At 39.0% G+C, this 53,820-nt stretch overlaps 1 protein-coding gene across 4 annotated transcripts; it reads right to left on the bottom strand.

The window, feature by feature from the left end:
- Positions 1-4,204: 4,204 nt before the first annotated feature.
- On the bottom strand, positions 4,205-52,733 carry pip5k1bb (phosphatidylinositol-4-phosphate 5-kinase, type I, beta b). 4 transcript variants are annotated; one of them, XM_028457427.1, is made up of 15 exons: positions 52,719-52,733; positions 37,633-37,728; positions 37,460-37,528; positions 36,756-36,886; positions 33,325-33,442; positions 28,722-28,874; positions 25,653-25,952; positions 19,290-19,492; positions 18,840-18,923; positions 17,841-17,889; positions 17,618-17,702; positions 14,135-14,293; positions 10,255-10,381; positions 8,043-8,166; positions 4,205-5,138 (listed from the first exon to the last, which is right to left on the bottom strand). In XM_028457427.1, exons 3-15 carry the CDS (start codon positions 37,526-37,528, stop codon positions 5,136-5,138), a joined length of 1,605 nt encoding a protein of 534 aa, XP_028313228.1. In that variant the 5' UTR covers positions 37,633-37,728; positions 52,719-52,733; the 3' UTR covers positions 4,205-5,135. The 4 variants fall into 4 exon arrangements, with proteins under 4 accessions (XP_028313228.1, XP_028313231.1, XP_028313229.1 ...); XM_028457430.1 differs by lacking the exon at positions 52,719-52,733 and adding an exon at positions 39,425-39,443; XM_028457428.1 differs by lacking the exon at positions 52,719-52,733 and adding an exon at positions 37,988-38,312.
- Positions 52,734-53,820: the final 1,087 nt, after the last annotated feature.

The raw sequence follows: 53,820 nt of genomic DNA, 5'->3' as shown, positions 1-53,820 counted from the left end.
TGCAGCTCACTGACACGCTTCGCAGAGAAAATGGCCAGAAGGAGTGAAGTCTAGGCTAACCCACTTCAGTGCTGCTTGTGCCAAGGGCTGAAATGGGGGTAGACATAGTGCCTCCAGCACCAGGGTAAGATCCCTTTCTGGGGACCTCATGGCTCTCGGAGGATGCAACCTCCAAGCCCCTTTCAAAAATAGGGACACCAGCCTGTGGCTATCAATTGTGCCATTGTCAACCATCATATGTCGACAAGATATTGCTGCAACATAGACTCTTAGCGTTGAATGAGAAAGCCCTACGTCCAGAAGGTACTAGAGGAAATCCAGAATAGTTGGCACAGGGCAGTGCACCGGGTCCTCATCCCGCCTTGTACACCAGTTGCAAAGCAGTTTTCATCTGTTCTCATACTGGAGGTGAGTAGATGGCGCTCTTGCATTCATTTATAGTATGTCTGACAGGGTCTGCACAGATGCTTAGCAGCGTCCCAGTGGCCAAATGCACAGGTGAAGGCATTGCGGATTGGGGTGCCAGATCTGACCTGCCAGCTGGGACAGGAGATCCCTCCTGTCGGAAGGGCGCCACGGTGCGCCTTGACAGAGGCTTTGCAGTTGTAGGAACTTGCTCCTTCCTGGCCAGAAGGCTGTGGCCCTCCTGATGGGCCCTGTGGAGTACTAGCATACAAGAGGCCGTCTGGCCAAGGACGAGCCATTCCATCCTGGCCAAGAGGACTGGTTGTCTCGGTCAAGGAAAACTACAGAGGGCAGTAGGTGGACTGCTCTGAAGCAAAGAGGTCCACCTCTGCTCTGCCAATTATGCTCCAAATAATGTTTGTTACCTCTGGGTTGAGGTGCCACCCCCCTGACGGAGGTTTCTTATGGGAGAGGAAGTCTGCCAGATGGTTTTGCTCTCCCGGTATATGCATTGCTCGTATGCTGATCAAGCGGGGGGCTGCCCATGTGAGGAGCTCCCTTGCCACTTCCAGCAGCCGTGCAGACTTGGTGCCACTCTGATGGTTTGTGTGATAGATCGTTGGCGTGTTGTCTGACCGCACAAGGACATGCTTGACCCTCAGGTGTGGCAAGAAGTTTCTGAGAGCCAGGTGAACTCCACGTAACTCCAACACATTGAGGTGTGCACCACAGTCTTCCACAGGCCACCGCCCATGGGTCGTCCTGTTTTGCCACACTGCGAGCCATCCTAAGGGGCAGGATGGGGTGCTGTATCTCCCTGCGAGATGGAATAGAGCCTATTGGGGATGCCTCTGAGCATGTTGGCCCTGTCCCTCCACGGAGCCACAGAGACACTGCTATGACATCTTGAGGTTCCTGCACCTGTGCCGCTTGGCATCTAAGTGGAAGCTGTTCAGCCACCTCTGCTGTGGGGGCACAGCGACAGCAAGCCTAGAGGGACTACCCCCGAGATGGACGTTAGCTTGCCTAAAAGAAAGATGAAAGAGACATAGGTCAGCCAGTGGCCCTCTCTGAATAGGGCAGGATGGTGAAAAATATTGTCCACATGGTGGGGGGATGGTTTTGCTGTCATTGTTGCACTGTCCAATTAAACTCCAATAAAATTATTTGTGACTTGGGATGGCACCAGGCAACTCTTCTCCACATTTGGTAGCCTGAGTTGAGCGACATGGGACAAGAGACACTGTGTCTTGGGACACCTGGGCCTGGTATGGCGCACAAATCAGCCAGTAGTCCAGGTACAGGAGAACCTTTTAAGCCCTGAAACTGCAAATGACCATCCATTGTAGTTGCACTGAGAAAACAGTACTTATATCAGTTAGCACCACTGTTCTTGCTCAGCAGGTTAACCTCGGAGGAAGGCGGGACCCAGCACTCCTTGGCTTAGCCTGAGCATGGACGCTGTAGATTGGCTGAGTATAGGGACCGTAGACTGGGGAAGGAAGCACGCACGCTGTCTGCACAGCAGAGGCCCAAATATATAACAACCACTGTACTGTGATCCTCACCCAAACTGGGCTTATTAACAGCGGATGATACAAGCTCACAGCCGGTGAGCAGCTCCTGGAGGGTGAATGCTCGCTGCTCTGACCTACCACGGTTACGGAGCTACTAGCAACAGTAGCTGTAGCAGTTACTGTATGCATAATTTTCCAGCAAACTGCGTGTGAGAAGTATAAAAGGAAAGTGCCCTGGAGTGACATCGGAAGATATAAGTTTCCTTCGGGTCATCCAGGGGTCACAGGTGACATTGTTGGTATACATACTCGCACGGCACATGCGCGAAGGGGAATATTCAGAGCTTAAGACGTCGCCTCTGGTGGTCAGCAGAGATGAAATAGAATCTTAACTAGTGTTAAAAGCAGGAAACATCTAGAGCACATCATCAACTTTGTGCCCTAAAAACATACAAAATTAGGGTTTAGAGAAATGTCGTAAAAGTCTGGACCTTTTTTTTTGTACACTTTAAAGATTTTTCAGTTTTATACAAACAAACATATTAAGACTCAGGGCTTGTTCAAACTTATTTTACAGAGATTTCCACCACAATGCCAACCAGCGGCACATGAGCCCCCAACTTCTGAAAAGATATTCATAAAATTAAACACACGTACACACACAATACAATGCAATAGGCTGCACACCCCAACTCCTCAATGATTGAATTATGCATTGTACATCCCACTCAAGTAAAAGGCAAACCAACATATGCAATGAAGGGCAACCATGTCCTATGATATTTATTTATGGACCCACGTAAGCTGTACCTTAGATATTCAACACATCAACTCTCGTACCCACTGAATAAAGAAAGGAGGTTGTGCGTCCTTTCACTTTGTTAAAATGAGTCTGCAGGCCAAAAGCGATGAAAGGGCAATGGCGCTGGCCTGGTACGTGGTCAATCCATGTCCATTTGGGACAACACCGAACACTGCGGTAATCGGGTTGGGATCAATCGTTCTGCCACACACGTGAGAAAGCATCAAATATAGAACCCCAAAACCTACCCAATGCCACACAGGACCATAACATATGTCTCATGGTGGCGGGTGACTCTTTGCATCTTGGACACGCATCATCAGAGGTACCGTATATTCTAGAAAGCTTGGCCTTAGTGAAATAGGAACAGTGAAAAACCTTAAACTGTATCAAACAATGTCGTATGCAGATGGATGTTGAATGTATGAGCCCGATACTTAACTCCCAGGTATCATCAGATATTTTCATGTTTAGGTCTTGTTCCCAAGAAGTCTTCACCTCAGCCAAGGAAGTTGGATCTATGTGATGCAACGCATTATATATTTTGGAAATTTGTCCTCTGGAAATAGATTGTAGCTGCAAACAGTTTTCAAAGAGGCAAGCATGTGGACCTTTGATAGAATATGCTGAACTTTACTATTTAAAATAAAAATTGTTGGCCTTGATCCTTAAAATGTACTGTAAATGTGACACTGCTTTTCCTCTGGCTGGTTTGATGATTGTTCCCCGGCCGAAACGAACAAAACCTAAGCAGATAAAAATGAAGTAAAATTTTAAAAAAAATCCTCTTTATTTACTCAAGTTTGAAACCAAAACGTTTTTTTTTCTATAGCAGTTGTTTTCAAACAATTTGCCTTCAGAACCCTCCATCAGCATCTGACCCAAATTTATTTAGAAAAATATTTCATTTCTAAAAAGTTTTTTTTTTTTTAGGGTTTGAACCTGCAATGAAACATAAATCATGTCATTTCCCTTTTACCTAAAATTTAACATAAAACCTCATGTTTACCAGATGATGTTCTGGAATAAAAATGTCCTTTTTTTCAGTCCTTTATTTAAAAACTAATTGAAATGTGTGCATCTCAAACACATTATACAACATATTGTCCATGTCATTAAGCATTTTTTTAAATTCAGAATAAAAATGACATTTGTTGTGCAAATTGTCATTTTAAGTAATTTTTAATATAAATTGATTTCATATTTACTTTTCTTAAATATGTAATTTATATGTATTATGACTTTCAAATTTAATACAAAATGATGCAGGATGTGAGGAACTGCGTTAGAAAACCAACTGTATTTACAAAGTAAACTAAACGCTGCCCTCTAGTGTTATACGTGTAGAAGAACGGCTTCTTGTTATACAAATGACCAAAATAAAAACACTGTGCATTAATGTGTGATGGAGCTCAACCACTCAAATCAAGAACAATCACCTGAGGTAAAAAAAAAAAAAAAAAAGAAAGGCGATCACAACAGTAGCAGTTTATTTATAGGCGTCTCATATATCTTTATATAAATATGCATTTTCTTTACATTCAGCAAATCAGGAACTTTTCAGCAAATGTTTGAGATTTACAAAATAAATTATTCTCTGTGTGACGATGGAGAACATCCGTGGTTGGAGATGTTCTTGTTGAGGAGATCTCGGACCAGTTTCTCAGTGTATCAACCACGACTCAATGAGGACACGATGCATCATATTAAAAGGAAATCCTCAGGAAAGGCAACTTCAGTGGTGACACAGCGAGTAGTCGCACATCGGGAAAGATTTCCTCACTGTGTGCAGAGGTGGAGCAGTGTGCGGTAAAAAGTGCATATTTCCAAATCTGTGCTTATGTCAGGAGGAGAAGACGACAGTAATCATGACCAAATGTTTAAAAAGTGCCTTTGAATCACGAGCAGCACCGGGCTATGTCCAGTAACGTCTGTATTTGCCTTCCAGCAGCTCTTTTTCTTTTTTCTCTCTCTCTCTTCATGTCAGACCATCCTTGTGTCACTTCAGTCTTTGTATGTGTGTCGTCTGCATGATTTAATATTACCTTGTTGCTCTTCATCATAATTCACTGTAAACATTACTAATCCTATTGGCAACAAATGCAGCAGCAGACTTTTCACACCTTTGGAATTTCCTTCACACCTTTTTTCAAAAATGTACGACATGAACAGACGCACAGTGACAGCTCCCACTGTTGTGTGGACACATAGAAAAACTGGATGGTGCTGTAGTGATGTACAAACCCTCAGTCCAGCCTTATGTTGAAGCACTACAGGGTCTGCTCACTTGGAGATTTCTTTTTTTTTTGTTTTGGCAATAAAATGAGTGGCAACGTGAAGGTAGACAAACATCAAGCCGGTCACTCCAGTGATTGTCTGATGATTGGCAGGAGGACATGAAGCTGCTCTTTTCACTGCAGGGAGGAGAGAAAGGGTCCCAGTTAGAATATACAGTACATGTGGGGGCTTTCTGAATGCAGCATTTAGGCATTGCTAATTAATTTGTATAGCGATGAAAATGTGCAACAGAAAACATTCAACAGCTGAAAAACGAATAAGAACATTGAAATCAGCTGTAAAAACATTACGTCAAAGACAACATGATTAAAATCTCCCTCTCAGTCATATGCGGTAGAGAAAAAGAGTGCAGCGTTCTGAAGCAGCTGTAGCTGTTTGATGCTCTTTTTGGGGATTCCTGTCAGAAGACCATTACAATAGTCCAGTCTGCTGGAGATAAAAGGATGGACCAGTTTCTCCTGATCTTTCTGAGTCATTAAACCTTTCACTCTGGAGATGTTCTATAGGTGGTAGAAGCAGTTTTTGTGATAGATTTGATCTGACTGCTGAATGTAAGATCTGAGTCAATCAGGTTTTTGACTTGGTCTTTAGCTTTTAAAGATCGAGACTCAAGATACTTGCTGACAGCAGTCCTCTTTTCCTTGTTACCAAAGACAATCACTTCCATCTTGTCATGATTTAGTTGAAAGAAGTTTTCACTCATCCAGCAGTTTACTTTTTCTAAGCAGTCACACAACACCTCAATGGGACCATAGTCATCTGGGTTCAGTGATAGATATAGTCGTGTGTCATCTGCGTAGTTCTGATAATCAACCTTTATAGTTCTATAGGATAAACAGAAGGGGTCAAAGAACAGAGCCCTGAGGAACCCCACAGGACATTGGTAATCTGTCACATTCAAAGTTTCCAATGCTTACAAAATAACTTCGCTCCTCCAAGTAGGACTTAATCATTGCATTACTTTTCCATTTAGTCCAACCCACGTTTGCAATGTGTGCAACAAAATTGTATGATACAGTGTCAAATGCAGCACTTAGATTCAATAGAATGAGAACAGATACTTTTCCTGAATCAGTGTTCAACCTTATGTCATTGATCACTTTGGTAAGAACAGTTTCTGTGCTGTGAACAAAATCCTGACTGGAATGTATCAAATATTTTGTTGAAGGTTAAGATTTGACTCAGTTGGTTAAAGACCAGCTTCTCAATGATCTTGGTCATAAAAGGAAGGTTGCTGATTGGTCTATAGTTAGCCAGTATAGATGCATTCAGTGTTCTCTTTTTTAACAGCGATTTCACAGCAGCTACTTTAAGGGATTTTCGTACGGTGCCTCTGAGGCATCAATGCGAAAGCACAGTGAGCGTAGTAATTTTGAGGTTTTTTGTCTTACCATGAATCTGACGATACGATGCGATTCATGATTTGAATGTCACAATACGTTATATCCCAATATCAATAATTCCAAATTTTACCTTTACAAGTACAAAATGGGATGAAATACAATTTATTTAGTTTTGTTTTTTTAAGTTGCCAAAACAAGTAAATAGTAACTAACTGTAATTCAAGTACAAAACATTCAACTGAATGTGCATTACTCCAGCTAATGAATGTAATGTCTACAGCCATGGACCAAAAAAAGTTTTTCTAGCCCTCAGTTAAGCATTTGATATCGTAAATCACAGTATCCTGATTTCAAAATTAAATAGATATGGAGTTGAGAATACTACCCTGAACTGTTTCAAAAATGACTGAATGGAGAACAATCTGTCACTGTTATTCTGAGTGCCTCAGGGATCAAACTTGGGCCCTTTATTATTTCTAATATATATAAATGATCTACCCACATCTTGCAAACATTTTCTTCCTATATTATTTGCTAATGACACTACTCTTATAACTCACAATGACTTTAATCACTTGATAGAATATACAAATGATGAACTATCGTCAATCTCTAAATGGTTTCAGCTCAATAAATAAACACTTAACATAAATAAATGTAACTTCATGATCTTTAGCAATATAAACAAATCTTGTCCTAAACAGCACGCAAAATTAATTAATTAATGGGTCTGAAGTTTGTATTTCTTCTTTGATCTTCAATTAATATATTATGTAATATATGTTTATATATTATTTTTCCTCATAATATCAAAGATGAATTGTTCATTTTGTCTGATGAGCTTAAAAGTGTTTGTTTATTAGCCTTTATTTAAAATTGTTGGGTTTATTGAAAGGGGCGGCGCTCTTGTACGAGCCCTTTGGGCTTCGTTCCCTCCTTGCACCTTTTTGGGGTGCCGATTTTAATAATCGACTCTCCTTCCCAAAAGCTCTGTACAAATGAGTTGTTTTGTACATGTTGTTTACCTCCTTTCTGACTGGAGGTTTTATTTTGTCATTTATTTTAGTCTAAATAATAATAAATCACTGAATAAATAATAAAATAATCACTAAATGACTGAATGTGATGTGCATTGTTTTTTGTAACTGTGACATATTTCTAGACGTTTACAATCAACTTGTGTGTTTGGATGAGGGAAAAATTTGGATAATCGTCACTGAAGAATCGCAATTTCAATTTAATCGACACCCAGGAGTATGGATTAAAATCAAATCGGGACAAAAGGGTATCGTCCCAGCCCTATTTAACAAGGACTGATGTGGTTCACTGACACCTAGTGACCGGGCGTTTACGTGCAATTCATATGTTAGCACAATTAAATAATTTCTTCCATTTAAAAACATAATTAAAGAAATCGATTTGGACATTTTTAGGATCGATATGATAATCGCGCTGTAAAATATCGCTGAATCAATTTTTGTCTTACACCCTTATTTAATACTGATACTATTTTTCACCATTCAGTCTAAATCAGTTTAATATGTGCTGTGGTATCTGGCTCTAAGATGTTCAAGTCAGGTTTAAGAAAAAAAAATATAAATTCTAAAACACCTCACATACAAAAATGTGAGTAACAAATGGTCTCTGGGATGACATGAAAACAAATGAGAAATTCACCAAGTAGACATCGAGAACCGATCCGTCATCGCGATTCAGATCTACGTCCATGGTGCTCTGCTCTGAGGTCAGACAGATGGCGCTGTCCTCCAGAGTGAACGTGGAGCTAGAGGCCACGTCATCTCTGAAAAAGGAAAAATGATATCAGTGTGAGTTGTAGGTTGTGTTTATTTGAGTCAAAGGTTAAGTCATTCGTTCTTTGGTTATTCCATTTTAAAACCAAATCAAAATAACAAATAAACGGTGTGGTTATTTTGTTTTATTGACTTAAAACCTTGACAGAATTATCAAAAAATGTTCAGTTTGTGTGATATTTAGATATTTAAGAGAGAACACAGAGAGAACCCACATTACTGATGAACTGGTGAATTGAAAAGCTATTAATACACACTTGTCACCAGACTGGCTGAACTGATTACGAAACACAATATGCACAACTATAAAAACATCTTTCACTCTCACCTTAAAACAGTCAACTCTTCCCCACCTCTTCCATTTCCTACCCTGACTCCCTCTTCCCTGTTCCCTTCCCCCTCACCTAGGTGTAACACTGCCTTCTCTTTTTATATCCTCCCTTTAATAAAGTGTTTCTTACCATTCCTTAGGGAGGGTTGTTGATGGTCTAATTATGCAATAAAATAAATTCATTTATTTAATTGCAATAACAAAATATGCATTGCTGTCTTAAAATGATTGCACTTCTTGTAGTGTTGACCTTCGACAACATGTGCAGACAAAGTAAATATATATAAAAAAAATAAAATAAAAGTTATTAATACATAAATAAATCAAAACAAAAATGGCCGTTACAAAAAGTACACACATGATATGTGACTAAAAGAACCGGAGGTGGTGTAATGATTAATGAATACTGGTGCTCCTCGTTTCTTGTGATTAACTTCCGTGTGTGTTGACGGCTGCCGTTAGTGTCTAGCGGTATAATACCGTGCAAAATAAATATTTTTACTGCCCTCAAAAAAGCTGTGTAATTGTTTTTGCAAAAGTGTCAAATTGTAGAATATCTAACATCTATTGTTGCTCCCACCAGTCGATCGTCAGTCACCTGTTTATTTATCCAAATATCTCATGAACAGAACAAAATTTAACCATTAATATCTAAATTTTGAAACAGAAAAACACTGCTTTTCAGGTTTTAAGTCAGTAAAACAAAATGTAAGTATAATCTCAGTTTTACTCTTCTGATAAACACTTTGTATTGTTTGTATTTCAAATTAGCTTTAGTTATCAAGTCGGTATTCCTCTCCTTTCAACAGCAGAAATCAGCCATCAGTTTAATCGGTTTAACCTCCCACACAGAGTGGACTTTAGACTGCCCTTTTACATAAACCCACTTTAAAATGTCCAAAAAGGGAAACAAAACATTTTTTTGGCATGAATTTATGTATTTTCATCACGTTTTAATAAGTTGACAAGAATGACAATTCATTTTGTCCTTGTTTAAGTCATCTTTTCTAAGTTTGCAGTCTAGTTTTCATCAGATAATTCTAAGTTTTCATTTTTTGTTAGTTTTCTCTGGAAAAGTTGTCATACAACACTGTTCAGATTTAACTGCTAGAGGGCAGCAAAAGAGCAGAATTCTGTCACTTCCGCAGGGAAAACTGTATTTCTTTTGGACCAATTCCAAAGACATGGAGCATTGTGGCAGAGCTGTAGTAAAGTGAAAGTCAAATGGAGACAAGTGCAGCTCCAGTTATTGATTAAGAAAACATGCAGTGACTCGTCACAACAGACACTGCTGCTGTTTGATCTGTGCTCTCTGTTGCTCTGCTCGCCCTATTCTTTTCTTCTGTCATTGTTCCTGTGCAGCATCACAACACCAACACGGGATGTGTTAAATATTTATGAGAATAGATGACGGAACAATGTCAGGCAGCAGCAGGTGACTAAGGAACGGGGCAAGACTGGACAAGTTGCACAATGGAACGTCAGAAAGGGAACTGAACCTGACACTGAGTGCAGGGCGAGGTGTATGACAGCTAATCAAAGCATGCCTATAAAACCAGGCATTACGTGACCAATAAAGGTCATTAAGTTGGATTCGGGGCAGCTTCTGTAAATCATTGAATAGAAAGCACCACTAAGACTTCCCTGAAACCAAATCTGCTTTTTCAGATCAAACTGCTGTGTTTCATGTGGCGTGTGGGTGATAAAAAAACAAAAAACAATTCTTCTTTTGACTGAGCTCATTCACCTGTCGTCTGTCTGGTTGTCCACGTTGACAAAGATGGAGGAGCTGGAGATGGTTCCCACTGAGGAGCCCTCATAGAAGGACGGGTTTGCAGGAACCAGATCAGGCCGCAGGTACGACCCGAACCCAGCTGAGGAGAGAAGATGACGTGTTTGAATAAGCCTTTTCAAACGCACGGAAATCTCGCTCTTGCACATGAGGTCAAAGGTCAAGAGGGATAAGCTCGCCATGGTTGGCGGTGCAGACAGAGATTGACTGACAGGTTATTATTTTTCCCGTTGGAGTATCAATTGAAAGATTTTTTGCGGAAATGTGGCATTGTTTTCTAAGGCGGAAATGCAGAGTTAGCTGCTAAAGCTAACGCCGCACACGAACTGAATTTTTTTTATATAAAACTATATACTATGACACAAATAATAGTAAACTTCCTGGTTATCACAGATTCATAGAACAATGGACCATATTTTTGCTGTCTTTATGGATGGGCCCCAAAAAGCTCTCCCCTTTATTCCATCTTATAGGTGGCCCTGTCTCCACAGGGTACTGTGGGGTTCCCAGGTCTCTGGAACCTTTATTTTGGGAGGGTTAAAGGTATTGTGGAGGATGTTATTTTGGCTTCCAATTCCAGGTGGATCATCTACTATTGTTCCTCCTAAATGTCAATCATTCTGACGTAAGGCCGTCGTACGTGCTCCTCCCCAGCTAGTTTTTGCTTGCTGTGCATGCGCACTAACGGTGCGTTCACACTGAACTCAACTGGAGTGACTGAAGCAACTAGATTACATTCAAATCAATATAAATGACACAATCCAAGTTATCGCCCCTCAAACGATGTGACTTGCGTGATTTGCGTGACTAGTCAAGCTCAACCTAGTCACTCAAAGTTGAAAAATTTGAAACTTTTTAGGCGACTTCAAGCGACAACTCCCCCGGCCGTCACTGTTTGTAGAGTCGAGGCAGCAGCCCCTCCCACCCGCTACAGTGAGACGGCTGCAGCAGAGGTCTGCAGCCAGGACCTCTTGAATTTATCGGGGCATATATAAAGCAGTTAACTTGAATAAGCCCACATTCTGCGTGATCTCATCCTTTAGTATCCCCGTAAGTTGATCATTTTAACCGTAAAAGCGGCGCTGTCTATAATATGGCCAGAAGAGAAGTGATCAACCCCTGTCAGCGACACACACACACACACACGCACGCACTGTTCTCTGGTCATCACGTCACTGGAGCAATGAAGTGATGAAGTGACCAAAAAGCACCACTATGTTCTAGCGACTTATCGTGGGCAATTGAAGCGACTGCAGTCGCTACAGTCGCGTTTCATGTGAACGCACCTTTGAGAAGTGTTTATGTGTCTCATGAGCGATGGTTTCAGCCATTTATTGAAGCTCGCCGTTCTCACCGGGTAGGTAGGCTTGCATGAGTGATGCCGACACCAACTTGTAAACAGAGCTGTGCACAAGGAAATCTGGGCTCGTGCACGCTCTCTCGCACTCGTTTAATAGGCGTTCCCTCTGGGGAGCAGGTAGAGTGTTGCGCATGTGCATTTATTCAAAAAGTGGAGAGGGCGTTTCTTTTCTAAACTTTGGGAAAATCCTCCTCTATACCTTTAAGAACCACTGGTCTAAGGAATGAACAGGTTTGTTATCTCAGCCATCAGGCAGAAGAACTAAAAACAGCTCAGCATCACAGAAAGAGATGCTTCATATCAAAGTGGCATACAGTACGTGCTCTTGGGTGTTCGAGTGTAGCAGGAAACGCTGCATTAGTGTTTGTTACGTCAGCCCTTGATCTGCGCGCCTGTGTTTCCTGTCCACTCGATTGTCACATCAAAGCTAAAGGTCAGACTCCCCACACATCGTCTCACAGATCATCTCACACAGCTATCGCACTGATTAGAAAAGGGCACAGGGGCTACGAGCATAGATGTGTTTGTATTTACACACTCCTGATGGACGCACACATGCGCTAGTATTGGCTGAAAACAAAGGTAACCTTGTTTTCTTTTCCTTCAAGGCCAAACAGTGAATCAGGCAGTGACAGCTTCCTCCCAAGAGCATTACTGACGAAAACATGTTTATGACTGAACGCACGTGTCTGTTTGGAGGAGCAACAGCTGCAATAAGAAGACAAAAAAACTGGAGGTGTAATTACAGATTAGAACGTAATCCCAAAAGACAGACACTGAATGGGACACATGAAACTAAAACACTTCCTCGGGTGTCAAACTGGACACTCTTTGTATATTTTAGGTATAGTCTCACTTCATCCTGATGTGTACAGGGTCACATTCTGCTGGAACCACAGCTAACATTACACACAAGCTGGGATCTGCAAATCTATCATAGGACTAAAGGCCCAGGGGCCAAATCCGGCCCTTTCAAGCTCCCAATTCAGCCCACAGGAAGAAGGAAAAATGACAGTGAAAACATGAGTGATTGTGTCAGTCACCAACTAATTCAGTTGTAGATATCACAGTAACTCCAAATAAACAAATTGAATGAAACTGTGCTTTTTTTCCCAGGCTCACAGTTTTTACATGCCTGTATCACAGTCATTTTTAACCTCAAATTGTTGTAAATACTCTCAGTTTTTATAAATTCCTTCTATTTTACTCAAATTATTCCTCAAAGATTTTCCCAAACTAAATAAAAAATTGGTCACAAAATCAAGAAATGTACGTGAAGATCCTGCAGGGACTGATATATTTTACTTATTGCTTGGATATTGGAGGTGCCTTACATATTTTAAATACTATTAAATGTGAAAGTGTAAACTAAGGCACATGAATAATGAAATTGCCAGTTTTACTGCCTATAATCTGCAGCCCATTTAGGATTAAACTGGTCTGTATTTGACCCCTGAGCTAGACAATCACAAACATACAGTACATGTCTTCTTGTGTGTGTAAAAACAAATATATAACTGTCTTATTCATAGGACCCTTGTTGCAAAGGCAGCAGCAGCAGCAGCAGCGTGTGAAGGTCAAACCAATGACAGATGACTGGGATAATGGGATCAAGAGTTTGAATTTTCCAAGTCGTATTTCTAAAGTATAATAACTCAGATTAACCATCAATCCCTCAATCAATCAATAGGGTTCTATTCTAACCTAATGTAGGGGTTTAGAGTTATTAGAGCAGGGGTCACCAACCTTTCTAAAACTGTGAGCTACTTCATAGGTACTGTATAGTCCAAAGGGCTACAGTAAGTTATTAATAAATGTTCACGGTTTCACTGTCACTAAGGGTGAGATAATAAGGAAGACTATAGCGGTAACTTCAAAAGGTAGAAAATGTTTATATTTTAACATGCAACACTTTATTTCTCCTAATTTATGTAACTGTTTCATTTTCATTACATTTCATAGAAAATTGTCACCTTCCTATTTTACTAGCAACTTTTAACTGATTGTATAACATGTAACATTTGCAAAATGTACCAATTATGTCAACTTATGAAAATCTACCTTGCATTTAATACATATACACCAAATCTGCAACACTTAAAAACATTTGTCACAATGTTTGAGTAAAAATAAACATTTAAAGAGGGTAATTTAATATTAAACCTTTATCGTGTGCAGCAGTATTTAACTCAACTAAACTAATTACATTTGTCTAATGTATTTATTTTTGTGAGTTTGAATCCTGGAAAGTAAAAGCAGATTTTAGATGGAGTTCATTGGTGACTAGACCTCACATGGTACATCCGGGCTACCTGGTGCCCGTGGCCACCGTGTTGGTGACCCCTGTATTAGAGGAACACAGAAATCAAGTCGATGCCCCTTCAGTCACCTTGGTTTAAACTGATTCACATTTTTATGCAAACAAAAGAACTTATGCGAAAGAAAGAACTTCCTCTGAATAACTGAGTTGCGTACCTTGTACATCCAGGTCGGCCAGGCTGCGAGCTCCTACCAGGCGTCCACTTTTGTCCTCCTCACTTCTCTCATCTACCCGCGATGAAAGGATCTCCTGCGAGGACGACTTCAGAGCAGGAATGGAAGTGCGGGTCCTCTTTGAGGGTGAGAATCGAATGACTGAGGAGTGAAAACAAAGTGCTGTGAGGTGGAATGAGGAGATAAATAACAACGGTCTAAAGAAGCTGAGGACAGAGAGGGATTAGTAATTGTTATTCAGCCTAAATCAAGCCGTTCACATACAATTATAGTTTAATTCACTGCCACTACAATTAGCACTTATGGTATTACCTGATAATTACACGTCCGCTTCCCATTGTTGCTCAGTTCAGCTAATCCTACAAATATTACCTCAGCTGTGCTCATTTCCACAGAGGGTTCAGTCCAATCCAATCCAACTTTATTTGTTAAGCACTTTAAAACAACTACAGCTGACCAAAGTGCTGTACAGATGAAAATAAAATACATCACAGCTCACATGAGATAAAACTATATTTGAAATACAAAATAAAATTAAAAGGCATAAAACGTGAAATACAAAGTAAATTAAGAGGCGTGACACATGAGTCAAGGTTCGCAGTAAAATAAATAAAATCAACATCTTACTAGGTGTCAAAGGCCAAGGAAAAGATATGGGTCTTAAGAAGGGACTTAAAAACAGACAGAGAAGAGGCCTGTTTAAGGTGCTGAGGCAGATCGTTCAACAGTTTTGGAGCCGCAACAGCAAACGCACGGTCCGCTCTGAGCTTCCGTTTGGTTTTTGGCATCATCAGGAGCAGATGATCTGCTAAACTGAGAGAGCAAGTGGGCGTGTAAAGGTGTAGAAGCTCAGAGAGATAGGGTGGGGCAAGACCATTTAAAGATTTAAGCTAAGTCGGCGCTTTTTTCCATTTGTATAGGGGTCTATAGGATAAAGGCGGCACTAATATGCATTAATGTATATGAATGACCACCGGCAGTAGACCATTGTAAAAGACTCGTTAGGTATTTTTTCGCATTTCAAAAGAATCATACATAAACATAGATTTCTCAGAAACTCTGGATATCAGCTTTCAGTTCAGGGTCCACTTTAACCCCTAAGTTTGTGATGGACTGCTTGGTATACTGGGCCAAAGAACCCAGATCTACAGGAGGAGTCCCAGTGGTACCACCAAAAACAATCACTTCCATCTTTTTATCATTAAAATTTAAAAAGATATATCCAGGCTTTTGTGTCCTCAAGGCACTCAAATTTGCTGTTCTTTTTAAGAGGTACGTAAATCTGACCGTCATCTGCATAACAATGGAAAGAAATGCCGTTTCCTAAGTATTGAACCAAGCGGTAGCAAATCGAGAGAGAAAAGCAGAGGGACTAGAACTGAGCCCTGTGGGACACAAATCAGCCAAGTACGACCTGAACCAATCCAGTGCTATGGCCCTGATACCCACCCAACGCTCCAAACAAGAGATCAAAATCTCATGATCCACAGTGTCAGTTAAGTCTAAAAGAACAAGGACAACACAGTCACCAGAGTCTGTAGCAAAAATATAGAATTAAAACCTCTTAAAAGAGCTGAGTCGGTGCTGTGCAGGGTTTTAAAACCGGATTGAAAAACCTCTAAATTATTAAGCTTTTCCAGAAAGGTAATTAATTGACTGTGAACTATATTTTCCAGGGTTTTTGAAAGGAAAGGCAGTTTGGAGATTGGCCTGAAGTTAGCAAAAACTGCAGGTTCCAGACCAGTGTTTTTAATCAGAGGTTGCACCACTGCATGTTTTAACAGTTCAGGGACAACACCTGAGGACAGACTGGTATTCAAGACTGCAATAACAGATGGTCCTACAGTGGGTAAAACCTCTTTAAATAGTTGAGGAGGGACAGCCTCATTTGGAGAACCTGAGGATTTCAACAGTCTAACAACCTCCTGTAACGAAGACAAAGTCACAGGCTCAAACTGGTCAAAGACAGCGGAGTAGGGGAGCTAAGCTCCTCCGTATTACACACAGACTCAGGCGTGACACAGTTCTGATTAAAAGTAGCAGAAAACTGAACAGCAGTGGAAGGGTTAATAATACGACAGCACCGAGGAGCAGCAGGAGTTTTAACTGTATTGCAGGCAAGAGCAGCCTCAAATAATACAGGCCTATGATCAGAAAACTCTGCATCACAAATCTCAAGGTTAAAATCGGGCAAACCATAAGATAAGACAAGGTCGTGTGTGTGTCCTTGTTCTTGTGTGGGGCCAGACACAGACTGCACAAGATTAAAAGAATCAATGAGGTTCAAGACATCCTTCACAATTGGCTTATCAGGACAACACACATGCACATTAAAGTCTCCAACAATAAGAACACGGTCATATTTAGGCATGATTTCAGCCAAGAAGTCAGAAAAGTCATTCAAAAAATCCTTATTGTACGTGGGAGGTCGATAGACCACAGCATACAGCACTGTATGAGAGCGACCCGGCACAAAAAAGCTCAATTCTAAGCTGAAGAAAGGGGATGTCAGTAATAGCTGCTTAAATTTATAATCACTTTTACAGATAGTTGCTATTCCTCCTCCATGATCCGACGTCCGCGGCGAGTTGAAAGCAGCAATCATGGGGTACAAGTTCAGTGAACGAGCTGGACTCACCAACACTCAGCCACGTCTCAGTCACACAGAGAAAATCCAATTCTTTAAGATAAAAGTCTAAGCAATCTAACATTCACCAGTCCAAGCCTGGCAGGAACCAGAAGGGCCGATACATCAGTTGTCCAGGGAGCCAGATAGAGAGGACACAAGTTACGGTGATTCACCTCGCGCCAGCAAGGATGAGGAGAGCAGGGGCAGCAAGGCTGAAAGACATCTTCCGGGCCGACAACAGGTATCTGCCAGGAGTCGACAGGGTCTGGTGCGCACCGGGAAATAGGGAAACTTGGAACGGCTCCAAATTCAGTCCAAGAAGGCGTAGGAAAGAGCGACAGGAGGGTTCAGCCTCACCAGCCGACCACTGCGTTTTCCTTGGCGACGGAAGCGGTTTCGCCACGGAGGAGGAACCGGGTGAGCCCGGAGCCTCGCCAGGAACGGGGGTAGGGTCCACGTCCACCGTGATCAAATTTTACTAGATCTTCGGCAGATGGCGTCATCTTGGATTCAGTTACTAGTCAGGGTTGCACAACATAACTTTGTAGTTCCTGGCTTTACCTACAGCCACACCCACAACAGTGGGGGGCACACTGTACACAAGGACACAAGAGGTTCAGTCCCTCAGTCTAGGATTAAAATATGCACATACTTCCAGTTTGCACAGATAACTTTTCAGTTCTCTGTTTTTGATTCGAGTGCATTTGTTTGTGGCGCTAACTTTCTACAGGTCCCGTGAGCATTTTAACATAAATCCAAAACAAACAAGAACCTGCCCACTGAATAGGTTCTGAACCCAGACCAGAATTTCCTTCCCTCCCCATCATGTGACTTACGGTGAGTCTTCCTGAAGACCTGTGTGCTCATGAACTTGAGGAAGCGGCTTGCGTAAAATCCAGGCCGGTGGACTGAGACAGAGTCCTGAAAACAGACAAGGGAAAAAAAAAAAACAGAAAAAAAGGACCTTTTATCAGCCGGACATTGGCAGACTTGAGAGGATGTAAGAAACAAAAGGACTCATTCATAAAAGCAGCAGGTTTGAGCAGGCGGTCGACTTACACCATCGTACACCAGGGCTTTCCAAGAGTGCTCCAGCTTTTTAATGAACCTGCAGGAAACACAACAAGAAAAGGCCTTGTCACATGTCACTTCTCTTTCATGCATGATTTACCCAGAGATGCTTTCTAATCTCCTTACTGTAGCAAAATGAAGTTTAGTCTCAATAGAATGTTTCACTTTAGGTGGCGTAACAATTGGAGGGATCTGCAGTTTTTCCGTCTGGGTTGGACTGTTATATGATCAGTGTCTATTATCCCAATTCTATTAAGTGTATTTTCAAAGCCACAGATTCTCCCATTTGTTTATTCATTTGTTCTTAAAGCTGCTGGACCCATTTTTTTTTAATTAATTATCAGATAAAGACATGTAGTGTACGGCTCATAGATCAAAGAATAAATGAAAAGATGTCAAAGTTTGAAATTGCCGCTCTAAAGTTTACTCGAAACACGCACTTATTGACATTGTTGGAAAAGTTTTGCGGATTGCATTGTGGGATGTGGAGTCCCAGAGACAGTTCATTCTTACTGTGATTTCTTATGTTTTCCTCGCAAAAAAACTCTCTTTTTACAGTAAATCCTCCCTTTAATAAAGTGTTTCTTACCCTTCCTTAGGGAGGGCTGGTGACGGTCACAATTATGCAATAAAAAAACATGCGTTGCTGTCGTAAAAAGATTGCACAGGTAGTGTTGAACTTCGACAGCCTTTTACAACTTTTTTCCAGCACATGATCTCAGATGTATTGATCTATGAGGGCAACACTATGTCTTTATGTTATTAAAAAAAAAATACCCAGCAGCTTTAAATATTACCTTTTGTGATCATTACTGAGACTTACTGATGAGGAGCAGTTTACAAACTACTGACAGTCACTTTATACACTAAGGCCTTGACATTCCACTATGGCAATGTGATAGTGCTATTCAGAGCCTCTAAATATCTGCTTTGAAATAAACTAAAGCTTCATTCCTGATGATGAATTTCAAAAATGAACTCTGGCACCTGTATGACTGCAGAATGTCTATGATGCCCAGGAAGATGAGCAGCTTTTCTTCTTTATGTGTTTTGGCAGGAATGCCACCCATCCTAAAACAAAATTAAAACTTGTCAGCAGTCAGACAACAGCTACTGTTCCTCCCAAACACAGTTCACGGGGGGGGAAAGCCTCTGCACATTTAAAAGTGTTTGCACAAGAGGCACTTACAGTATTTACATTAAAGTGTAAAGAGAAAGAACATGTCTGTGTTTGTGTAGCTATGGTAATGCAGGAGCCTTGCGGTGTGTACACGGAGGTATGAGTCTGCTTGTATAACAGTGTGTACGTCTCATTAATCCACACTTTTTTTTTCTCATAAAGGCAAAATGTATTTGGCCAAATGTGTGTGCATAATTAGTGTGCATGTGTCAAGATTGTGCGTTTGTGCCTTTTCCCCTCCAGCCGAGCCAACTCACGTGTCGTCCGTGCTGAGGGTTTCTGCAGCCTTGCCGTCTCCTTGGATGGACTCCATGGCGGTGGAGTAAAGCACCCTTTGACCCGCGGGTCTCCTCCCGTCCCCCCCGGCTAGGCCCTGCTCTCCCCCTTCCCTCTGGCTCTGGTCCAGGACGTGAACTCCCAGAAGGAGACTGTAGTCCATGATCTTAAAGCTCTCCAACACCTAGAGGAGACATGTATGTTGAGATTTTTCCCATTTGAAGTGTAAAACATCTACCTCAACAAAAACCACAAGGAAAACCTCATCCCAGAGCAACTTTATTTTTATAATATTTTTAAGAATATCAAAATGCTGATTTCTTTGTGGAAATCATATTTTTTAAGTAAATGTCATGTTTGTTTTGATGACTGGAGCTGCCTTCAGTTCTCAAGACTCAAGGTTATATGATGAACAAACACAGTTAGCCAAGTATTGTTACACATTGACTCTACTGAGGAAACAGTTTCCCAGAAACTCATATATTCATGTTGCTGAGAAAAGCTTTCTAAAGCAGAATGACAGAAAGGACGCAGATACAAGGTCACCAGACTCGTCTTTACTGACGTAATGTGAAAGTCCTATGACTTACTTTTGAACAGGAAATAATCTTCCAGTTTTGAACTTTTACTCGACACTCAATGAATTCTCTACCAATGGGATGTCACTGAGGAAAATATAACTGAAATGATAAATATCAACAATGCATTTAATAATGAATTGAAATCGTTTATTTCTAAACATTCAGCGTGTCTTTAATATAAGTAACAGCAGCTGTTCAGCACAGTACCTCTTGCCAACGAGTCGGAGGCAGGAAAGTTGCAAGTTTTCTGGCCAGAGACAGCAGGGGGGGATGAAAGACCCCCCAATCACCCCATAAACACTTGTGTTACCCTCACAGGGACTACGACAAGGATGTATTTGGGGGAAAAAGTTACTAAGTTCTGCTTTAAACTAGCACTGCACCAACATGCTGAGCCAGAGTGCAGTTCTACATCATCAGTATCCACAGATGCATTTATAAATAACCTCATTCACACACACACACACACACACACGCACACATGCAAATACACGAGCAGACTGAACCACTGACCCAAACAAAACACTGGATCTTTTGTCCGCGCTTTGCCTTTTCCATATCAACTATTTGCATCCCCTCACTCCCTCCCCCAGTCTATTGAAACGACAGGCGATTTGAATGGAGCCCTGCAAACCACGCTGCCTGCAGAAAACCATGACTAAGCGTGCTGGCCTCAGCTTTCCCTGCAAACAATCAAACAGTCACAACAAGAAGGAAACGCCAACATTTTCACATGTTTTCTGCAAAAGTTTTCTCCGAAGCCGTAAAATCAAAATGTCTTGTCCACAATAACAGGAACACAGTGTTCATCCTTCAAAAGCCTGATCTCTGCTTTTCTAACACAGGGTTTCCAGCAGTGAAAAGGAAAGACTAACCCTGGACTAACACTCCTGGAGGTACAGATCTTTGTCACAACATTCATTGATCCTACATAAACCTCTAAGGTTTCTCAGAATTCTACCTTAAAGTGCTTCTCCATCCACCCAACCCACAATCCCACAGTGCTCCACACGGGGGGCTCACAAGCCCCAATATACAGCGACACCAATTCAAACGTCTGCTTTCTTGTCTGATCGACACAAAAACTGACTGCACACATATTCCATCTCCAGTACAAAGTAAACGAAAATATGTTTGTGTGATGAACAAAGGTTTTTTGAGAACAAGCTGCTCCAACTAGAAGGCCTATAATCCTGTCACGTGGAGGCTTATTAAGACGCTGTTTTTGCTGACACGTGGTTACAACAATGGGGAAAGAATTAGCTGTCGATCCACCAATAAGCCATAAGATTACCTGAGAGGAAAAGTGAAAACCAAGGATGATCTCTATTTATTCGGGAGGAGATGGTGAAACAACACTAATCAAGTGTGAGGAATTGGATGATGGGTATTGAGAATCCACAATGGTCAGTGATGAAGTATTAAAACTGAACTTGGTAGTAATAAAAGAGGAAGGTTTGGTATTATTAGTGGAATTTTCTTGCAATGAAAGGCATCGTTGTGCGCGAGCAACATTGCGTCCATATTGAGATAAACTGTGGGAAGAAAAACAATCAAAGCTTTTGGGTATGTTCTGTTCAGAAATCCTGGGATCTCCATGGAGATGACCTTTGATGACAGTGCAAAGACTAAAACTCTCAGTAAGTGACTATGACTCTGATAAGGAACACATAGTATGTGTTTGGTAAATCTTTACTTGGAGTTTTTTTTTACATAAGGCTGTCATTATTATGACATGAAACCTGTCATTAGCATGAATAGGGTGTCCTAAAGGCTGTCATTAAGTGTTGTTCGTTACCGTAACCCCTAGTCAGTTATAATTGTAATTGCGTAATTGATCATTAATTACAATTATGGCGTAATTATAATTGTAATTTAAAAAATCTGTTGCTGTCGTACTTGTAATTAAATTGTAATTGAGTTCAGATAATTGACTATAATTGTAATTGCCATAAAAATCTATTGAAAAAAATGCCAATTATAATTTAAAGCAAAACTGGGAAACAAAGTTACAGTTCTATGTACAGTTCTACACATACGTAGTTAACAATTATGAAAATATGATTCACATCAAAGCTTTCCCACATTTTACCATATAAAAAATATTAATACATGTATTTTCATTGATTAAGAAGCCTAACAAGGCAACCAATAGATAGGACAGAAATGAGATGATAGATTTTACAGCTGATTTAGCACCCATTATCATAAGAGATGCTAACATAAAGCTAACTCAAGAGGACAGTTAACTTTTATTAGGTTATTTATTTCAGGCTCAGTAATTGTGTTTAATTGTAATTGAACTTTAATAATTGAGAACATAATTATAATTGACTTTGAGGATAAAAATTTTTTTATTCTCGTTTAATTGTAATTTAAAAACAAAATGTTGGTCACTGTCATCATAATTTAATTGTAACCCTAACTAACCCACTAGATCCCTAACCTAAAAATGCCAACATAGCTCCAAAGGTGTCATTATTTAGTAAAAGGTTTATGATGCACTACATAGTACTGCTACCATTCACAACTTTCCATTTTTTATTCACTATTTTCACTGAATCCAACTTGTTTTTCCACGGTAATAAACCAACACAAGGCCACCGTCATCCTCTCAAACGTCTCCACAGTCAAACTGAAGGTGCCAACAAAGGATTAGTGACATCAGGGACAGAATCACTGTCGTCATCGTCATGTTTGTGTCACTGACGCACAGTCGCTGTCACAAAGGAGAAGTCCCTCACACACAGACAGCATCACACTGGTACGGACTCTCTGTGCACCTCTGTCTCTTTCTGTGTGTGTGTGTGTGTGTGTGTGTGTGTGTGTGTGTGTGTGTGTGTGTGTGTGTGTGTGTACAGTGAACCTTAACATGAAATATTGATGGCACATGTTTTGGCATTTAAGGAAAGCGAAAGGAGCTGGAGACCCCGTGCATCAGAAGTATCTCACACACATCAGTTCAACTCATCACCCTGACAGACATCCTCCACATTCCGCACATGAACATAATCCCAGCATCTGTGGACAACAATCCCCACTATTTCCTCCATCGCCCCCCGCTGCTCGGCTGCAGCCGGCCGTTCTTCTGTGTTTTTGCTCTGCAGCCTCTCTCTCGTGTGGGGTGACGGGGTTAGCTGCTTAATCATGGAAACGGAGAGACATTCTGCTTAGAGGGCATTTTGCTTCCCGCTTAGGAGGTGAGCGCAGGAAGCTGTGACAATAACAAACGACACAGAGCAGAGTCTCACGGAGCTGCTGCAAGATAGTCTCACTAACACACTATTCAACGCACATAAGGACCGCACATGAATAGAAATCAATTACCGTGTACTCATTACTTTTGTTAGAAATAGATTAAAAAATATCTCATCACAGCTAAAATAAGACATAACAGTCAACAGTGTTACTGTGGTAGCAATAAGGCTAGGAACATCTCTGTATGGCTCTTTGCTTTTTTGTTTTTGGTTTTTATTTACATTACTCTCTGCATTTATTTATCTATGCGTATGGCGCTGTGATCATGGATAGATTGTTGTAAACCTATGTAACAACAGTTGATTTCAACATACTCCGAAGTTTATTTGGACTACAACCTCAGAAAAATACAAAAATACACAACATTTTGAGTTGTGTGCGACTATGCATGTGTGTTTGTGGCAAGGTTAAACATTAAGAACGCACAAAGTCACCTCGGGGTTGGGTTGGGGGGCGGTGTGGGTCATTCGGGCTGCAGTTTGCTTATGAAAACACGAAAAGAAAAAGAAAAAAAAACCACTGGTGATGTCAGCATGACTGTTAATGATGATGAGAGAGGCCAGAGCCACAGCACGTTTCTTCAGATTTATGACCAAATCTAACATCATATGACTCAGGTTTGTTGAAGAGTTGTAATTTAGACTGGTGCTTCTAAAGTGGGAAAGTTCTTGTTGTTCCCACCTGTTCTTCCTGGAAGAGTGCTTTCCGTTCTTGGAATTTATCAACATTCTAGTAACACAGGATTGACCACAAAAGCAAAATGTGCCATGGCAGTTTAGTGTTTGTGTCGGGTTAAAATGATGTCTTTCAGAGAGGACAGTTGGCAAAAGACTTGACTAATATGCCATAAATTATGGCCCATAATAGTCCAAACCCAAAAAAAAAAACTACAGCAACACACTCTTCATTTCCCTCAACTCTCTCTCATGTGACAATAATCACTATGAAGTGAGTGTAAATATAAATGTTTCAGCTTAAACTGTTATTAACCGGGGTTAAGGTTTTAGCTGAATTGTCATTTTAGCATTCTAGACAGTCACTTTGCTCAAACTTGCCGAATGCACCGATAAAAAAATGAAACATACGTGATTGACTTCCAGTAACTATTACTGGGTCAAAGGTGGAGTAAATTTCACAAATAGGGTGTAAACAAAGCAGCAAACATGCGTGAAGAGCATCTCAAAGCTAAGTTAAGATTCCGCCTTTTATTTTACCCTAGATTCACCAATCTCTGAGGCTTACAGTATAAATTAAAAAAATGACCATCTATTCATACCTAAATGATTTCACCACATTAAAATATTATTTGGGTGTATGTTATTGAATGCTTCAAAAGCTGAAACACACCTAAAACCGTCCTCTAGCAGACAATTCACCATCCTCGACACTGAATTAGACAGGAATGCAAGCCTCTGGTTAGAAGGTCTATCTTTGGACCGATCTCTGCGTCGCTCACGCTACCAGGACCGCGTTGTAATCACATTCAGTGTTTGGAGAGCTGTCATGTCCTGAAATGTAGGCGTAAAGTAAAGAGCAGCGAACGCAGTGGATACACTTCTCAAAAACATGCAATAAGTCTTTTTACAAGACATGTTGTTCCATCACTGCTCCACACACGCGATCCTCAGCTGGTACAAGATGTATCCACCACACAGGAGGAAATGTGTAGGCATTTCCATATTTGGCTACAAGCATGCAAGGTCAATGACATCATTTCATTTTGTGCTTTTACTTTAATGGGTATATCTAATAACAAGGGATCTAATTTGGCAATAGAATTAATAAACAGAGGTGTAAAGAGTACTGATATTTCCTACTCAAGTAGAAGTACTGTTACTTGATTGAAATTGTACTCAAGTACAAGTAAGTCATACATAAAATATTCAAGTGCAAGTGAAAAGTAGCTCAATTCAATAGCACTCAAAGTAAAAGTTAGTAGTTATTTTCACCCCCCGCGTTTATTGTTGGTAATAAATCTTGCCACGGTTCCCTTACATACAGTAAACATCTCAGGTATAAACTTAAAAAAGGAACAGACCAAATTAATGCATGTTCCACAAAGGCATCTGTATAAAATAAAAGCTTTGTCAAAATATTTGTCTAAATAAAATAACACAGATAATTCAATAAAAAAAACTATATATTTTTTTTTTTAATTTTCCAGGCTCTAAATCCAGTTAAATTTATGAATTCTGAAACAGAGAAAATACGTTACGTTAAATGTGTTTGGTCGGCTATGATGTGATGCAGTTGACTGCCGTCTCTGGTCTTTTCATTTTTTGTAGTTTTGCAACGTCCGTTGATCATTTTAAAACAAAAAAATTATAATTTACTCACTAGCGGTTGGGTGTAGGAATGTAACAACCTCTTAAGTGTACTACTCAAGTACAAGTAAAATCACTGATTTAGAAACATACTCCAAAAAGTACAAGTACCCATAAAAGAAACTCAATTACAATAACGTGTAATCTGTTACTTTCACCTCTGTTAATATATAACACCTACCCGACAGTCTCTCTGCAGCGTCTTCATCAGGTTATTGTACGTCTCTGTGTCAAAGTAAAAGCCCTCCTCATGCATGTCCTGGAAGTCCAGATCTTTGTACGTGGGAGACGCCTTTTCTCTCTCCTTCCTGGATGCTCGTCTCTTGTAGGTGGATCCCTTCAGATCGTACTTGTAGTGCATTTTGACTGAGCGAGGCAGCACATTGTTCATCACCACCAGTCGTATGTTGATGCCTCCAGACTGAATGCAGTACAGGCCGTAAAACTTGGGCAGCAACGTGCGAGGATTCTGGTTTAGGTTCTGTAAAGGAAATAGGTAGAAAAACATGCGTAAAGAGTGTAATACACCTGCTAAAGTAGTAAATCACTCCTATTAGAAAGAGCTTACACGCAGACAATTACAGATACACAGATGCTAAAGCCTGATATAGGGTTCTGCGTAAAATCAATGCTTTAGACGTACGTAGCGTTTCTACGTAGACGTAGAATGTGTGATGTGCTCCTCCCAAAAAATCCTGACTAGAACATAAGCGCTGTGATTGGCCCGCTCCAAACCTCAGCCCCGGTCACCGCCTTTTCCAGTCAACACCGCCATGTTTCAACTTTTTGCGAAGCGATGCGAGAGTTGTTTTTACAGTGGATTGAGTCAAAAAGAGAACAGAGACGGACAGAAAGTGTCAGAGTTTTATTTTTCCTTTCATGGCTGCAGCACGTGAAGCACCGCCAAACGCGGTCAATCAAAGGTGTGTGTTTACTGTTGTCATCACTACTACTGCCTGTGTTTGTGTGTGTTTAATTAACAGTAAACAATGACCAACATGCTGTGGAGGCTGCCAGAGGAGCAGACATGACGTTATGTGTAAAGCGAGTTTTACAGCGCTGTCCCGCTCCCACTCCTCGATTCCTGGGGCCGTGAACCAGGTTACCTCGCTGCTATCTCTCCACTCCACGGCGGGGTCGGGGGCCCCTCGGCCCCGCCGTGACTGTTGACCGGGTCGGTCGATACACTTTTATACTTTGTTTATATGTTGCATATGTTTATATTGAATGTTTTGATACCGTTGTTTTAATGTTTGTGTCCAACAAAACACACATGGTTTGGTACAGTAGGTCAGTAATAATCCAGAAATAAATGAGAGTTTGTGATGCTTAAAACATTGTTTTCTGTGAAACATTGTTTTACTGCTCCTCTGAAACCACACGCAGCCACAACCCCCCAGCGGCATGGCAACCAATAGCATAGCGATGCGTTCCCTCAACACAGAACTACAGAGGGCCAACCTGTGCGTCACGTTGACTACCAGGCTTTAGGACGCTAAATTAACTTCCAAAGGTCACTTATCACGTAGAGCAGGGCTGTCAAATTCATTTTGGTTCAAGGGCCAAATACAAAGTAGTTTGACCTTAAGTGGGCTGCAGATTTTAGGCGAGAAAACAAGCAATTTCATCATTAATGTCCCCAAGTTTGTACTTTACATGATGTATAAATTATGTAAGGCGCCAACAATAGGCAATAAGTGACAGATATCAGTCCCTGCAGGATTTTCTCTGTTAAATTTAATTGATTTTGTGGAAAATTTTAGTTTAGTTTGTGATACAATTTTCAGGCGTTCTTTGAACAACTTAAGATTTAAAATGACTGCAGCCATGGTGAGAAAAACATGGGAAAATTGCGATTGTCGAAATATTGTGGAGTTTCATTGAATTTGTGTATTCAGATATCTGAGATATCTGATCTGATTTATCTACAGCTGAATTATTTGGTAATTTTGACAACAATTACTGTTTTTTCTGTCTTTTTAACTTTCTCTTGCAGGCTGAATTTGAAGGTCTAAAGTAGTAGTTCCCAAACTTTTTTTCTGGAGACCCGTTTTTTAAAAATGACAAACCATTGCAATCCAATTCACAATCGGCCTCGTATATAAACTGTGAGAGAAGCGATTCTGTGCATAAATGAACATTTCCTGACTATTATCATCACCATTTCTGCATCACCTTATCTTATCTTGAATAGGTAAACCAGCAATTTTATTTCACGGATGTGTTATTGAAAACATATACACATGTTAGATACTTTACAAATAATAAATACACACCAAATAAAAGCTTTTAAGCAGAGTTAACAGGCTATATCATTGTTTTATTTTCTGTCATCAGTAAAACATAGCCTACTTTTAAATCAGGCAAAATTAAGTGCATTTTAGGCAGTTATATTAGCCAGAAACACATTTTTAAGGAACTGGTTATAAGATTATGCTATGGATAGTAACAAGAGAAATGAATCAATGACCTAAGCATATTAGTCTTCAAGTTTTAACTTATTATTCAAAGTATAATCTACCAAACTATATCAATTTAGGTGTCCACGTGGACCTTTCCTTGAAAAAAGATTTCAAAAATAATAACTAAAAAAGATATATTGATCATTAGAAATCAAATTAACTAAAAATTATCCATTTAAAATGCCCTGATATTTTAGTTTATGATGTAAAGAAAATGTATTATTTACTGGTGAATAGAGGGTAACCTAGAACTGACAACTTTTTTTTATTTCTCCAACTGATACATAAACAAATTTCCACTTGCAAAAGTAAAAGAAAAACAAAAAACAACGGATGTAATTTTCCTCCAATTTCAAAAGTAAAAACATGTATTTTAAAAATGTTCTTTATAATAAATGATAGCGGTTATGTTACTTTTTCCCCTTCTGTTATATTGGTGTCCTATTTTATTCATACTATGATTTAGCAGACAAAATATTACTGAATGTATTCATCATGGAAAAAGAAGAAGCTCTTGAACTTTTCCTTTTGAAAGGACTTATTTACACAACAGAGGGTTGTATATTCACTAGTGATAAAAGAAGCAAGAATTTGGTGCTTAGTTTTTTTAAAGCTCAATGTTTTTTGTTAAAAAGTGGCTGTTTGGGTGTAAAAAAAAAAATGAATATTTATTATCAGGATGTAGACAATCTCCATCATTTAGGTTGCATGCAGGTTATTAGTTTTGCTTTTAAGCCTGTTCTCACACATTTCTTTGTTGGCATTGGAAGACATTATGTTGTGCATACCATGTAGTATCCTGGCAACAGTCTCTGGAGAAACTTGGCCTCTTTGTGCTGCACAGTTTTAATGATGAACTCGTCGTCACTGGTCAGGTAGAAGAGCGAGCCACTGGCTCCCGGGTTGGTCAGCTCGATCAGCGGCTCATTCACCAGGGAGTACTGGACAGGAAGCACACATGCATGGACAACAGTATGAGAACATGTTGTGTGAATGTGAAAACGCAAAAACTGAGAAACAACCTCTACCCAGGAAACATGGCTTATAAGAGTTCGATTCATTCAAGATTTCCATCCCAAAACCATGTAACCAGAGGTGGTAAAAGTACTAGTCTTCAGTACTCAAGTAAAAGTATAGATACTTGAATAAAAAATGACTTTGGTAAAAGTAAAAGTATTGAAGTTGCTCCCTTACTTGAGTAAAAGTTTAAAAGTACATGCTACGAAATGTACTTAAGTAAAAAAAAAAAAAGTATAAAGTAAAACAAATTTCCCTTCAATAATAAGACAGGGTTGTTATAAATTACTTTTATTTTTTAAGAACTTGTAGAAAACTGGTACATGGAAATAAGTTAAATCTGTTACCTTTGAACATCTGGAGAATTTAGCACTCATAATAAATACAATTTGTAACGAAAATGCGTCAAAGGAAAAAATACAAATACTCAATAAAGCGCAGAGCAGCTTTGAGTTTAACATTTTTAAAAACTTAAAAATGTTAACCATAAAACTAAGTGACCTGCCAAACCGAAAAAAAGCTCAAACTACCAAAGTGTCGCATCATCTTTGAAGGTCTTAAAAGTAACTAGCTCATTTTTAAAATGTAAGGAATAGGAAGTATAGATATTTGTTTAAAAAAGTAAGAAGTAAAAGTAAGAAGTCGCCAAAAAAATAAACACTCAAGTAAAGTACAGATACCAGAAAAATGACTTAAAGAGTAACTAAACCCCAAACCCACTTTTTTCTGCTGAAAACATGTGTATTTGGGTATTAAGTAGTGCTGTTGATTGATCCTAGTCCCACTCTTCACATTTTAGTAAAAGTATTTTAATTTTGCATATTTAACTGTAAAACGTCCGTCATACTGGCCACTAAGGGTTGAACGCTGGCTATTACAACTGAATTTTGCTATTGGCTGAAAGGGATTATTTCGGATTCCACTTTTATTGATGGCTCCGCCTCTTCTACAAAACCTGAGAGGAGGGAGAGGGTTTCCTCCAATCATAGCCCTCAGTGAGCATTGATTGACAGGAAATGAGGAAGTCCACTGTGTAATTCTGCACCAATCAGAGGGTTCTTCAAGCTACGTGTGTATTTACAGACACATCATGCAACGAGTGTATTCCCGTCTGTCTTGCGTGTGCGCGGACATGTGTCCGTCTAATCGCTATGTGCGCGAGAGCAGGGTTGGTTGCCCCTGAGTGGTGTCTGTAAGGCTGTGTGTGAGGTTCACGTTGTGATTGTGTGTGCCTGTGGTAGTAGTGACATATTTCAGCTTATGAACTCGCTGTGTGTGTGTGTACAGACACGTCATTGTGTGTATTACCGTCTGTCTCTGCCAACAGCAATATGGGCTGACAGAGTGGGCGTGTCTTATTGCTCGAGCAGTAACGCCCATAATCAAGGCATTTTTTTGAATTTCCCTCCTAGTGGCAGGTCAGCAGAAAGCAGGGGTTTAGTTACTCTTTAAGTACAGTAACAAAGTATTGGTACTTTGTTACTCATCACCTCTGACATTAACACATCAACTTAGTCAGACCTCAGTTTTAGTTTGTCCATCACTGCTCATGTTTCTCTCCCCAAAAAAAAAGAGGAAACAAATTGAGAGTGTTCGTCCCAAAGTGCTCTTCAACGTGTCAGAGAAGCAGCAGAGTGATATTAATCAGATTTTTTATGAGAGCAACACGTTCAGAGGAGAAATACTGGAGGCGTCTGCTATCCCTCTCTCTGCTTAATGACCTTCTGCAGTCACGTTGAGTTGCCAGCACAAGCATCTGCTGCTCATCCCATTTGCATTCGCAACAGTGCAGAGTAAATGTTTCTGTTATTTTAACCCACGCTCTGAAACTGTGCGACTCCTTTTCAAAGGAATTCAGTCGCCACCAATCACCTAAGCTGCTTCGGTACCACGCGTCCTGACGACTTTGTCTTTTTACTCGGGCAGAAACAATTTTTGTCCTTTGCACACAAAACTGCAGCGGGCAGGCAAACGCACATGAAATAGAAAATCGGAGCCAGAATAGGATGAAGCAAAACAAGACCGACCACAATTTCACAAACCAGTTGATGAACAATGACATGAGTGTTTCTGAACGTGCCTTCAAAGTAATATATAACAATAAAACAAAGCTACGACAAACAGAAAAAAACAACAGCCAACACACGCACAAAGGAACAAACACACACAGTTGACACACTAACTGTATATGATATAGAAATAATAACAGTACTTGTGTTGTCTTTATTATCATGAAACTTCAGATGTGGAGAGAAGCCATGAACCACAGTCACAACAGTGTAATCGCAGTGGGTTGGGGTCAATTCACTTTGTCAGTTACAATTACATTTTCAATTAACTATGTTCAATTACAATTTGATCATGATTACAGTTGCCAACATTTTTTCCAATTACAATTATTTTTTATCCTCGCGAGTCAATTACAATTACGTTCTCAATTACTAAAGTTCAATTACAAATAATCACAATTACTAAGCGTGAAATAAATAGCCTAATAGAGTTACAGTTAAAGTTACAATCTCATATGATAACGGGTCCTAAATCAGCTGTAAAATATGCTAAAAACGGAAATCTATCATCTAATTTCTTTCCTATCAATTAGTTACCTTCTTATGCTTCCTAATCAATGAAAATATAGGTTTTAATATTTTGGTGTGGGCGTCTGAGCCTTTTTGTGTCAGTGTACCCCTCGATTTAAACATTTTTTAAATTTTGAAATGTGTGAAAGCTTGATATGAAACATATAATAATTGTTAACTAAATATGCATAGAACTGTCCACAGGGCTGTATCTTGGTTCCCCAGTTTTGTGTTAAATTATAATTGACCCTTTTTAAAAGAATTGTCATGGCAATTACAATTACAAGGTCAATTATCACGAGCTCTGGCTGCATTAGGACTCAAGCTCATTTATTATTGAAGACTTTGTTCATCTATTTTCTTTTTTATTTCTTATTACTTCTGGTATAAGGTCATAATGACAAATCAGTTTTCAGGCTACAGCTGTTACATGTGTGCACGTATGAATAAATGCTGAAGGAGGAGCCACAGGTTGTGCATTTTGCCTTTTAAAGATTTTAAAACCAGTGCTTGTTGTGCCAAAGAACGATCAAAGAGAGTTCGATGACTATGTCGAATTTTAACCAAATTCTGTCCAGGATGTTTTTAACTTAGAATCCTTAAACTGAAAATGTATGCAATATTCTGTGAATACATTCTGACTGCAGGTGTGTTCTACATGTAAATAATATTCTCCTAAGTTGGATAAAGTGTGATGTAATTCCAGGTGAAAAGGATTTGATTCGGATTCAAAAACTGAGAACTCAAGGCTCGACTCAGACTCGAGCTACGGTGACTCTACTGCAACACTGGCGTGAGCAGCAATTTGTTAGCAGCATTTTTAATATGAAATTAGTAATTCTGCAACATGAACAGAAGAAACCAGTGAGAACCAAAGGCTTTAACGCTTTCAGAGTGGAAAGACAGACACAACCCAGGGTCATTTTGAGAACATACTTTGGTACAGAAGGAAATGAAACATTCCAAATGAAGACTGACCTAAACAGGAACTTTAAAGCTGGGGTAGGCGATTTTCTCCAGATACACTTTTTAAGTTTTTGGTTGAAATTGTCTTTATGTCCTGACAGAAAAGAAGATCTTATGTGCGCTGAAATGTGGAACGAAGAAAATCCATCAGCTGTAGCAGCTGTACACCTGTAATAACTTCGAACAATGGAAAAAAAAAACGAACGTTTTTTTTTTTTTAACCAATCACGACTCCCTGTCTCCTGTTCTCGACCCCTTGCATGCATGAGCTCACACTGAAAGCGTGTCACCACTGACAGAGTTAAAACAGAGTTTTTGGTCCCGTTTTTTAACATATATAATGGTAAAGTTTAATGTTTACTTACTGCTGAATGAGACATGAGACAATGACGTTTCTACACAATACAAGCGATGAGCTGAGCTCCTCTTCTGCAGCAGCGGTGCGCATGCATGTGAGTGAGACGGAGCACAGAGGGGAGGGGCGAGGGGGGTTAAGGCAACAAGCTGTCCTCTAATCTAAAGGTTGATATTTAGTTTTTTAACTCACCCTGTTCAGCCTGACAAAGTGTTCTTGGACTACGCCAAACTATACAAAAAGTCCTTTCATCTTATCAAACTGCTTATAAACACTGATGTACTTTGTCTGGCTATTTGTATCAGTTCCCGTAGTGTGGTGGCGATATTACTGCATAAGCATGGATTGAACTGAAGAAACAATTATTTGTATACATAAGCTTAAAAAAAAAATAACTTGATGAGATTCAGAAATTAACACGATGACAAGATGAAGAAAACAAAGATAAACTAGGGTGTGGAGTTTTGCTCTTACCAGGTAATCGTCTGGTTTGATGCCAAACAGATCTCGGAAGTAGCGGAAGGCCAGTGGGGCGTACGTCTTGAAGCGGAAGTCTGGATAGTGATGTGCCGGAGTTAAGTTGCTCCCCTCACTGGTGTGCGTCAAAACAATCAGAGAGGAAAGAAAAATGACAATCAATTAGACAACTTTTAAAACCTCAAACTTAAAATTTAAAAAAAAAAATGACAAGAGTCTAACAATAAAATGTAGCAAATACCTTCTGAACGATACATTTGAGAACTCAGAACTGTTAATTTTATTCTATATAGGTACGACCAGGCTCTAGTGAAGTCAGAGTTGGGAACTCAACTTTACTGCTACTATAGTACTTAAAAGGACCCTGCCCTGGAAACTGGAAATGTATTTAATAACAATAAAAATCAATCTTTTAGGGGGCCAAAACACCAAGCAAAAGGCAGAGCAAAAAAAGGACAAACCAACAACAATATTGTAGACAATTAGCCATTGTTCATGCAATGCACTACATCTTTAAGAACACGCATTTCCTCTAAGACCATTGTGAGTCTTAGGTAACTCAATTGTTTACTTTTCACTAGGATCAGATTTTCTTTTTTCTTTCAAAGGTTACCACGGTGAGAAATGGGATCAAATTTTCAGACCACAAGTAGGGTAGGTTGGTTTTTCCTCTATAATTGTGGTTACTTTGATGTGATGATATTGGGTGTAATGTACATCATTGTACAGCAGATTCAGTCTAAATAAGAGCCACATTTTATGCCCAAGGTTGGTGGTGATAACTACCAGGGTTGCTACAGCTTCAGTCAAATTAAATTCAAGACTTTCTATTGCCATTTGGAATTCAATTCAAACCAACTTCACAGTAAACACAATTGGTGGTGGGGGGGGACGCCACATTAATTACATAGAGTTAGGGTCAATTTTTTCCAGTGTCTAGTGCAGATGTGCAACTGGCGGCCCCCAAGGTAAACACAGAAATACACAAATCGACAGTAAAATACACGAAAAAAAAAGACTAAAGTCATTAAAATCACTCTAAAAACACACAAAATGACTACAAAAATATATAAAACAACAACAAAAATACAAAAAAGAAAAAACATTTAAGAAAAATCTTCTATGGGCAGACAATTTTTGTTAAATTTACATTTCCCTTTTGTTGTTGAAAGTCGCGCTGCAACCACATCACTGTTTTGTAGTTGGTTCTGCTGTCGTGATGGCGCAATGTCACGGTAAATTATACATTTAAAAAATAATAATAATAATAAAAAATAAAAAAACGTTACCCATTTATTTTGAAATACGAGACTAATTACTTATTTTTAAATTCATGAATTTAATGCCTTTTAAGACTTTTTAAAAATCTGCGGGAAGCCTGACTACATAATAACTCCTTTGTTTAGCATCTGTGGTCACAGTATTAACCTGCCATTAATGACATGCCTCCCACAGTTGAAGGGTTAGACATTCAGCACCACACAGCGCCTGGAGGGGTTTCCATTGAATAAATACTGCAGTAAATGATACATCGTAAAAAAAAGAAGAAAAAAAACTGTGGGAGTGTGTGTTTGAGAATAGTGAGAGGAGTGAAAGTAATCTGCAACATCTCCAGCCATTTAAAACTAGAGTTACAGGGAGACAATCAGCGTAGGAGAAAGCCAGAACAGACTTAGCCACAGAGGAAGAGGAGTAATAAGAGGAAATGGGACTGAGAAAGCCTCAATGGGAACCCCCCACCCCCCAGTGTTCTTGTGTCTTAGAAGATGAAATATTAGTTAGAGTGCTATAGGCGAACATAAGAACTCAGTTAAGATGAATATTGTAGTTGAGATGGATGGTTATGTTATACAATACATTAACGTCCCTGTTTGTTTTGTCTTGTGTAAATGTCCCTTAGCCTCCCTACACAACCTTGAGCCTTTTTTATTCTAGTAGGTTCTTTCTTTGACAAGTTGAACCTGGAGATGACGAAAGCCTTCCATTGACGTCTATTTGAATTGAAATGATGTTGAATGACACTGAGGGAGACGCTTTGTACTTCAGTATCTGCAGCTTTTTTTAGACGCTCGCCATCACGAGGCCGTGACCAAATCAACACTGGTGTTTGGCTGCTGCTGCTGAGAGGCAGGACAGAAACAGGACAGAGGACGAGCAAAAAAACAGGTTCGAGTCAATCAAGCAGAGTTTGCATATCCTGGTTCAGCCTTACAAAGGTAAACTGAAATATACCTCCTGGACGCCATGACTCTTTAGTCTACTTTTAAAAAATCATAGGCAAAGAACTACAGAATTATTATACCTATTTACTGTATCTCTAGAACTAAAGACAAAATCTTTTTTTTTAAATTAATTATTTTTTGAGGAAGCGGATCCATTGATTCTTCAGAACGTTTTCTATTTATTGGTATTAAAAGTGAAAAGGATTGATCTGTTTGGAGCTCTGGTGAAGCAAACATGATCAACACTCCCCAACAACAAAATTGTTTTAGACTTGATTCCAAGTACTCTTTTAAATTATGCAATGTTTCCTTCATTTAAAGAGTTACTGCTTTCTCCTGACCTGCCACTAGGAGGGAAATTTAAAAAAAGTGCCTTGATTATGGGCGGGGCTTCTGGAGCAGTTAAGACACGCCCAGTCTATACTATAAAATCTCCAATGAACAATCTATGCTGTTAACTAGCTACTCATTACTCATTAAACCCCTCTCTTCAATCTTCTCTCGATCCAATCTACTCACCACAGTTTGTACACCAAATTTAAATACTTTGACTAAAATGTTGAGGGCTGGACCAGGATCAATCAACAACACTACTTCATACCCAAATACATTTGTATTCATCAGCATTGGGGTTTAGTTACTCTTGAATAAATGCTAAACAGTCTCCCAAAGACTGTGTAAAGTTAAGCATAGCTCATGTAATTGTGAAGACAAGCCTGAGATGAAAGAGCAGCCACACTGATGTCTAAGCTGCTCTGTGGCAGTGAGAGGTATAATAACATCATTTATCAGCCCTCAACAGCACAATCCACTAAAATGTGTCTAGCCTTGCGGTATGGCTAACAAGCAAAATACATTTGAGATTAATGGATGATGGTGGTCAATTAATTGCTGAGGCATCGTTCTAAAAATTATTCAACAGGGTGCCACCCAGTGAGGAGGCAGATAGACAAACCTCTTTGTCACCGTCAACACCTCCACAAGATCTGTTCAGAAGTTGACCATCTTGTACATACTGTACATGAATGACTAACCTTGTGCATATGCAGGCCTTTTGAGTATTTGGAAGTTATGATAACACAAATGACTCATATACTGACAATGATGTTAGGTACTGTATCATTATCACCTCCTACATGGTGGTCAACTCATTGACAAAGGATAGAATGAGGCCTCACAAAGCACCTGATCCAGCACGGCACTGACCTGGGCAGAAAGACACTCTCCACCACATAGAAGTCCTGCATAAGCACATCTCTGTCTGGCTTCGAGGTGAGGTTTCCAACTGTGTAGCCAATGCCAAGCTGAATGGCTCCTTTCAAGGCCGAAGACGTAGTCTTTAAAGGAAAACCAAGAGAAAAAACATTGCCATTAACATGGTTGCTCTAAACCGTGCCCCAGTTACGTCAATGCTTGCATGATGTAAATATGAAAAGTAAGGTACGGTATGATGTACAGTATGGTACTGTATTAAGTAAAGGACAGAATAATATGACAGCATGATACGATACAGTACTGTATGGATTATGGTGGGGTGGGGAATCAAAGTGTACAAATTGCCTTTAAAGCTTAGACGCAAACATACACAGTGAATCTGCAGCCATCACAAAGAGACCTTTGACTTTTCCAGCCTGAACAGTACAAGCCTCTGTTTAGATTCATAGATGGGTCCCTCTTAAACATGTGGCAATAGCAGTGACGTCTAAATTTTTTTTTTTTTTATGTAAAGAAAACAAGTGTGACGGACCTTTGACTGATGTCTGGCAGCAGAGACTGACCCAGGCCAAGACATTGTGTGCTTTTTTAAACCATTTCAGACTCCAAACAGCAAAATTCCAAAACACATGTCATGGGAAAAGGTTTCTTTTCACCAAAAGAGGAAAATGAAAGGCTCTTGTTGGAATAGTTACCCTCTTGTATGTTTTCTCTCTACTTCTGGTCCGAGACCCCCCCATTGCATTTTCTGTTGTCGTAGACATCTGAATGACACAAAATAAAAACAAAAAATTCATTAACATATAAGCAAGCTAAGTATTTTCCATCCTTTAAAATTAAGACTGATTTGACTTGAATATTCATTTACCTTGCTTCTTAAAAAGCTGATTTGCACAAACGGCAATCAGGACAACATCTCTTCAGTGTCAGGCTGAGCGATCATCGGGAGCTGTCAGAGGAGCTTCTGCAAGAAGACAAACACAGAAGGAGTCACTAACACTCAGTAGTGCAAAGTAATACTCACACAATGCTCTCCAGTAAGAAGTGCCTCAAAAGCAAGACGCAATGTAGCAAGACAAACGGCTATCCACCACCTGTTCTGACTCTTTAATTTATTACAATCCTGTTGTGAGGCCATTTTAAAGCCATCACACTTTATCTTCAGGCAGATAAAAGAGGCAATGTTACTTCCATGCCCTCTAAGGAAGTTGATCAGTGCGTACAAAAACAATTTGGACCTCTTCTGTCATGTGTTGTTTTCTTTTCTTGTCAGGAACTAAAACAACTCTGTAAGCACACTACGCTGTGCATATCCATAAATTCTCGTCGTGTCTTTGGCTGCACCACTCCCTGTGCTTCTTCCTAATGTGTCTGCTTTGCCTCCCTCACTCAAAAGAAAACAAGGTGGCATGACAGAAGTCATTGAGACTGCGCCTCAGGGCCATCTCATTTCAAAAACACGGCAATGACAGTTAGGGTAGGATTCAAGACTTGGTTTTAAGAAGGGAAGAAATTTGACTTTGACGTGCCCAGGCAAGCCTGCAGTTACTACACCACCTGCATATGGATGCACCAGCAGGTCCCAAAACCCCACAAAGACATTCTGCCTTGTTAGCTTTTGCAGTGGCGTGTGCTCCACTCACCAGGATGGGGTGGTGGCAGGAAATATGAGTGTTTTGCATGACAAATGTACGGCTCCCAGATCAAATATAAATACAGCGGTGAATAAATAAAAGCGTGTATTTATGAAATAGTATGAACACTGCATGATCAGAATTAATACTTTGCACCGGCAACTTGGATGCCACTGAGCTGACAGCATCAATGGAGTGTACTTTATGTGTATAGTAAATGATTGGTCATGTAAAAGTGTAGAAAAGATGGTAAACATGTGCTTTATAAGTAACTGCCATTTGTTTACAGCGCCATTAACTCATTTAGCTTTGGCCTGAGATCTCAAGACCAGCAAAAATAAGCAAAGTCTGGTAATAAAAATCTTGTGTGTCGGATAGATCATCGAACCCTTTTGGTAAATATACCACATAGATGCTCACTATGAGTCCTAATCTGGTATGTCTAGCATCTTTGTTAAAAATAGACTTTGATGAATCCTTGTCCACATGCACTCGTTCAGTCATTATAAGAATGTAGCAGACACTGCCCTCTTATCTCCAGACTTGGTCCTTATCTCTTTACCAGCTTCTCTGTTGCCATTAACAACAAGACAACAACAGATACATTCACTGCACTTCACCATGCCGTTTGTACTTGTTTTTGTTTGGATCTGTGTGACATCTATATCATTTTACCATCTTTAAAAGTGTTTGTCCTGTTTCTCTGTCATGGAACACCAGCGTACATCGTACACTGAGAGAAAACACATGATTAACTCATCCCAAAGGGCCACAAATAGGGCCACAAATAGCCAAAAACTAAGGCAGCAAAGTAAAACCCTGCCGCAAATCATGAGTTCTGTAGATTGCAGAAAGTCTATAATGAAAAGTTAACTTGCTTAATCCATTACACTGTATGACGGGCTCTGTGCTCCAAATCTGGGGAATGTTAATAAGCCTGTCAACAGGCCAGTCTGGCTCCCAACTCTGGCCAGGAAACAGTGTCTCAATCTTAACAAATGGAGTCCACCCTCTCCTTTTTCTCACCTGACCCAACAGCACTGCCTGTGCTCAGAAAGCCTGTTTCTAGAACAATCCACGAGAGGCCTGCAGCTGCAGCGGACAACAGCAGGTCTCTTGTTCGGCCCTCAACAAAAGAGAGACAGACAAACAGATGAATATGAGCAGATGAGTGACTCTAATCAACTCAGACTCATAGACTCGCAGGCAGCACATGTCAAACTGGCTTTTCCCCCCTTAAGTAAACGGCACATCATCAGTATATGGTACACATTATATGAAACAATAGATTGTGGCTTACAGAAAAAGTCGTATTTATCTAATCAATGCCTCCAGCAGACAATGGCTGTTTTGTTGTTTGGATTAAAGCCAAATAGGTAAAGGGATCCAACCAATCAATACATAGAAAACAAAATATTAAAACAGGAATGAAAACCACTTTCAATTGGCTTGTGTGATGATGAAATCTGCACCATCTGTGCCCTTTAAAAAGCCAAGGTCAAAGACTCCATACTATTGAGTAAGAAAGTCAAGAAAGTCACACTTGAACTCCAAACAAACACTTAAACTACATTGAGACAAAGCTAAAGAAAATTTAACTCCACAAAGCTTCCTGGCAAACATACTTGGTCAACAAGGAGCTTTTTTCCACCTAATCTTTTCTACTTGTGAAGCATTCTTCTCTCAAAAGGTGCCGCATTAATAGACTCTGCATACCTCTTCTCCTCTCTGGTGCCTTTTTTTTTAACTAAACAGATGAATTCCCTTTCGTCAACACGCCCTTGTCAGAATCTCTACCGCGCTTCAAGCAAACACTGCTGAGTGCAGATCAAACACAGCCTCTCATGCCATATCTCCTCCATGGTTTCAGGGTTATTGCCAAAGGTGCCAGCAGCCAGTCCCCTTAGAAGACAGATAATAGGGCTATAACCTGGATGGAAAATGTGTCGCTGACAGCAGGCGCCGTTTCACCTGCTATGAAATTATGCAGATCCAGTAAATCTAAACAGTCAGAAAGTCTTTTTGTATTATTCCCCTGAGCAGCGGTGAAAACAATTCATAAGGCCCACTTCAAACTGATCTACAGCCATTTTATGAAGAAATATGTCACTTAAAACTCATATAATTCTACCAAAATGAAGATTATGTGACACAACTGAAGAATGACTATTATGTAACAAAAAATACAGACATGAGAAACAAGGTGTTTGACTAGGACACAGATAGCATAGATAGGTTACTCTGCTCTGCTTCAGATGCTGATCGATTAGACATAATGGAGAATCAATAGAAAAGAAGCAATGCAGAGCAGTGAGGACTGGAAACCCAGGCTTTTCCAAGCTACACAACACAAGAATAACACGGTCGATAAGCAATGAGATCAATGTTTGGATTGTTTTATTGTTACCAAGTCTTTTTTTCAGGAGAGACATTCTGTTTTTTAAAACACACTTATTCTTCAAAACCAATCACAGTTTCCATTCCAACACTGATCTTGTTCCATTTTTGGTGTTTGAAGGAGGAAAGAAAATAGACAGAGGTCTCCATTTTTTTGTGATTACGAAAACTGGACAGAAATCGTAGATTTTGTGTTCTGAAACGGAAAAAGCAATCTCAAACTTTTTTCAATGAATTAATTTAAAATCAGGCCACAACATGAAACATAAATGCCTTACTTTTGGGACAATGTCAAATATTTTCACAGTATCTTTCTCCGAAAAACGAGTAACTAAATGTCTAGCAAGTGAAGCAAATGGTTGATTATGTCAAATTTTGCTCATAATCTCGCACTATGTTATCACGGGTTTTCATGCAAAACTTGAGGGTGATTTGCCAGATAGTGGTATTTTGAAAAAAAAAAAATGTAAATAGCTACACTACCTTGACTAAACCTTGCATGTTTTGGCACCATATATGCGTTTCCTTCATATCTGTCTTGTAAAACAAGTGGCTGAGTGTAGACCCAAGTGTAGCAAATGGACACGTCAAATTTTTTGCAATGTAATATTGCATAATTGCTTAAAAAGGAATATGAGTGAAGACTCAATTAATAGAAAGCATAGAGCATTATAAAAGAGGATATGTAAAGTCCAAAAATGTTTAAGAGATTTTTATCTACATATTTTTGTGATTTGAATGACGTGAAAACGAGGATTTAGATGAGTTTTGGTCTGTATTTGTTATTTGTAAAGTATCTCACTTTAGTGCAACTCTGCATAGGAAGCAGTGAAGATGAGGTGACCCTCTGTGCCAACAGAGTTTCATGAGAAGGAGAGGGAGGGAGAGAGAGTTGGGGACTTTAAAATGACCAAATGGATGAACAGAGCTGATGTTCTCTAACGCTAGATAAGATAGCCAACGCTGCACAGATGGAGCACACGGCACAGAGCAGCACACTGAAGGACAAAGACTGATGACAGCAGCCTTACTATGTTCTTCCCGCGCTGATATCTACAGTCCATGAGGCTGCCTCCGCTCCTGACGTCATGGTCGCATGACACCACGACAATGGAAGCCTAATATACACAACTTGACACTTGTCAAACGTTCTTCCAACAGGAGACCGATGGGTGTGATATGAGTACATATCAAATTACTGTCCAAGTGTTGTATGCACGACAAAACGTGAACATGCACAGCTGTTATAATGAAGGCAAGTGTAAGGCATATTCCCCCAAATTTTAAAAATCTAGCCCCCAGACTGCGTCAGGAAATGGGCAGTGATTTTGTTCATCAACCCACTCCCCCCTCTCTGTTTCTACCTCTAATTCACAGTATTTCACTTTGGCAACTGAGGGTCCCCTAAACGGGCCTCTGCAAATCTCCTCATTAGTAGAAGAGGGGGAACACTGCAGACTATGCAGAGCCAAAACAACAACAACAAACAAACTCAAAAGATAAAGAATTCCTGCGAGGCTGCCCATCAATCCCTCTGCAGGCATCCTTTAATGAGACAATCACTTTTTAGTGAGAAAAACTAGTCAATGCTCTCTGCAGGTCGTCCTTTAAGGAGGCCTTTTTTGAACCACTGCAATAGTGGGAGTCCATGTTCTGCCAAGAGCGAGAAACACCACTTAGGAGTTCACTAAGACCCAAATGATAACACATGGCTGTTCTTCTGTTGTTTACTTTGAACAGACATGAATCATTGTGTTTGCTAACAGATTGCGAGGCTTTGTGTAAGAACAGATAGATCAGTGAGGAAGAAAAACAAACTTGAGAGCTCAACTAACAAGCCACAATATCACGCTTACCAAAGGTGAAGTGGTGGTTTATTTAATCACACTTAAAGGGCCCTTAAGATGTGTTACATGGTTTTGACTTTTCATGATTCCAGGATTCTTGTTTAACGAAGTCCTTCACAGTAGATGTGAAATCAAATAATACCTGATGTTGATGTAAAATTTCAAGTTAAAAGCAACTCCACAAATAGCAGGTGAATCTCTAAATAGATGGTAAAAGTTGAAAGATTGACCATTAAAACAGTCAATCAACAATAAATCCTTTTGAAATACAACACCATTAACAGTCTTCAGTCAACACTCTCCCTGTGCTTTAAATGAGAAGACGTCCCTTTTTTTACATTAACTTTACATGCTTCACTGTCTGTAAGAGCAAAACAACAAAGTTGATTATTACCAAAGAAAACATTTTTCTTTTTTTAATGGACTAGTGCCATGTCTGTATGAAGTATGTCTTGCTATAGAAAAGTGGGAGGTTAAGTAACTTTTTCATGAATGGTTTACATGGGGGCTTTAATTCCTCTTTAATTCAGAATAAAAGTTAAATCATCTTTAAACTGACCTTGTAAACACTCAATTCCTAATGCAAATTCAATTCTGAATTACACACACACACACACACACACACACACACGCTCAAACGCTGCTCACTAAGGACACCTGCTGGTCAATCTTTACGGGGAGTTTTTTTTAGGATACCTGTCAACATTGAGCTATTCTAACTTATCCTGAGTTACCATGACTACCTTTCAACATTGAGCTGTTCTGGAAAGCTGCAGTCCAAACAAATCCGACATTGCACACCCTTGAATCAAGCAGCGGCCATGTTGAAAGTCTCAGGCCAATCTGAGCCTGATTCGCAGACATTTGAGGAACAGACACACACACACAGATAGAGGTTCCTTGATTTATAGATAGATAGATAGATAGATAGATAGATAGATAGATAGATAGATAGATAGATAGATAGATAGATAGATAGATAGATAGATAAAACCTCAACTTAAAATAAACCACCATGTTCAAAAATTGATCTCAATCTGTGGATGACGTAGAAATCCAAATTGGACGTTCCAGCTTTCAGCCTCTAAATGTTTCTACATAGGCCAGGCTAAACGTTTCTCACAGATTGTTAAAGGTTAGCCCATTATTAAGTCTGGACTGAGAGCTGGTGGCAATCAGTACTATGTGGTATGTGCTGACTCAATGGCAGGTTGGCCAATGAATGTGGACAATAAAACAGATAACAGAGCACAAGCAGCCCAAACTGCACTGAAACTGAAACTGAGAGAGAGAGAGATTTGATTTTTTTCAAAACAATTGATTGCCACAGATTTAGATTTTACTATTCAATAAAGTGCTAATGCACTTAAAACCCAGTATGTTTTAATAGGGAGTTTAACTCAGAAATACTTGTGCAAAAACCAACTCTTCATCCACAAATGAACAATATTATTAAAACACCAGCGCTGTTTGAAAGCGTCCAAGTCTCCAATGTGTGTCTCCAGAGTCTTGCCCTTATGTTGACCAACTCAACTCATCTCAACTTTATTTATATAGCGCAAATTACAACAAAGTCATCTCAGTGCGCTTAACAAAATATCAAGTCCATAGTAAGAAAGAAAGAACCCAACAAGATCCACATGAACAAGCATTTAGCAACAGCGGGAAGAAAAAACCTCCAGCGGAACCAGGTTCAGAAGTGGCAGGATCTGCTTCGACTGGTTGGGTTAGTGAACAGAAGGGCAAACAGAATAGGATAGAAGGATAGTCCATCCAAGTGTCCCAGACTAGTTGAGCCACACTGCCTCGGCCTCTTGCCCTTCTCTGTTCTCTACGCGTTTTTTTCCTGCTTATATAATTTGCCATTTTTGCTTCACATGAAAGGTAGTTGAGGAGCTGCCAGTTTTCTTTTTTGTAGGCAGCTGCCATGTCCATGTCCTTAGAGATGTAAAGCCAAATATCAACAGATCAATAGATATATGGACCAACCACTAGATTAAAAAGTTCCTTTTCTTCAGCAGTCTTTTGAGGAAATACAGCCTGCTGTTTTGTTCAGAATCAGAATCAGAATTCCTTTATTAATCCCATGGGGAAATTGTTTATGTTACAGCCACTTAAGAAATATCACAAATAAAAGAATAAAACGTTTAATAAAGACGAAAGAAAGAATAACCATCAAATAAGTGTATAAATTATAATTAAGTAAAAGACGATTAAAAATAAGGATGAGATACACACACATTACAGTAGTAAAAAATAAAGTAAGATTATTAATAATAATAATAATAATAATTAAAAAAACTAATTTACAAATTGTATACAAGTATGATAGATATTGATATGATAGATACTGTATATATGATACTGATATTTCAGTGAGGTTACCAGACATGAATCAATACTGCTTCATTTGTCTCACGAAAAAACTCCAAACTGGGAGATGACTTGACATTATATTACATTGATATGTATTGAAATATTTATTAGATTGATTTTGCATACATAGATACAGTATATGCATATATTATAATACTCCCAGCAGGTGTAATACTAAACTATGTAAAAGTGCAATTGTGAATTTTGCACAATACTGTTCAAAATGTGCATCTTCTCCTCTTAGTGTCTTTTTCCTCTCTGTGCTTTTGCTGTGGTTCATCCTTATGCTGTACATGTATCATTGGAAACACATCATACATTTGTGATTGACTGCTTTAGAGTGCATTAAGAGAGCCCCAATACGCATTTCTTTCATTTGCTACAGTCACACCGAATTAAACTTATAAAAAAAAAATGAATGAAAAGACTTTGAAATTTGTAAATGGTAAATTTTAGAAGAATGCCAAACATAAGACATTTCAATATTACTTTTTAGTTTACTGTCGATTCACCCATTCTTTCTACTTTCAGTTCAGTTCAAAACTCTGCCCTAAAATTATTCATTACAATCTATCATCGTTCAATTCCACTATCAGACGTGGCAGAACAATAAAACAATAACATGCAAACATCATTTGCTATTCTCATGTCATTATCACATTTTGTTTACAACAAAATACAATAAAAACTCTCTTTTTTTCTGCCAAGAAAAATGACAGCGACACAATAAAAACAAATCCACAACAACCCACTTTTAGGTGCTGACCTCAGAGTTGGGAATATCTTAAATATAGCCCAACATGGAGCAACACCCGGGGGTGGACTCATCACTCAGTCCAGCCATTATCAGGAAAGTGAGTGAGAAGGAAACTGAGCCAAGAGCTACTGTTCAGGGCAAAGACTTATGTAACTGTCTTAATGAGGCACATATGCCTGTTATTTTAGTCCTATCCCTGCAAAGATCCCATGTACAGTCTTAGCTTATAGTACACAGAGTGCTCTTTGACCCCAAATCACATGACCACAATAAATAACCCTCCAGTTGCAATTGTTGTGATATGACCTCACAAGAAGCTCATAAAGCATGGAAGGAAAAAAAACTAGTGTGAAAAGTGTCTATTACTGATTTTTAAAAAAAACCTGCTCATCAAAGATGAAAAAAAAACACACAACATGATTGTAGTTTTATCACAAAAGAGAGATCCACCAGTAAAAAAGAGCGATAAAACAGGCCCAGTTAGAAAAGAATTAGGATTTAGTTGAAAAAGTTCAGGGTCGACAGTGCTGCAGACATTCAAAAGATATTAGGGCTGGGCGATTTATTGAGATTATAGATATATCGAATTTTCTATTTTGGCAATATAGAAAATTGAAATATGGCGTATATTGATATACATATTTTTCAAAAGCTTATTTTGTTTCATAATACTTGTTTGAGGAGTAGCTGCATTCATTACTTCTCAGAACAGCCTAAAAAAGCACAATTAGATTCATTTCTGAGTGCGTCCTAACCAAGACTTTCCCCTAAACAAGCTACACTAAAGAACTCACTCACACGTGCTGTCCCTTAAAGGAAAAAAAGACCAAAGTGGCACATTTTATACAACCGTTTGTTAATAAATGAGATTGTTTGGCATTTTGCGTCAACCAATTTACAGTAGAATTGTCTTTCTGGTCAGACAGAGAAGTATACTAAATGACACTAGCTGCATTTTCATTACCCTTGGAGAAGCACAAAATCTAAATAGCGCAATAAAAACTGGAATTAGAAACACTTGAATTTCAAAAAAACGCTAAAAAGTTCTTACGCTTACATGAGGAGGAATTTCAGACATTTCAATATTGAAACGTGTCGCAAAAGTGCAATGGACATACTTTTTCCGCAAATAAATGTGACGTACCTGGTCACATGACCACTTCTCTCCGAGAAAACATGGTACGGTATGTGTAAACAGAAGAGGAGACCGAGACATTTCTAGGCATTACAGTATACTTAAAAATCGTTACTGCCACATTAGACGTGAAACAACAAAGGAATACCAAGTTTTATAAAAGGGTTTGGAGCGTCCGTCTTCCTGCAGCGAAGTCTCGCAGGATGAGATTTCACGGGAGTTACGAGCCCAGAACAACATTCAATGGAAACACGTTCAAAGCACAATTACACTTTGTCGACATTCACAAACATTGCTTTTATTTTGTGAAAATCTGTCACGGAAACCCAGTGAAAACACACAAACAACAGCAAAAACAAAACAAAATGAGAGAAAAGTATACCAAATGACACCAAATACAAACAAACGACAAAGAAAAATACACAAAATGAGAGTAAAATAAACTAAATGACACCGAAAACACACAAACAGTAACAAAATGAACACAAGAACACACAAGTGACAGAAAGATAATACAAAAGAAGAACATAAACACCCAAATGATACTAAAAATACACAAAATGACAGCGAAGTATACAAAATGACAATGAAAACACACAGAATTGTATTTCTGGTCAGACTTAATTTGAATTCAAATTATTGAGATTTATATCATATATCGCCAGTTTGAGAAAAAGAATTGAGATATAGGCACTATTTTTCTCTACTGCGTATGATTGAGAGGGAGATTTTTGGTCATGTTGATGCAATGTGTTTATTGATGATTTTAAATTATTTTACTGATGATTTTAATTTTATTTATTCATTTATTGATTTTGCCGACTTTAATGTTCTTATAGATTTTAAGCTGTTGAATTTTTTCTTTTGCACTTTTTGATCATGTAAAGCACATTGAGTTGCCTTGTGTATGTGTGGCGGGGTTCGATTTTCGTTCAAAAAGAAGAACCACGACCATCCATATGGCAAGTCGACTTTCATTTATTTTTCCAAAAATGGTGCCGGTGCTCAATATTTACAGTGGAACACAAATATTTACATCAAGAGAAAAAAAAAAAACACAACCTGGTCCCAGCTCTACTTCCAGCTGAGAGGCTTTCAGAAATGTTCAGGTACATTGCTCCCACATGCACCTCCAGAGAAAGACTGCCCTCTATGCAGCTTCCTACACTGCTTTTAACAGCTTAGCCCCTCCCATGGGTGTGGTTTAAATTAAACCAAAAACAATTATTAAGGAATACAAACAAAAACAATATTCACATCCTTTTCAAATGATAACTGATTTTCTAATAAACAAATGCATTTTTCAAATCACATCCTAAATTAATCCCCATATAAATGCAAAAACAATTAAGACAAAATAACCCCTGATCACATGATCTCCCACCCTGCGCTACTGCCTTACATAATCCCTTAGTTAACTCCGCCCCGTTTTGTCCGTCAGCTGCTCAGAGACGCCATGTCACCGGTAAGAGTTTCCGTGTGTGTGTGTGTGTGTGTGAGAATGTGTGAATGTTTGTGCAGCAGGTGAAGCCTAGAACAGTCAAGTGTGCACCCCTGGCTGACTCTAGCAACAGTTGGGGAAGAAGGAGATTAGTTAAATGCATGATGTGAGGAGAAATACGGAGGGGAGAAAGAGAATGTGTGTGACGTGTTTGTGTGTGTGTGTGTGCGTGCGCTGCTGCTCGGTTAGTGACGGCGCTGCTCCGTCACAGTATGAAATGCGCTATACAAATAAATTTGCCTTGCCATATCGCCCAGCCCTAGGAGATATTACATAATAGATCATATGCAGATGCTTCTTGCAACATCCACTTATCAGAACAAGGGAAGGAGGGCAGGAAAGAAGCTCAGGAGTTTCACCCAAGGATTTGCATGAGTCGTTTTCCCTTTCAAACATCCGACACCACAAGCTGACCAATGAGGAGAGAGCATTCGGCCTTGCAGTCAAATAAGAGAGAAATAAGCAGCAAGGTCACAAAGTAATTACACTTAATTACACTGATACTTCAGATTTCTGACCTGAAATAGACCAGGTTTGCATGATGACTCACGTGGACCTTGATTAAATAATTACCCACTTAAACAATTAGAACAAGCCACGCCTCCACAAATGACAGGCTCTGATAATGACAGAGGTGAAAACTAGCATTACAAACAAAACGTTTTCATATTTAAAACAATACCTAACAGAAGATGGGAAAGTTTTCTAAAGCAAACTAAAAAAAAACCTAAGGAAATGTAAATATTGTTGTATTCAAAACTATCGCTATCAAAAGACAATGTCCCTGTGCATTACATGCATTTAAAGTTTTAAAGTCCACTGACAAAAAAACAGAAAGACATTTTTGATTTCGCTCTAATTTTGAATGAGCTGAACTCCAAAATATAAAACTTTTTCCATGTGCACGAGAGGCCCATTCCTCGTAAATATTAAAAATGTGTCTGAATCAGAGCACTTTTTTTTCCCAAGAAAATGAATCCACCTCACAAGTGTAGCATATCATCAAGATGGTGATTATACAGCATGATCATTACACAGGTGTGTCTTTTGACCACAATAAGAGGCCACTTTTACTGTATACAGTTTGATCACACAGCGCAATGTCACAGAAGTCACACGTTTTGAGGAGTGTGCAGATGGCATGCTGACCATTTTACTCATCTGACGAAAGTCCGATTTATTTTAGATACTTAAAATGATACAAACTAAATTCTGATTAGCTCATTTAACATGTGCCACCTTCCTACTAACTTCACCCTACTCGACAAGAATAAGTCTTTTTAAATTTAGCCCTTGAAAAGAATTTATCATGTTATTTGTTGATGAAAGTTAATTGTTTTCAACGTTATACTGCATTTTGTTGAATTTAGTTAGTCCAATTTCCCTGTGGTTAAAAAAAAAAGGCATTTCTATTGCAGAAAAATTCTCAGGAGAGTTACAATACATCTTACTGCTTCAGTCAAATTAAATTCAAGACTTTTTAATCCCATTTGTAATTAAATTTAAGACCAACTTCACAGTAAACACAATTGGGGGGGGGGGACAGTGAGGGTGAGGGTTCATTTTTTTACAGGGTCTAGTGCAGATGTGCAACTGGTGGCCTCCAAAGTAAACACACAAACAAAATATCAGTAAAATACACAAAATACCAGACTAAAAATAAAACAAGATCACTCCAAAAACACACAAGATGACTACAAAAATAGCCAGAAATCTATAAAACAACATCTAAAATACAAAAAATAAAAAGCACATGAAGAAAAATCTTTGTTTACACTTCCCAATGTTGTTGAAAGTTGCTACAAGCATGACGCGTATATGCATAGAGTCCCGCAGCAACCACGTCACTGTTTTGTAGTTGGTTCCGCTGTCGTGACAGCACAATGTTATGGTAAATTATATATTTCTAAAAAAAATTAACCATTTATTTTGAAATGTGAGATCATACTTATTATGTGTTCAAATGTAAGACTTTTGAAAAATTGATTTAAGACATTTTAATGACAATTAGGCCTTATTTTTAGATAAATGAATTTAATGTCTTTTGAGACTTTTTAAGGATCCGCAGGAACCCTGTACAGCCTGCTTTTGTCAATAATGACCAAGTGTTATAATATAATAGGATGGAACATCCTATTATATTTTAAAATCCACGATTTTAAAACGAACAGTCACTTTGATGAGGAAGCACAGCTCAAATAAAAAGAAATTAAGGAAGGAAAACCAAATAATAAAATAAATAACCTATATTTGCAAGCTCTAAAGCACTATATTTTATTAAAATAAATCAAATGTCCAATAAAGTGAGTCCAGCTCTGACAGTGTTTGTCATTTCACAAAAGCATCTTCACTGCGGGCTGATGGGTTCCAACATTACCAGCTCATATTTTCCTACTTGTAATGGAGACTTATAGGACAGGGAGTTGTTTCAGGGGAGGGAAACGTGAACTACCAGATCAGGAGTAAGAAAAATGTGGCACATCATTGTTAAAGGCAGTGATAATGTGACAGATGCCCAAGGCCCAAACCAGCAGCACACAGAAAGACTACACCAGCTGATCTTGACCACTTATTTTGCCAAGAGGATTTACAGCAGCACAATAAAGTTTGTGAGGGACAGGTGTCAACAGGGATCTCTGATTGTTCATGGAATCAAGTTAGGACTATTGCTAAGTATGCACTCTGCTAAACAGAACTTAGGGATTTGGTGATAAGCTTGTAGGACAGAGATGGGAAACTTTTATCACTTTTATCATAATGTGTAGTGTTGCTGTCATTTCTCATATTTGTCTCTCATTTTGTGTCATGTTTTTGTTTTGTTGGTATTTGTGTCATCATTTTAGATGTTTTTTTGTTATTTTGTTGTCATAATACACAACATGTATCTGTAATTTTGTGTATTTTTTTTGTCATTTTGTGTAGTTTTGTTGTCATTTCTTATATTTGTCCCTCATTTTGTGTCATGTTGTTGTTTTATGGGTATTTGTGTCGTCATTTTAGATGTTTTTTTTTATTTTGTTGTCATAATACACAACATGTATCTGTTTTTTTGTGTATTTTAGTTGTCATTTTGTGTAGTTTTGCTGTCATTTCTTATAATTGTCTCTCAATTTGTGTCATGTTGTTGTTTTGTGGGTATTCGTGTAGTCATTTTAGAGGTTTTTATGTTATTTTGTTCTTGTAATATACACGTATCAGTAATTTTGTGTGTTTTTGGAGTCACCTTGTGTGTTTTCGGAGTAATGTTGTTGTCAATTTGTCTTGTTATCAGTTTATTCTTGTGATTTTTTTGATTTTGTGTATTTTTGTTGTCATATTTTGATGTCATTTCTTATATTTGTCTCTCATTTTGTGTCATCATGTTGTTGTTTCGTGGGTATTTGTTTAGTCATTTTAGATGTTTTTCTGTTATTCTCTTGTCGTAATATACATTTATTTGTTGTTTTGTGTTTTTGTGTCATCTTGTGTGTTTTCAGAGAAATGTTGTTGTCATGTAGTGTATTTTCTTATGCAGTGTTGTGTTTTTGGAGTCAATGTATGTAATTTCTAATGGGGGCCACGCCAAATTAAAACGAGGGCCACATGTGGACCCCAAGCCGCCATTTGTCGATGCTGATGAAGGATTTCTACGCACACAAATTAGTTCTTACTTTCTAAACCCTCAGAGCTGCTTCCAAAAGGTGAAGTCATTAGTTTATACTTATGATATAATGATTTTATTTTTAAAATCATGTTGTTACGAGTTTTTTTTTTTTTACAATGATAAAAATGATTTTATTCTTTAAATACTATTGTTCTCAGTTTATTCCTAAGGAATAATGGATTTATTTATTTTTTAAATTATAAACATTGTAATTGGCTTTCTAATATTTCCATTTTGTTGCGTTTTCTTCCAGAATTTCCTCCTCTGCCCTGTTACACAACTCTCAGCATGTTTTCCTCAATCCTACCAAACTGGACTCCCAACAGCTCGTTTCTCACTCTATCAGTATCAGTATTAGTATTAGTATTAGTATTAGTATTAGTATTAATATTAATATAGGCTACACCTCCAGCTAAATTGCGCAGAACAGCATACAAATTAAATCCACAGTATCGACCTAAACAAATTGAACAGTCCAAAAACATTCAACAATATTCCACTCGGACTTGAATTCTACATTTCTAGTAATACGGCTGTATGTTCCCAGAGCTGGGGTATAAAATGTACCGACATTGAACAATCTCAATAATGTTACAATCTGTGTTGATTTCAGATCTTCACCCATTTCCACTGCTAAAGCTTATGTGAGATGCGTCAAACTCACTCCGTCCGTCCGTCCTCTGGGACTTTTCCTCTGCGTGGCTGCAGCAGCAGCAGACCCTCCTTCCCTCGGTCTGTCTCAGTTGGTCCGGGTCCAGGTGAGGACAGCTCCTCATACACAGTATTTGTCCTCCACAGCAGCTCGATGTGGTCCTTTCACTGCTGCTGCTGCTGCTGCTCCGTGGGCTTCTCTGTCAGTGGACCGTCCTGCCTCTTTACTGACAGCTCAGCGCAACACGGGGAACCGACACCGAGGCGCCCTCTGCAGGCCACAACACCGCCATGGGCCAGTGGAGGGACGATACACGATAATGGGCTGGCGATAACGATACAATATTTTTGAAAAAGAAAAAAAAAAGAACTAAAAAAAAAAACAATGATAATAATAAAAACACATATACAAATTGTATACGATAGATATTTACAAAAATAATACAAAATATACAAATATGATATTGCAGTGAGGTTACCAGACATGAATCAATACTGCTTCATTTGTCTCCCGAAAAAACTCCAAACTGGGAGATGACTTGACATTATATTACATTGATATGTATTGAAATATTTATTAGATATATATTGATTTTGCATACATAGATATATGCATATATTATAATACTCCCAGCAGGTGTAATACTAAACTATGTAAAAGTGCAATTGTGAATTTTGCACAATACTGTTCAAAATGTGCATCTTCTCCTCTTAGTGTCTTTTTCCTCTCTGTGCTTTTGCTGTGGTTCATCCTTATGCTGTACATGTATCATTTTAAACACATCATACATTTGTGATTGACTGCTTTAGAGTGCATTAAGAGAGCCCCAATACGCATTTATTTCATTTGCTACAGTCACACCGAATTAAACTTATAAAAAAAAAATTAATGAAAAGACTTTGAAAACTGTAAATGGTAAATTTTAGAAGAATGCCAAACATAAGAAATTTCAATATTACTTTTTAGTTTACTGTTGATTCACCCATTCTTTCTACTTTCAGTTCAGTTCAAAACTCTGCCCTAAAATTATTAATTACAATCTATCATCGTTCAATTCCACTATCAGACGTGGCAGAACAATAAAACAATAACATGCAAACGTCATTAGCTATTC

The sequence above is a fragment of the Gouania willdenowi genome, chromosome 9, assembly GCF_900634775.1.
Source record: "Gouania willdenowi chromosome 9, fGouWil2.1, whole genome shotgun sequence".
Classification (NCBI taxonomy): Eukaryota; Metazoa; Chordata; class Actinopteri; order Blenniiformes; family Gobiesocidae; genus Gouania; species Gouania willdenowi.
This window is presented reverse-complemented; position numbering and strand designations above follow the sequence as displayed.

Coding starts and splice junctions, on each gene's coding strand:
- pip5k1bb (XM_028457427.1), bottom strand. CDS start 37,528: ATGTCTACGACAACAGAAAATGCAATGGGGGGGTCTCGGACCAGAAGT. Junction 28,875..33,324: donor TCAAACCAGACGATTACCTG/GTAAGAGCAAAA, acceptor CTTCCTGTCCAG/TACTCCCTGGTGAATGAGCC. Junction 8,167..10,254: donor GACAACCAGACAGACGACAG/GTGAATGAGCTC, acceptor TTCCTTTTTCAG/AGATGACGTGGCCTCTAGCT.